This window comes from Glycine soja, chromosome 10, assembly GCF_004193775.1.
Source record: "Glycine soja cultivar W05 chromosome 10, ASM419377v2, whole genome shotgun sequence".
Taxonomy (NCBI): Eukaryota; Viridiplantae; Streptophyta; class Magnoliopsida; order Fabales; family Fabaceae; genus Glycine; species Glycine soja.
In genome coordinates this window covers 35,889,894-35,961,982 of record NC_041011.1, presented here as the reverse complement: position 1 = coordinate 35,961,982, position 72,089 = coordinate 35,889,894, and the positions used below count along the sequence as shown (strand labels likewise).

The window sequence follows — 72,089 nt, the reverse complement described above, 5'->3', positions numbered from 1 at the left end:
CATAGGATGTTAGACAAGCCATGAAGTGTTTAATTTCCTTCAAATTCAGTCCACTGTTGCTTATTTAAAAAGCGCTTTATTAACAGTTTAAGGTTTAATTATTTATAGTTGTATAAATTTTATCTTTTAGTCCTTAAAAAGAATTTCTTTTAGTCCTTATACATAATATTTTTAGTTTACTCCCTATGATTTTATAAGGTAAGTGCTAAAAAGGATATATATATATATATATATATATATATATATAACGACTAAAGGTGATAAAGAAAGTTATATGTATAAAAATTAAAATGGATATTTTTAAAAATAGAAACTAAAAACTAAAGTTTGTATGATTACAATGACTAAACCGGTAAGTAAAAAAAACAATAAATTAAGAAACAGACTATTAATCACTAGTGAATTTTTATTTTTATTTTTACTTATGCCTTTGAAAGAAGAATCGATGTCTTTTTTTTCTTCATCAACAAAAGATTTGTTTCAATTTTATTGTCACAAGACACTATTATAATTTGGCCAATCTTTTTTAAATCGAAGAAAGTACTTATTCTTTTAGCTAGAAAACAGCTTTCATGAATTTCATAACACAACCAATCATGGTCACAATGTGATTCAATCATTATGGATGGTATCTACAAATTAAAAAGAAAAGTCACGCATATATAGTATAATGTGCACTTATATATACGGAGAATACTTTCGAATGAATTTTATTAATTAATTGTATAAATTCTTTCACAATTATTTGAATTGACTTTAGTATAATTTGTAGTTATTCACTCATTGAAACAATGATTTGCTTTCAATCAATTGATTGTTTGATGCTTTCAAACCAATTTTATAATTTATCATGATCGAAGATACTCAAAATTAAAACAAAAGTGGAGAAACACCTCTCAACAATAACTTTAGTATAAGTCTAGCTATTTTTCATAAAATTAAACAAATACATACATATAAAAATAGAAAACATATTGGAAAAAATTGTATTATAACAACAAAGATCTATTCATCAATTCATGGCGTAGTTCTCCAAGATAAAACTGAAACTTTAGAAGATCAAGGTTTCATGCACGTGAGGGCGGTTCCTTGTTCCGGATGATCCTATATCCCTATTCTCAATACAATACCAAACTTTAGTTTCTCAATCTTAATCAACAGTTTGAAAATGAGCTGTGTTCCATGGCGTACACACCAGCAATTGGAATTAGTGGTTGGACTTTTTTGGTGGGATAAAACTTACTATTATGCGAACCATTACTGGTTTCAATGCGTATGAAGAACAAGGTTTCAAATTCCCATAACTTACTATTGGTCTACGAGAGAGTTTTTCAATTTCAATAATAGTGTGTGAACCTAGGAAGTCCACGTTCAACTACTCCACATGTATACACGACGGCTGGCTAGGCTTGTCATCTTTGCCTCGATTGGGAGTTTGGGCTAGCAAAATGCTAGTATTATTAATCACAACAAGTGGATATGTTCTCGTGTTTTGTAATTGCTAACAGATTTTTTTTTTTTTTTTTTGTGAGACTATGCATGGTTGCTTGAAAATGCTAGCCAAAGGGCACATAGATTGAAAAAAGTACTTCCTCAAATCTTATTTAAAAGAACATATATAAACATGTGAATTTCGTATGATTTCGTCTAGAATTGTTTCATAGCATATAACATTACCGATACACTAATGTGTTAAATTCTTTAAGAGTCTAACGATTTTCTCATATATATATAGAACATTTTTGGAAATTTTATTAGTAAAAATTAAATAATAAATTTATTAATTATGAGGGTAATTAAAATAACTAATTAAAGTCTTATTAATGTTATAGGTGATTTTTAGATAAACATAAATTTAGGATAAGTTTGATGTTCTTAACTCGTTTGGTAGCTGTGAGATTTTGATTTTTAAATATAATTTTTTTAAATAAAATGTGTTTAACAAAAATATATTTTTTTTAATCAGTCAAAAAAAAATGAAATTTAAATGATTTTTAACTTGATTTTGAAATACTTTACCTTCATTTTTAAAACCAAGAAAAAAGAATTTATAAATTTGGTTTTTAGTTTTAAAAAAGTGTCATCTCCCCATATTGGCAATAATCCTTTCCCAATGTAAGCACTAATATCACCACCGTCATCTTATCAATTGTCATAGCTACTAACACGACTGTCGCCATCATCATCACTATTGACATTACATCATCATCACTATCATTATCATCGACACTAACACCACCACCAACTACATAACCATCATCGACATTCGACCACTGCCACTAGTATTGACATCACCATTGTGAATGAGTTTTTTTTATAGTGTTTTTTTTTTATCATGTGTTGCTATATGGTCCTTATAAGCAAAATTTTATAAAAAAAAGTACTTCTCTCATTCTTTTTTTAAGTGTGGGAGTTTAAATAAAAATGTATTTTTATTTATCTGTCATTTTCAAAGTCGAAGATAATTTTAACTTTTTTTTGTTAGTTATATCCTTTTTTCATAATTGTTTTACATTTTTGTATAAAATTGAATAATAAATAATTGAAGAAGAAACGTTGGCTTGGAGAAAAAACAAATGGGTGTTTTATTTCAAGGAGAGACAAATCAATGTAATGATCAATCAAAAGAAAAACAGGCTAATTATGGAAAGAAATAATACTACAATTAGTTAATTAGGAAGAGAAAAGTGTTGAGTAGGAGAAGACATTTGTTTCAAAGTATGAATGACACACCAATGGCACACCAATATTTTGCTCGAGTACCAACAAGTCAAATTTTTAAAGTAAAATATCAAATTTGAACTTTGTAGATGAAAAAAATGTGATTAGAAGAAAAAAAAATTTCAATAAAAGTGATCAATCAATTTTTTTAATGAAAATTAGTCATTAACAAAATTGATAAATATTTTATACCAATAACATTGTTTAGAAAAATATGAATGGCACAATAGAAAAATGCTTGTGGTTTTAATAAGAAAACAAGGAAGTAATTGATTTTGTTGGTTGGAGTACAAAATCCTATTAGTATAAAGGAAAATAAGGAGTTATAAACATGAAGATAAATATAAAATTTTCTCAAAATTTATCATGTGATATATAGTAAATAATTGCCTATATAGAAAAACCATCTAAGTTCTTATAAATTAAGCTTTGGGGACAGTGAGAACCGAAGGTTGTTGCTCTTCATTCTATTTTGATTACAAACCTTGTCGCTTTAATACGTCTCACTATACATTCCATGTTGGAACTTGGAAAGTTAGACAATCATTTTGAAGTCTCTAGAAAAATGGAAAAAAACAAAAATTGGAATTGAAGAAGGTGAAGAATTTTTTGTTCAAAGGATCAGTCTTTTCCCTAATTACTTAAAACTACATTCTATTGCAACGTGTCCTGGGCCAATAATGGTAAAGGAGTACAGAACACTATCAAAATTGTTGGTTCTCTAATTAGAACAACAGCATCGCAAGTGACAAAAACAAACTTGTTGGGGGGTATCAACAACATGATAATTATGTGAGTTCACCATCATGTACATGTTTATGTAACATATATTTCAAGTGAACCTTCCAAATTTCTCTTCATTCTCTGCCCTGAACCACATGTTGGACCACTCAAGCACTAAAAATGCGAGGCAAAATAGTACTACTTGAACACGAACGTGCTAGATTATATATAGCATAGAGTATATAATAGCCAGATGCTTCCCACTAATAAGAAAGGCCAGCATGAACAATCCCTTTCAACAATGAAATTTATGAAGAATAGCCTCAAAATCAACCATTAATTGGTCCAACTTTTCACAGCCTATAAACATCTGGCAGTTGCTTTAATAATTAATATTAGTCTAACTTGTTAAAAATCTTAAAAGTTGACTAGTTGACCTTGGACATGAATTAAATTGATATCTTATGTGTTAATTACTAGTAGTATTAGCAACAATAGCTAGAATGTTCCTTTTAATTTGGTGTTCTTTGTCTAATAGCAATGGATCCGTATGCTAGCGGGGAGAGAATATATATACCAGTGGACATAATACACAGATTAAAAGTATATTTCAACTTAAAATATTATACAAATAATATAAAATAAAAAAAGACTATACTCTAACAATATAAAATAGTTTTACATAATATTTTAATCACAAATTATCATGAATAATAAATTTATTAACTTTTATAATAATCATCTAAAAAATTATACCTTTCTATAATTGTGTAAAATATTTTTATAATGTCATTTTCTAATCATTAAACTCATAATATAATTATGTTAAAGTAAAATTTAAATGATAATATCCTGACTGCTAAATTTATGTATCTATATATGACAAATACTAACCAATACTTATAAATATTGATTAAAACAATATAAATATTTTTATTAGGAGGTGAAAATTTATGCTATTCATAATTTATTTTATGTTTTTTAATTATTTAACCAATATCCTAGGAATTAAGGCACTAATTAAGCAGACCATATATAATTATATATTATATAGACTTCTCTAAAAAAAACTATATATATATATATATATATAGACTTTATTTATTTGAAGTTATATATAGGTACTATTTTTTTTTTTTTTAACGGAAGTGATAGGTACTCATCTTAAACTTGGAGACCTGAAACAGAAATTCACGAAAGCGGCTGGGTTTTTTTTTTACCATGTGCGTAGACAGAGAAAGCTGTTATTGAATGAATCTTTCAAGTAAATTGGAATCGTATTCACAGTCAGCTAATCTAGGCCTAAATTTGCTGGAACTATATAATTCTGACCAAAAAACTATGACCCTTTTTCCCTGCGTTGAGATATGGGTTTAATTTCTCTTCCAATAATCGATAATATATAGTAGATTAATACGATTATAGAAATAAATGTAATTTCTCTTTTATGAGTTAGTTTGTTTCAATTACTTTTTTAAAAATAAGAATTTTCAAATAAAAAAAATTATAATTTTTTAATGTGTTTGTCTAAATTAATTTTACTTAATAAATTATTTGATATTTTTCAATAAATAAATTCTATCTGTTTTTTAAAAGAAAAACGTTTATATATAAAACGCTTATTATATCTCAATTATAAGTGCTTTATTTATCTTGCAGGTGTATTTATTTACTGTACAAGAATTTAATCATACGCCCGATTTTTTTTTTTTTTTTGAATAGGATTAATAACTTATAAATTAAATACAATATTAGTTGTAATAAACAAAGAATGCGGCCCACAAGCATATCATTTGAGAATCCCCATCTAAGTGTACGTCTATATTGATCATAACAGATAGAATGAAATGACATAAAGTAACGTTAATTATTATTGTTTAAATTATTTAAAACATAATGAAATGTAACAAAATTTATTTTATTTTCCTTAAAAGACAAAATTTAAATGTTATTTTTTTTCGTAAACATTACACTCAAAACACTTATATTTTAGTCTTTTCCTTCATCTAATATCTTTCTATTCTTGATTTAAAATGTAAAATAAAACTAAGTTGTTATTTATAAACTTCTTTATCATTCCTTCACGTTTCTTTTGTATGATATGATTTTTTTTAATCATCATAATTAAAATCTTTGACTCTTAGTAAGATTTCAGGATATTTTTATAAGTTTTATTCTTTTTATAAGACTAATTAATCTTTAATTTAGAGTTTAATAATACTTAAAACTCATCATCTCTTTTATAAGAGTATATTTTGTGATGATCAAATACCGATCATCTCTCACAAACTTCATGTATATTATTAACTAAGTTACATTTATTGGGTTCAATCTTGAGTTTAAACTTTTAACATGCAATTGTATAAAATAACTAAAAGTATTTTTTTTATTACTCATACAAAATTAATGTAGTCTCTTACCACTAAAACAAAAACCATCTTTTTAATTATTCCATAATAAAGTATTTACGTACACAATCCATCTATCTTCTATATACTATTTGTAAAGAAAGCTTGCAACTTTTATAACCGTTGATCAAAATTTTAATTTAATAACAACTCTTGATTTAATTTAATCATGATTAGCCATTGATCAAAAATTACAATTAAAAATTGTCGTTCATTAAGTGTTACCATATTTAACATTAATTAAGGATTAAATTGATCATATTCATACTATTTTTAATGATTTATAATGTTTTACTTTACTTATAAAGAAATATATAAACACACATAAGTCTATTTTTTAAATTAATGTACTTTAAATTATATTTTATGAGCAATAATAATTAAAAACAATGATTTCATAATTATAAAAATAATACATTTTATTATTAACGAAAAGTATATTATAGTATGTGTTTATAAATGATTTTACAAATACGTAATTATATTTTAAACAATCCATAAATAAAGCTACGTATTTTTTTTTAAGTAACTAATATATATCTTTTAAAAAAAAGTAACTAATATAAATTTCTTTAAAAAAAAGAGTAACTAATATGTATTTCTTAAAACTAATGGATAAATTTAGTTTCGTAGGAATTTATGTCTCCTTACATTTAATTAATAAATTCAAAGATACGGGATGGGATTTTTACAATAATGCTTTTTATTGCCCACAAATAATAATTTATAATTAAAATAATACATTTTATTATTAACGAAAAGTATATTATAATATATGTTTATAACGAAAAGTCACAAGTTTTGAAATATATATATGTGTGTGTGTGTAACACATGGAATATTTTTTTATGATAAACGCACAAATGAATATATTATTTGTGAGCAAAGAATCCTCATTTGGGTGATTAACAAAATAATACAAACTAATTTAGTGAAAATAACTTACAAAATAAATTTTAATATAATTTTATATCATATATCATATTTTGTAAAATTAAATTTCAATTGTATGCACACATTTAAAAAAAATAATTTTATTTATCAAATCCGTGCCACACGCACATATTTAAATTATAAGTACATAAATTCATTTGATTTATTAAAAATTATGACACTGAATAGGAAAAATATTTTTGTTTTATATTTGATGTGAAAAAATGATAAATGACAACATAAATCAAGCAGATGAAAATTAGAATAAAATCTCTTATTTTTTGTTAATTAAAATCACGAGACAACTTTTGTATCATATAAAAAATATTAAAAAAATACACACACACACACACACACATATATATATATATATATATATATATATATATTCATATTTTTTCCTTTAATAACCAAAAAGTAATAACTAACAAACGAAATCCTTTTAAAAAGAAAACATTGTATTTTTTATTCTAATATTTCTTCCTCTTTTTATGCGGTAAACACATTAAGTTTAATATAAATTACATTAAAATAATTAATATTCTGTATTATAATAAATTTTATATTGTTTATTATTCGTTGAAACGATCGAATGATGTATAAAATAAAAAAATATTCTTATAATTTGTATCTTTGTTCTTTGCTCTTTCTTTTTGTCCAGTATAACATCATATTTTTAACAAATGAAACGTACCCATAGTATTATACATGTATTTTTTTTTTTATGGTATTCATCAGTCTAATCTCGTTTCCTCAATGATTAGATATCTACACACATCTCCTAAAGTGTTATTTTCGAATGACATCACATGCTCCTCCTGAACACCCCCATCTCTTCACTATTTATACCCTTCATAGTTCCCTCACCCTCTCCACTCCTCAACTCAACTAAATCTCTCTAATCTCTCTCCATCATTCAACAAAAGTCAATATAATTCCTCACCCTCTTTCACCTTCTCAAACCACTTAACATAACACCAAACTTTGTCATCACCAGAAACCAAGAAAAGAGGAAAAAATGCATGACATATGTCTGAACATGCCACCAATGGTTCAAACCTTCGACCCAGAGGACCTGTTCAAAAGGCGTTGCATATGGGTGAACGGACCCGTTATAGTAGGTGCTGGCCCTTCAGGTCTTGCAGTGGCAGCATGCCTCAAAGAGCAAGGTGTTCCATTCTTAATCCTCGAGAGAGCAAACTGCATTGCCTCTCTTTGGCAAAACCGCACCTACGATCGCTTAAAGCTTCATCTCCCAAAACAGTTTTGTCAATTACCAAACTTCCCTTTCCCTGAGGACTTCCCTGAATACCCCACAAAGTTTCAGTTCATAAGCTACCTTGAAAGCTATGCAAAGCACTTCAACATTTCCCCACAGTTCAATGAAACAGTGCAGTCTGCAAAGTATGATGAGACCTTTGGCCTCTGGAGGGTCAAAACCATCAGGAAGATCAAGAAGTTAGGAGAAGCCTCTTCAGGTTGTTGTGGTGCTGTTGAGTGTGAAGTTGAGTACATTTGCAGGTGGCTTGTCGTCGCCACCGGCGAAAACTCGGAGAAAGTGGTGCCTGAGTTTGAAGGGTTGGGAGAGTTTGGTGGCCATGTTATGCATGCTTGTGACTATAAATCTGGGGAGGGATATGGTGGGCAAAAAGTGCTTGTTGTTGGGTGTGGAAATTCAGGCATGGAGGTCTCACTGGATCTTTGTAACCACAATGCTAACCCATCAATGGTGGTTAGAAGCTCAGTGAGTATTAGCTAAAAAATCTTACTTAATTAGCATTCTTGTATAAACAAAACTTGGATACAGTTCTATAGCTGTTTCTGGTGGTACTGTTCTTCAGTCAGAATTAGAGTTTCGTTTTAATAATTTATGTTGACATTTAATGGAAACTTTTATTGTCGGGATTACTGATGTGAAATTTTAATTCTGATTAGCAAGCAACACCAAAAACATGCATATAAGCTTTGTCCTTTTTATATGTAATATATTTTTCTTTCTCTTCTTATCTAATATTTGTGTTTTTTTTTATGATCAGGTTCATGTGTTGCCAAGAGAAGCTTTTGGGAAATCTACCTTTGAGCTTGCTGTGATGTTGATGAAACGGTTTCCTCTATGGATGGTTGATAAGATATTGCTGGTTCTGGCACGTTTGATTTTGGGGAATGTTGAAAAGTATGGTCTAAAAAGGCCTTCAGTGGGTCCTTTGGAGCTCAAGCACACTGCAGGGAAGACCCCTGTGTTGGACATTGGGGCCCTTGAGAAAATTAGATCTGGCAAAATCAAAGTGGTTCCTGGAATCAGAAGGTTCTTCCCAGGGAAAGTTGAACTTGTTGATGGCCAAGTTCTTCAGATTGATTCTGTGGTTCTTGCAACTGGGTATCACAGCAATGTACCATCATGGTTGAAGGTTCGTCTTTCTTTATAGTTTATATTCAGTTATTGACACTTTTTTTCTTGTATTGTTTCTTTTGCATTGGATTCTTGCTGCCAGTTATGGAAGTGGATTGGGTTTAACCCTGTAGTTGTTCTCTCTCTCTCAATAAAACCAAAACCATGTCAGTTTGTTAGTTTTGGCTGGTGGTTTTTTCTTCATTTTTAATATTCTTAATATAAGTATTCAACAGGTGTTTCTTTTCTTCTACTATCCACTTGTGCTTTGTTTTTCCTCCAAGTTTTTTTTTGTACTCTTACTTGCCCTCTTTAATGACCAAGGAAGGTGTGTGTGTCTGTGTGTTGATGGAAAAAAATTCAATGTATTTTGAAAATGCTTCAAATTTATAGGCATCTATAATAGGTACGTACTACTTGGTTGCTTAGTACATTTTTAGATATTATAATGTTTCTCTCCTAGGGACAAATAATTTAAATGTAGATAATAATGTGCAATTAGTGGAATGAGTTTTTGACTTTGTTCAAAGTTAAATTATTGGCTCAATGCACTGAACTAAAATGCATTGTTATGTTTTGCATCAGGAGAATGATTTTTTTACCAGTGATGGGACTCCAAGGAACCCATTTCCAAATGGGTGGAGAGGCAAAGGTGGTCTTTATGCTGTAGGGTTCACAAGGAAAGGTCTTTCTGGTGCATCATTGGATGCAATTAATGTGGCTCATGACATTGCCAAGAATTGGAAAGAGGAAAACAAACAGAAGAGGAAAACAGTGGCTGCACGCCACAGGAGATGCATATCACACTTCTAATTAAGAGACTCGTCACTTTGATAATGACAAACATTTTGGGATTTAGGATTGTTTTGTTTCTTGCTGATCAATCCAAAACAAAAGAGTTAATGATGATGAAGATAAGTTACAAAATAGTAGAAGTCCCTAATAGAAAATAGAACACTTGAGTCTCTCTAGTTGGTTAAGTTGTGGGGATATGAATTGTATAAGTGTGCAATCTCCCACAATAAGCTTTGTTCCTTGTCAATCTCTTTCATGCCCTCCCTCTTCTTAAGGTCTAAATATAAATCTCTCTTTAGAAAGGAAAAAAAATAGCCCTCTCCTTAAGGAAATCCACTGTTTGAAAATGATTTGGCTGTTAATTTGTACAAAGGACGATGAGGCTTATTTGCTTCTTTTTTCAACGTAACTGTTTATTGTTTTTTAGTTAGTTGTAAGGAATATTGATTCATACCATGATGAATATTGAATGACAAGATTTGTTTATGTTTTATTAATGAAGTCAAAGCTCTCTTTCTCTCTCCCTTATAATCTGATTTCTTTTTTTTTTTTTTTAAGTCAAACTCATTCACAGGGCAAGTTTATGGGTTTGTCCACCAACATAGGCCCAATAGATGTTGACATTGAGAAAGAGAAACATGTTTGAGACTATCATGTATATTCCCATGTTGCAAAGCACATGGACAGATATCCTAATGTCAAGAAAATGATTTTCAGATGCTTTGAGATAGGAATGAAAATGAATGAGAGAGAGAGAGACAGAGAGACTCTTCTCTATCATATAGTACGATATTGAATTGAAAATGCTTCTATATTTAACCGAGATTCATTTGATCAATGGAGAAAGGGAGAGAGAACCATCGATCATATTGACTCACTGGAGATTACAATGTGCAATAAATGAATATTTTTAAAAAAAAAAAAACAAACTTTGACATATATCAAGTTCTTTAAGTGCGGTTCACTTTCAGACTATCAAGAATTCTATCTTAGTTGAACAGGGTGTGTGCAGGGATGGATTTAGGGGGACAAACTTCGCAATCCTAAATGCTTGAGAAGAAAAAAATAAAAAGAAAAAAAAATTGAAAGACAAATATTGAATAAGAAAAATAGAATATTGAGTTAATGTATGCTTATTTTTTTCTCTAATAGTGAATTTTATATCTAGTTTTACACATAAAATTAATAATAAATATTTTTGTGAATCTTTTATTTATTAAATAATTATTTATTAGAAGTTAGATATTTAAATAGTGTAAAAAAAATTTGATTATCCTTTGATGCCTGTATAAATCAGTGACAATTTAGTTCTTTAAAGAATAAAAATTCTTATTTAGTCCTAAATGTATAAAAAATGCGACAATTTCGTCTTGACGTTAAATTTGTGGGATAATTTAGTCATTAAACTATAATGTTCAAAGATCAATTTGATGATAAATTATATTTTTTAGAATCAACTTAACATTAATTTGTAAAGTTTATGGACTAATTTGTCATTAAATTGTATACAAGACTTAATTGTCACATCTTTTTTACATATTCAAAGATTAAATTAAAAATTTTGTCCTTTGAAGGATTAAATTATCATCATTTTACACATTTAGGGACTCAAATAATTATTTATCCTTATTTTTTAGTTAAACCGTACACCTATTTTTCACAAAATCCAACGAGAAGTATTTAAATAAATAATATATGCATCAATAATATATATAATAATATAATATATAATATAATTTTTTCCTAAAAAAGTAATTTATAATTTTTCATACAGTCAAAAGTATTTACGGTGTTGTGGAACTAATTTTTTCAGCAAAAAAAAAAACATATAGAAAATTCAAATGCAAAATCTTGTTTAAAGCATATCCTTTGGACTCAAATATAAGAAGAAGAAAAAACTAACTCACACTCATCAAGAAAATTAGTTAATATTATTTTGTTTTGATAGTCTCAATAAAAAAAGTTAACTCATTTTCTAAAATACCATTTATTTGCATAGAACAAAAAAAGAGGTGATTGGAAATAAAATTCTAATGAAATGAGGGATTTTTTGGAGATACGAATATTAAATATGAGGTTAGTTAAAAGTTATTTATATTTTAGTCCAACCCACATTAAATTATTTTTTTCTTCTTATATTCAATCCGAAGGTAGTATCACTTAAACAATTATTCATTACTACTCCGGCACTCTCTTTTAAACATTCTTCATGTGATTTGTTGAATTTTATAGAAATCATCCATTTTAGTAAGTCTTGCATATCATTTAATAATTCTTTCTCCTTAGTTAATAATAAGACCCACAAAAATTGATAATTTTTAATAAATTTCAATCAATCACTAAGAGAGTACCATAAAACGAGTGTCAAAGAAAGTGTTGCTAGCAAACCTTTATATATTTTTACAATCTACTTTTTTTTTTTGCATGTGTTCATTTCACACTTTAAATACTAATCATCAAACTCAAAAAATTAATAGAGTGGTATAAGTTCATACTATGTTCACGTGTGGAAACGATCTATTTAATGAGATAACCTTTCTCTCTATTTGTAAAAATTCATTGGTTAGCAACAACCACATTGCGATTGAAATTAATCTCTAATCCAGTGGGTTGGAAAACTCGGGATATCTAACACAAGAAAAACAAATCTTATTCATCAATTATTCATCCATTGTTATTTTTGAAGATAAAAGTATTTTAATCAATGACTATGAAATGGAGGGGTCCAAACCAACTCAATTATACTCGGTTGGTTTTTTTTAGTGTTTGGGTGGAATCTGATTCAACTTAATTAAGAAACAATCATAAAGTTAAAATTATTATTTTATAAATTTATTAAACAAAAAACACATTAAGTTTTATGTCCCATATTTTATTAAATTATTAAATTAAACCACCCATGGATTTTTTTTCTTTTTTAAGTTGTTTTAATTCTTGTCTTGATTTTGTTTATGTTTTCTATACAAATACAATACTTATTTCTAACTAAAATAAAAATATCATATTATCTTTAAAATCGTTAATTTTAGTCAAATTTGTCACAATTTGATCTTTTTTGAATGTATTTAGTTATTATATACTTATAAAGCTTTAGGTAAAAATTAAATTATTATTCTAAATAGATTTTATATATATATATATATATATATATATATATATATATATATATATATATATATATATATATATATATAAACCTGACACAAACCATTTATGATCAGATTGATTTGGATCAGGCATGTAAAAAAATTACAGAGACCTGATCCATCCCGATCCAACTTAACTTGTGAAATTTTCATCAATTTGAGTAACGGATTTAATCAAATCTAATATAATTCGATCCATAAACACCGCAATGAAATAAATATAAAAGGTATAAGAGAACATGATTTAAAAAAATCATGGTTCTAAATTTATCCTAAAAAACCATATTTGCTGAACATGTAGATTAATTGGTAGATATTTTTTTATTTATTTCTGAATAGATTAATTGGTAGAGGTTGTTGTAACTTAATTAGCAACTTTTAAGTTGTCATTTCTATTAAAATTTCAGATAGAATTTTGTTACCCAAAATAATTTTACCAACTTGATTCAAATTAATTTCATGTCTAATGTAATTTCACATGATCGATAAGTATAACAATGCTATTAAAGTAGACCCAACAAGACATGTACCGACAACTAAAAAATGCTATATGAGTATTAGGAACTAAGATTCACCTATATATAGAGGAAAGTGACCCACACATAGAATCATTTGTAGCATGCATATTTAGAATACCAATATCTTCAGGATGAACACAACCAAAGTGAGATATGCAACCAATACTCATGCCCATTCAAATTGTCTCCTCCAAATTACTCCAAATTAAACAACCCAGATATATGATAGCTTCCTCACTTCAAAACATGGCATTCTGCAAATATCGCAAGTTCCACGTATTTGGACCAAATTATTTAGTCTGTTTAAAGTTTTAAGAAAAATATTCTAAGTTCCTTAAGAGACCATTTAAGCAAACTTGCAAATAAAAAATTATGTGCTGTCAACCTTGCCCCTAAGCAGAAAAAGAGGTGAGAATAGTTGATCTTAAACATACAATTGAATGGTCAAAATTATTTTAATTTTAATAATCCATTTGAATTATCTAACTTACTCTTTGCATGCACACACACGAAAAAAAAGTTATGAAAATAGAGTGTACAAATGACAAGTGGATTCAAAATGGTTATAACCAACCATTTAAAATATTTAATTTAAATAATATAATAATTCAATTATTAAATTTATGTAATATATTTTTTCAATTTCTTCTGTATTTTCCTTATGTAAATTGTTTAAATTTTCCCTTATGTAAATTTTATTGTTACTATTTCAATCTAAATTATTTATATAAATAATTTTATTTTTCCTTAAGTAAATTTTTTATATAAATTTTTTTGCCACAAAAAACTAACATTATAAATAATTTATTATAACATTTTCTTGTACATAAAATAAGATAAATTTAAAAATTAATTTAATCAAATTACAGGTTAAGATAAACTTTTTTGTTAATTTTTTAATTTTAAAATATATTAATGTGATTATTAATATTTTTATTTTATTTTGGCTTCACCAAATTTTTCATTTGCTCTATTTTGGACTCTCTTTTTTTTTTTGTCTCTACTAAATTGTTTCTTGAATGATGCAACTACAATAATATCTTAAATCTTTTTTAATTAATTACTTGATTAATTTAACATAATTAAAAATATATTAAAAATGAAAACTATATATTTTATGAAGTATTTTTATTATAAAATTATGATAAGTATTATAAGAATATTAGTATTTTCATTCTTAAATTTAATTATTTTTTCATAAATAACAAAATTATATTTAAAACATTAGATAAATATATTGAGTGCATTAATGAGGATTTGAAATTTTTTAACATAAACAACTCAAAAAATTAAATTGTCACTTCTACTCATAGAAACAACATTACAGGAAACAAGCAAAAAACTTCTTAAAAGATATGTTTTCCAAAAATATTTTTTCAAATTATATACTAATTGTTAGAAACTGATATTTCTAATTTTATATTGCTCAAAAATGAAAAAAAAAAATCCTATGAGATTCCTTTATGGCTTTCAATGGCTACTTGTCTTAAAAAATAATGAAATATACCACGGTGCTTGATCTAAACCTATTAAAAAAATTATCTAAACTGTGTTCAAGAAACATGAATTTTCAGTGTATATATAATTGCAGGGTCGTGGCTGAGTCCAATTAGGCAATTGCCTTATGCTTTTCTTTTAAGTTATTGAATGTTTATATATTTTAAAATATTTGTATTTAATTTGTTATTAAAAAATTTGGTAAAATTTCCTGTTTATCTAAATATAAAATAGAATAATTATATTAAATGAAAATATTTTCAAGAATTATTTTTTAATAAAAACATTTTAAAAAAACTTTAGCAAAAATATTTTTGAAATTTTTTATTAATTTTTTTCTTTTAATCTATCTTTTTCATTGATGCACGTATTAAAAACTTAGATTAAAGAGAAAAAAATTAATAAAAAATAATAATTAATAATATTTATTACACCATCCATTTTTTTATTTTTGTTTTTAAGTTAAGTTCAAATATTTTTAAAGAAACTATTAATAATTAAATTAAAAGTACGCCTATTCATCTTAAAATTGAGAGATATATAACATTTTCCATGTATAATTTGGCAAGTTTAATGTCACGTTCAGCTCTGTCAACTATTACGTACCAAAAGACAAATTTTATGGCTTTCAATGGCTTAAAAAAGATGCCACGAGCCCACAAGGACCTTATTTAAACCTGTTCTTTTTTTTTTAATGATATTTCTTTATTTTTCTTTCTTCATCATTCACTTTATATTTTATTAGTTATCTTTTTCTTAATTATAAAATTGTATGTGTAATTTTTTTATTATAAATATATATCTAATTTTTCTTTCATTTTTTTTTCACCTAGCTTTTATATCTCTTATTTTCCTATAAAATTATTTATTACATTTATTATTTTCTTTCTTCTATTTCTGTGTATCACTTTTTTATTTCTTTTCCAAAAAAAATCCAAAATTTGCTCCTTAGACTGTTTACGAGACATAAGATCTCAGAGCATAATTTGGTAAGCACAGTGTGTCATGTCAAGTTCGTCATCTACTCCGTACTAAGAGACACTATAATCATGTCAAACTTCTACTACCGTACTTTCATTGCGTTACTTCTATGATCCATCAATAAAATTATCATAGCTTAGACTTAACATACAAATCAAGCAATCAATTCATCTATCTGTCATATGATTTTCTTTCATTGATGGCATGTCGTATGATTTTGGACTTTAGTATTTCCATATTTTTTTTATGATGTCAGCATTTCGATATTTAGGTTCACAAGGATATGTTTGGTTTTCACTTAAAAGTCTTTTTTATTTTTTTTCTGTGTGAAAGATTAATCTTAACAACTGATTGAATCATAAATTAATCTTATTTGTTTAAAGAATATGATTGTCATTGACACAAGATATCTTAAACATAATAAAATTAAATACAAATTCTTTTATTAAAAAAATAATTCATTCACATATATAAAATTTTATATATAATATAATCTTACATCAATATTTCAATCATGAGTTAGTCTTCTAAAGTATGTTTAAAAAGTAAATTTTAAAAATAAATTAAAATCTTATTAAATTTTCAATTGGATCTGCATGCAAATTTAGTTTTGTCTCAATTTTATCTTGAAAATCAATTTAAAATGAAAGATTACTTTTGCCAAATGAGTTTATTCACTCAAACTTAAAGTATGCAAACTTTAATCTAAATAAACACCCACTTCTTCATCCAAACGTTTAACCTTTTTTTTAGGGTAACACACAGTTAACCTTAGGCAATATATTCTATTCTTTTTCCTATGTGCTGCAACTTGCGAGTTAGAATTTTATACTATTCTCTATCACATCTAATAATGAAATTATAAGAGGAGATTTTCTTAAGAGATCATTAATATATAATTATCGTGTTTAAATGATGAGAGGTTCAAGAACTTTATCTAAATCCAAAATTCATATATTTTTATTCTTTTTCTTCTTCCATAATTTCTTTAATGTGTTTTTCTCCATTCTCTGTCTTCTATGTGGTTTCTTTGATGGTTATATAAGAAACTCTATTGGGCCAAAAAGAAGTATTTTGAATGTCTTTTCTTATTCTCGCATATTCTTTAGGAAAACCTTCCCCCTATTTTGAGGTGGATTGGCAAGGTTGGAGGGGAGAGATAGAGAAAAAATGAAAAAAGTAGAAAGAGAAAATGATAAATATGAAATGTAATTTGATGGAAAAAGTAGAAAGAAATAATAAAAAATAGGACGAAAGAGAAGTGTAAGATAATAAGATGGATAAATGTTATTACCCTATTCTTTATATACAGTTGTCTCAAAAAGTAAAAATATGATATATAATAGTGCACCCATTTTAGAAAAAGATGAGAGGAATTTATTTTATTTTTTTTAATTTATTCCTAATTTCCTTAAACAACCAACACCCGCCTTTATTTATATTACAATTATTTCTAACAACTATGAACAATCACATGGAACCATCCTTTAACTACATGAGTCACTAATATCTAATACATTATTTAAATAATATGACAATCTTTAACTTATATCATGTGAGGATTTAAAGATTCAACATTGAATCATAAATGTAAATTAATATTGAAATAAGCTATCATCTTTAACTGAATTGAAATAATTGGATCATAATAATTGGTTAATCAACATGATTCCTTATATTACAAATCAACTCAACTTTAAATCGATACATAATTGTGTCCCAAATGTCTTTTCAAGAACACATCCTATTACCAGAACAATGCAATTGTATCCTAAAATGTTGATACCAAGAAACAAAGCAAAAACAAAATTAAAATGACAAATATCATACTATGAGCGTATTTTATATATAACTTATCATAATGCTCATCCTTTTTAACTGTAATATTAACAAACATGAACATAACTTTAATCTTGCGTTGTGCTTTCGTTCGTTATTTACACCGTGTGAAAGCACTCATAATTTTTCACTTTCTATTATTTTTCATTTAGTTGTTGGCACATACCTTATTGTTTATTTTCCCATATTAATCTTTTTATATATTTTTTTCAACTGTTTCTTCAATTATATCCCCATTTAAAAATAAAATAAAAATCTCTTTTTATCTTTTGTAAGTAAAGTCCTTTTCGACTATTTGAGTTTGAAAGTTCTCAATGTCTCATTTTATTCGATATAACTATAAGTTTCCTGTTTCTAAATATATTGTTTAGTACACACACTCTGTCATATTTAACTAAACCTCATATTTCATAATTAAAATGCTTCGGATGAGCCTAACTAACATGCATTTTTTTACCCTATCTACTAATATCTGAATTACAACAACAAATTATATATTTTTTTTAAAAAATCTTATTAGATTTGAATTGGAACAATAAATTTTAAATTTTTTATTTAATTTTTTAACATTTGAATATGTGAATAAAATTTAGACAAAATGAAATTAAATTGAAGAGTGTTGAAAACCTCAAATTGGGTTTTTTTTTCTTCTGAAAAAGCCTCAAATTGGGTGTTGACAATTAGGATGACAATTCCTAACCTTATTAAATAATATTACATGTAATAATTTAAAATTTAATTGCAAAATAAAATAATAAATTTATTTTTTAAAAAAATATTATAAATTAATCAATATAAAAAGTAAATGATATACCTTAACCATGAAACTTGAAATCTATCTATTGACATAATATTGTGTTTACCATTATAGAGCAAAGTTAATTAGGATAAAACGTACATTATACTTTCTCGTTATTGTATATTTGTTAATCTTAACAAGTAACGACAAATATAGTGTGGTCAATATATATATATATATATATATATATATATATATATATATATATATATATATATATATATATATAAGTGGATGGGACAAAATTAAATATTGAATTTTTCCAACATTTCCAACGGTGTGTGTGTGTGCCCATAAAAATTAACTCGGTCATTTAGAGGATTTTAACAATAAATATATACACACATGTATATTTTCTCAACAGTTATTGAAAATGTTAGCAAACACACTTACATTTATCCAGCAACAAATTAATCAAGTTGTTGGGATAGGCTTTGATAACGTTCGCTAGTTCCGAATGACATAATATGTGGCGGACAAATATATATATGCATTTGCCAATGTTGCTGGTAAATAGTTGTTGTTCTCACAGTAGTTGTGGTTGAAATAAACCTATTTTCCTCAATGATAATGACATTGTCGAGAAAAAAAATTATTGTTCCAACAAGACTTGCAAATATCACTAATCCGTATGTGTATTATTTTTAAAAAAAAATATATTATTAGTGTCACTTCGTTAATAACTCTCTATCGGATGATCAGTCTTAATTAATCTTCTCTCTCAATTTTTTTTTTTAAACTCAAACTAAGACTTTTCTTAAAGAGATAAGTTCAATCCCACTTGAAATACCTAACTTGTTGGCTACATATGTGTATTTTTGCCAACAACTCTATCATCTTTGGGGAAAAAAGCATTGTGAATTATATTTATTGTTGCAATGATCGTTGAGAACATGTTGATCCCATTAATTATCCACAATAAGGGTATACTTTTCTGAAAGAGAAGTGTCTGTGAATCTATCCTCTTTCTTTCCACATAACTCTTACAAGTGCATAATATATATTTTTTCGATGTATGTAGATTCAAATCTTTTAAAACTTTTGCAAATGTATAATTTTTTAATTTTTTTATAAATATATCAGAATTTAAATTTAGTCTCTTTCAATTTAAATTTTTTATCTAGCTATTTTAAAAAGTAAAGATCAAAATCAAATTTTAGAAAGAATTAAACTAAACTTTAGAATATTATAAAGGTTGAAGATACATTTAAACTTTACGTACTGATTATATAATCATTGAATTTAGAGAAAAACATATTTTTACTCTCTATATTTTTTTGTAAATTCTTAATTTTAGTCTATGTATTTTACTATCAACATTTTAATCTCTAAAATTTTAAAAATAAGTATTTTTAGTTTTTTTAAGATAGACATTGTTAACATCATTTTTTATTTAATGTCTATTTTGACAGACTAAAATCATTAATTTTTTAAAGTTTAAAGGCCAAAATTTTCAATAGTGAAGTATAGAAACTAAAACCAAGAATTTTTAAAAATACAGACTTAAAAACATTTTTTTCTCTATAAAAAAAACATTTTTTCCTTGAATTTATTATGTTAAAGCATGCACTACACAGTACATTGATAGGCTTTATATAATACCAAAACATAATCAGTCCAGTTGTCAACAACTCTAATGAACCAAATTAAGTAACACTTAAATTATTTCTTATTAACTTTATCACATCACATAAACTAAAATAGAAGGAGTGCCCTTTTGGGATAAGATCCTGGTAGATCTCCTATGGCTGCGTATATTATGTAGCTGGGGCACACAAATCACACAAAAGACTCCACAGTTTGGGCCACAAGGATATGAAGAAGTTGCTTGATGAGGTGACTTTGGCTCCCAAGTGATGATAAAATCTATACATAATCCCATAGACCTTTTCAAATTACCCTAAAAGCTAAATTTTATTTTTTATATCAGTGGTCGAGTTGATTTCGAAAGTACAGCAAAGAATGAAAAAGAGTAGATAGTGAATAAAAGGGTATTATATAGTGTGTTTCTATTACCCTTTTGAACATTCAAAAGTGAAGTTCACACTATTCAAGAGAAGAAACTTAGAAACAACTAACAAGGCTTGTCTGTGTGTACGTATTTGGTATATATATTTGATAATTTTTAAAATAATTTTACTTTCAAATCAACAATTTTTTTCCAGTTTGTGTCTTAAACTTTAGGAATGTGCAATGAAATTTTCAGTAGTATGTTCCCAACTTTTATTCAAATATAGGCGGATAAATATTTATTTTAATTCTAGAAAGTGTGAGACAATGATAAATCAATTCTTGAAAGATAAAAATTTAAATTAATTTTTGAATGTGTAAAAAAATACAATAAACTAGTCTTGCAGATAATTTAATGACAAATTGATCTCTAAATTTTATAACTTAATAACAAATTGATCCTGAAAAATATAATTTATTGTCAAATTGATATTTAAACATTACAATTTAATAATAAAATAATCTTTTAAATTTAACAGCAAAATCAATTTATCACACTTTTTACCCATTTAAAAACTAAATATGAATTACCCATCTCTCAAAATAGGTATTTACTATTTACCCAATATAATCCATGTTATTGAGTTGAACGTTAGTTTACGTGAGAGAAAACCATTTTTCAAGTACACTTCTTTTTATTCAAAAGGAGACGTCAAATTTCGGTACCAAAAGATTAACAATAATTCAACTCATGCGTACTGATTGACAGACTGAACTAGATACAATACACTTTATTATATCAGTCACACAGAATTGTGTGAGTAAATAATTTGTCCCCAATATGTTGGTCCACACATTTCAAACCAAATAAATAACAAGTCCTGAAAAGGAAGACAACCCATGATAGATAGTTCCTATGCTTCCATTTACAATTTGCAAAAATTCCATTAACTCAATGGCCCCATATGGATGCTACTCACACAGAATTGCAAGTGGGATATCCGAATCTGTGGGAGCAGAAAAAACACACCCATCTATTTATACAGTTTATAGCACCGTTTCTTCATCAGTGTTCCTTCCACGATGTCATAGAACAAAGATTTACTATTAGAATTTGAATCCATGTACATTAATTACAGCATACAATATGCACTGCACTACTGTACTTTTTGTCTCACTCACGCTAAGAACTTCCAAGGTTTATCATAAAAGCTATGCATGCCTCTCACCTAAACATGACAGTCATCAAAGTATGAAAGCACATGGGTGGCACCCCCCATACCCCTTACTAGTATAATAAGCCCATTCCTCCATGTTGTGCTTTGAATTTATTTACCAATGATATATATTCGAATGTAACTGTTTGAATACTATAAAGCATATGTTGTATGTAAACATAATTATTATTACAATTTGATGATTCTTGATTTCAATTTTATGATTCAATGATGAATCTTAAATAATTTTGATTATGATTCATATGATTTGATGAATCTTAAATTATTTTGAAACTCATGGAACATTAATTAATCGATGTGATTTTGTATCATTGATAGAGAATCACGTGATTCAACTCCCTTCTCTTTTTCTTTTTCTTTTACTTTTCTTCCACCAATTAATTCTCATACAAAAAATTAAAATAGGATGAGGCATAAGAGATGCATAAGAGTATGATAAACCCCTATAGTATCCGATGTCTAATGCGTACTAAATAATCTCTAAGATGATATATCTTATCATATTTTAATTATGTTTTTAGTTCATGATGAAATAATATCAAGAATGATAATACATGTCTGTGTACGTGACAATATTATCCTTTTTATTGAAATTGTATAATATATTTTTTAAAATGAAATTCTAATATATAATTTTAACTTTTTATACGTACAGTATTCCTTTTGAAATTATAAAATTATATAAAGAAATTATTTTCGATATTATTTTTAGAATTTAAAAATATATATATATATATATATATATATATATATATATATATATATATATATATATATATATATATATATATTACAATTTGATGTAACTAAAGAACTCCATAATAGTTAATCCACATTAAGCAGTTTTAACTGGGGGGTGTATTGGATTGGGATTTTGAGAGAATATTTTGACAAAAACAATCTTGAAGATTTTAAAAGATTATGTGGGATTGTATTGATTTTGTGGGATTTTAAAAGATTTTTTTTAAAAGACTTTTTACAATCAGGATTCTTAACCCAAGATTTTAATGGATTTCTAATACAGATTTTTAAGATTTCAAAGTACTTTATGGATTTTTAAGATTTTGAAAGATTAATACATTTTAAACAAAAAAATAACGGAAGTTACAAAAGTGAATGAAAAAGATGATAAATAAATTATAATGTTTGAATAAAGAAAATAAAAACGATAGAAATTTTAAACCTTTTAATAACAAAGTCATTATTGCCTAAAAAAATAATAACAAAGTGATTCTCACTTCATGTTCGCCTAATTATTAGCATTTCTCCACATATCTGAACCTATATTAGTCCTCCATATATTAACATCTTCTCGTTCCTGCTCTTGTGTTTGAACAATGGGTTCATGATCATTGTCTTCGTAATTTGGTAACAATGAAGATGAAGATGAAGACTCGTCAGTAGGTTCCACTGGAAATTCATCAGAACGACATTCTTTGCGAAGAAAATTATGAAGTGCTGCACATGCCAACACAAGCTCTGCTTGTGTTTTAAATAGAAATGGAGGTGCTGACTTAAAAATTGTGAACCGCGATTTAAAAATACCAAATATCCTCTCAATCACATTCCTTAAGGATGCATGCCGAAGATTAAATAATTCCTTTTCATTTTCAGGGTCATTACCGTGACCTGCAAAATCTTGTAGATGATATCGTACACCTCGATATGGGGCTAAAAATTTGCGTCGATTAGGAAATCCACAATCCACCAGATAATACTTACCTTGGGGCACTTTAAGTCCATTCTTCCTTGCCAAAGCATCACTTAACACCTTGGAATCATGTGCTGAACCCTCCCACCCGCTAAGAACGTACATGAATTCCAAATCAAAGTTACAAGCAGCTAATACATTTTGTGATATATTTTCATGACGATCACGATAACTGCTTACATCTCGTCCTTTTACTGATGCGGGAATATGTGTACCATCAATAGCTCCAATGCAATCCTAAAGTGTGTGTATCAATAATCATAAATATTATTATAATAATCACAATTATAATTATAATTTTGTTATAATTTGATAATGATCACATACCTTAAAATAAGGATAAAACCTTGTGCTTTCCCTTATTTTTGCAGGCACAGTTGAGCCTGGTCTAACCATTAAATCAGGTGCTAATGAGTTCAGAGCTTTCAAAATCTTGTGAAAATTTTCACTTGTAGCAAATTGTGATCGGCCAAATGTATTGCGGATTACACAATATCGAGTGTTCTGGCCGACAATCTGTAGGAATGATGCAAGCATTTCTTCAACACAAATAAATCTTGTATCCTCCAAAGGTGTTTTTTCTCTTATAATCGTGCACAACTTTCGAAATACATCAGGATACATCCTATATACTTGTCGAAAGATTGCAGGATCATCGTTTAATGCTTTGTGTATATAGTCATATCCCCGACTAGTAATTTGTCGTCGAGTTAATGGACGTTCAATATGTTCACCACGCATCATATTCAAAAACTGATTTAATATATCTATTAAAGCATAAATTGCCATCACATATGTGTATGTGGCTTCATAAAATTCTTCATTTGTTTCCTCGTCATCTATATCTTCATCATTTGTATCTTCATTATATATATCTCCATCCATTTCTTCGTTCTTTATGTCATGGTCATGGTTATAAGTCAATATCAAAGTTAATATCAAAGTTAATACAAATTCATATATAAAATAAATATAACTAAAGTTTAACCACAACAATTTCACAAAATATATAACCTAAATACTTCAACCATAATAGTTCGACCAAAAAACAAACCAAATATTTCAACCAAAATACAACCATAATAGTTCGACCAAAAAACAAACCAAATACTTCAACCAAAATAGAGACCCAAAAGATATAGTTCAACAAACTCACGATGTTTAAAATAATATGTTAATAATAGATTATCAAAATATTAATTATTCCCTAACTTAAAGTTTATCCAAGATGAGCGTTCTTCCGGTGACATCTTCAAGAAAAAATCCTTTTTTGCTTTAGTATTTAACAATTCAGCTGTCTTGAAACGCGTTATGTCATCCAAATTTGGAATTTCTTTTATAACATCCCAAATAATACCCTCGAGCTCTCTATCTCTATCTCTATCTTTTTCTCTTTTCTCCATCATGTTGGATATTTTTTCAAAATTCACAGCAATAGTCCCAATGCCAACAGAAAGATTTTCCAGAACGTTGCCTTGATTGTTGATCCCAACAGCGCTTGAACTCCCTCCATACTCGGATCTCCTTCGTTTGTGACAGTTTTGTTTTTCTATGGGAACCTCTGAATCTAAAGGGGGGTGGGATGGTGGACTTGGTTGGTTTGGTGATGGAGGCTGATATGCTGGTTCATAGTTATTTGGTGTTATGAATGTATCACTATTAGGATCATATGAAAATTCTTCTATCCCAACAGTTCTATTTTCTGGCTCAAAAGTTGTTGCATCAGTATCATCTGGATCGACTGATATAGAATTATTCCCGCTAGAAACTCCACCCCCAACAACGATCTTCAAATACTCATAATCAACCATACTTTTTCCTCGAAGTTTGCTGTGACTTGGGTGGGATTAAAAAAAAATCATTGTTAATATACTACAAATATTATAATTTACTAAATTTATAACTATTAATATATTTAAAAGATTATGAACTTAGCTCACCTTTAAGTAATCTTTCCATACATCCTCATGAGCAGTGAAAGTTTTTCCAATTGGGTCCCATCCAAAGCAAGAGTTGTTGCGCATAAGGGTTGACATCATGTTATACTGATTTCGAAACCACTTCATCCGACTCAAATAATGACTATAAGTTTTAGGGAATTTAGTTTTTGCATTGAGTTGAGGAAGTATTATTCGTTCTACATTTTGTTTGCTAAGTGACCCATTGGCATCACGCAATCCCCTATTTATAGCATCCACCAAGAGGTGCAACAACTCATTGGTATCCTCCATAGTCCAAGATACATAATTATCTTTGTCTCTACTCTTTCCTTTGTTATTTTCTTGTGAATCCCCCATTTGATCGCTAATATATATATAAGAAACTAGTTATTTGACAAAAATAGTTATTATTTCCTTATTGTCAAAAGTATAGTGACTATATCCCGAATAATATACAATTCAATAGAAAAACCAATAAAAAACTACCTAATAATAAAATAAGGGTCATGCTAACATGCGCACTTAGGGCACATGTTAAGGATACTTCCAATAGTAACTATGTCTTAAAAACAACAATTTTTGACTTTTAAAAAAGTAAATTGCACAACTTTCAATACAAAATTTCTATACATAATACACTAACAAGTGTCTTAAGGGCACATGTTAGCATTTTTCATAAAAATAATACTCATATATCATAAAATCATTTTAAAAAAAAACTATTAACAAAATAACAATAATAATAACACAATAACAATTAAAAAATTATTAACACAATAATAATAATAATAACACGCTGTCAAAAAAATAATAATAACAAATTAATAATTAACATTTTAATAATAACACAAGAAAATAATAATAATAATAATGGACGTTGTAAAAAAACAAGTTGAAGAAACAGAAAAAAAAGAGTTTTTTATTTTGATTTGCATATACAGTACTAAAAAAAAAGCAATATGAAATCTTGATGCATATCAATTGTCATTCTTTTGATGCATATTCATTGCCTGGACGTTGAAAACAATATGAATACGAAATCTTGAAGCATATACAGCACCTGGTAGTCAATATGAACAATATTGACTATCGATTGCCATTAAAAAAATAGGTAAAATTGATTGAAAAGTTGTAAGAGAATGAACCTGGTAGTGGTTTGTGTCTTGTTCGGCAGGAGAAGAAAAAGTCTTTGGAAGATTATGAAAAGTCTCAAGGGTTTGGGTGAGATTGTTGGAGGAGTATTTTATGTGTATTTCTAACTAAAAAGTCTCTCAAAATCCATTCCACAAAAGAATCCATCAAAATCTATTTACTTTTGAATACCAAAAGACATTTTAAAAGTGGTAAAAAATCTCAATTGAATACCAACAGATTTTGTTGCCCTGAAAAAAAAAATCTTTATTGTCTTAATTGAATACCACAAGATTTGTTTATATTTTATAAAAGTCTTGATTGAATACCACAAGACTTTTTAATCATAAAAAAGTCTTTTAAAATCCTTTGAAATCTTAATCCAATACACCCTTCACAATTTACTGAGAGAAAAAAGTATTCACATTTTTAATCTTGATTTAATAACATTAACTGTAAATTTAAATCAATAATACTACTAACATAATATTTGTGAGCTACAGCCGACAATAACATTTATAAATTTGAGTTTGATTAAAAACAAAACAAAGACTGAACAAGAAGATAATGTTAAGATGCACTCAGACCTTAGCCACAAGATGCATTATCATTTGATACATGAAGTACACATTTAATTTGTTGCTACAAGAGTTTTCTACTCTATCAAACATTTTATTGCAAAACTATAAAAAAAGAACTTATATAATTATAATAAACTAACATTATTATTTACGCATAAATATCGACTAAATAATTCATCTATTTAACTTTTTATTTATTTTTATTTTTATACATAAATTTAAAATGATTTTTTTATATATACGCATGTCATTATTGAATATAATTAAAATATTAACATTATAATTATTCTAGACTTTAAATATTTTTTTAGTTTCTAATATTTTTAGAATAATCCTTCTTTAATTTTTTTTATTTTACTCTTCACCGTTAGAGTTGAATTTCCATGCATGCATTGTTAATGTAAAAAAATTTACATTGTTAATCGATTAAAAATAATTGCTGATATAATTTTAAAGATACTTATTATAAAAATGAATAATGTTATGACAGATGATAGCTTGTCATTGATAGTATAATTAAATATCCTTTACACTATCATTATATTACATGCTTTATTTATTCTTACATTTAACATAAATAATGTGTGCTGATAAAACAAAAAACATAAATAATGTGTTTTTAACACACACGTAAATAAATAATGCAACGCCATTAATTTCTTTTTTTTATGGAACGCCATTAATCTATTTATTAATTGTATGCTCTTTACACTATTAGTACATGCATTATTTACGTGAAATGTAAGAATAATAATGCGTCATTTGACTAGTGTTTTACATATCAAAATTAAGCTATACCTTTACTACAATCTGAGAAGAATAATAGTAAAGGGCATAATCCAGGAGAAGTTAAAATATTTTTTTAAATGTAAATATTAACTATATATTTTTTTATTTATATATGTTATTATAATCTTAAATAGATGTAAAGGAATGGTGATAATTTCAGTAACAATCCTTTTTGGGTTCAGTGCATGTACATTGTTACCATTTCTGGTATCATGATGCAAGCAGAATTATCCACATGCACGTGTTATGCCTGCTATGTCCATGCATTAGAGATCACGTCCTGTGACTCGAAACAGTTTTACGTTGTTGTAAGGGATCTTCAGCTGGTAGCTATAAGTCTATTTTTATTTTGACAAGATTTAATTCATTCACAGCAATTTCGTTCAAAATCCCATATTGCTATATTGAATTTTCCTGAGAAACGGTTAATTGAAGAAACAACAACACAAGTATAAAGGTGAGTTTCATTGGCCCCACGGAGAGACAAGTTCTTGGTAATGAGACCCAAGATATGTAAAGTACCCAAAAAATGTTCCCATAACAATGAATCCAACATAATATTGGTGATGGGGTAAATTAGACACTCATACTCCCTCAAGTTTAACAAAATTTCATTCATTAATCTTCCTTTTTTACTTACACAAAATTCTCTTAATTTAGATGTAAACATAATACCATTTATCTTTTCCTTCAATTTAAATCTCCCTTAATTTCACAGACAATTATATAAATCAAAAGAAATCATGAAAAGAATTAGTGTGAATATAATTTGCCCTTAGTGATATCAATTTAGTGAATTGTCACTTGTCACGATATTCTTAAGCATATTCTGTGGGTGGGAATTGCTTTGTGCACCTAGTATATATGTTGTTCACCTATAGCAATTTTTCTAAATTCGGAGACTATCTTTGCTAACTTCTTCTTCCTTTTCCTTCTTCACCCACCATTCATTTTGTTATTTGTTTTTATTCTTGTGAGAGGTGCTTGTTCATTCTTGTATCCGTTTTGGTTGAAGTGCATTGGTTTCGGTGATTCGTTGGCAAATGATGGTTGTGGTGATGGTTGGTGTGATGGTTAATGGCGGAGGTATGTTTAATTTTTTATGCAACTTCGATTTAACTTTATACGGATTTGTAATCCATATAAAACATACGGATTGACCATCCGTAATCCGTATAACTTACGGATTAACAATCCATATAAAACTCACTCACGGATTGTCAATTCGTAAAAAAATATTTTGAAATTTATTTTTATTCTTTTTTAATATAATTAGTTTTATTATTTATAATATGTTTAAATATGTATAGTTTCATAATTTGTAATTTTTAGTTTTTATAGTTTGAAAGTAGTAATTATTTTTAAATAATTCATAGTTATATTTTATTTTAAAAGTGATTTTTTTAGTTCTTATAATTTTATGAATTACAATTAACAATAAAAATATTAGTAAGTAATTCGTAAGTAATTTATCGCAACATAATTTGTAATAAAAAGAGTTGATATTTATAACTAATTTGTAGGTAATTATTTATGTATATTTTTTTTAAGCAAAGACTAAAAGGTAAGTCCTCAAAAGAGTTGATATATTGTTTGGTAGCTAGTACTGGATGAGTATTTAAACATTTATAATATTTGTGTAAATATTATTAAGTTAACTACTTTATGGAAGAAAAACAATAATTATATTGTGTTATATATTCGTTTATGCAAGTCTAAATTTTAATATATATATATATATATATATATATATATATATATATATATATGGTTATCAATTTTAATGTATTATATTATTAAATGTAGTAAAAAAAAAATAAAAATTTGTGTGATAGTGTATGTATGATTTCATTAGAGATCATTTGTTTGTCATTGAATTTTTTTAAATGGTTTGTTAAGATGAACGAAGATCAGTGAATGTATAACAACATAATGTCTGAAGAAGTTGATATGAATGAAGAAAATGGAGAGAGGAACCCGGTGTGCATGAACATATTGGTTGTTCTGATGCCTTCGATATTTCTCAAGTATTACTATGATTTTATTTTTTTGTTAAACTAAATGAATGTCCCTTGAAGACTAAACATGTATTATCCCTTTTAGGTGTTTGCTACCTGTGATGATGTTTTGCATTAGGCTCGCTTTGTTGCGTATGATATTGGTTTTGTGGCGATGATTATAAGATCAGACACATATACTGAAATTAGAGGAATGAACTCATTTTTTTAATTGGTTGTGAAAGGAATGAAAAATATAGGGCTAGGAAGAAAGATTTAGTACGAACAAATACTAACAGTAGAAAATGTGGATATCCCTTTAAGCTGCGAGCAAAACCAGTGTTGGGAAGTGAAGGATTAAAGGTGAAGTCAATATGTGGGAGTCATAATCATGCATTGGCTAAGTCATTAGTTAGACATCCATATGTTGGTCGACTAACTAAGGATGGGAAGATTATTATTGGTGATATGACAAAGTCAATGATCAAACCAAGAAATATTCTTCTAACATTGAAGGAACACAATGTCAATAGTTATACAACAATTCAGCAAGTATATAATGCAAGATATGTATATCGTTCTTCCATAAGAGACAGTAATACTGAAATGTAACAACTAATGAAACTTCTTGAATGGGACCAGTGTATTCATTGGCATAGATTAAAGGATGAAGATGTTGTACGTGATATATTTTGGAGTTATCCTGATGCAGTCAAGTTATCCAATGCATGTAATTTGGTATTTTTCATAGATAATACCTATAAAACAAACAGATATAGGTTGCCATTATTTGATATTGCTAGTATGACACCAACAGGGATGAAATTTTCAACTGCTTTTGCCTATTTGGAGGGAAAACATGTAAACAATGTTGTTTGGGCTTTAGAACGATTAAGGTATTTTTTTGAGATGTAATGCACTCCCTGGAGTCATTGTTACTGACAAAGATTTAGCATTGATAAATGCTATGAAAAATATTTTCCCTGAGTTTACCAATTTGTCGTGTCGGTTTCACATTGATCAAAATGTGAAGGCAAAACGTAAAACCATTGTTGGTAAAAAAAATGCATGGGATTATGTCATGGAAGCCTGGGGAAGTCAGTGTATTGTTCTTTTGAGCAAGAGTTTGATGATTATCTTATGAAGTTCGAAATTGCTTGCTCACCATGACCAATGTTTGTTGACTACATGAAGCAAACATGGCTGATTCCCCATATAGAAAGATTTGTTAAAGCCTAAACGAATAAGGTGGTGCATTTAGGAAACACAACAACTAACAAATATGAAAATTGTAAATATATTTTGGTCTTAGAGTTTAAGGTCTAATGGATAAAAATAATTGTTTTTGTTTACTTGTTTGTGTATTTCGAATATAGGGTTGAGTCTACTCATTGGGCCTTAAAGAGACTACTGTGGAATAGCCTTGGACACCTATGTAGTGTTTGGAAAACCATGAACAACGTGATCATGCTGCAACACACTAAAATTAAGGCATTTTTTGAGACAAGTACACATGTGGTTGGACATGTTATTAAAGTTACCTTATACAATAAACTACTTGGCATAATATCAAGGTATGCTTTAAACCAGATTGCTGCTGAGTTTGAGCGTGTACATTTTGCTGACAAAAACCCTTTTCGTTGTGGAATGTGAACTATTCACGATCTTTCATGTGCATGTGAGCTAGCTAGATATATTATTGGTACCATACCACTTGACACAATCCATATATTTTGGCGAAAGCTAAGTTTTACAGACCAAGATTTATCTGAGCCCGAAGTCAGCATAACTGAAGAGATGGAAACCATATCCAAGCGATTTGAAGAGCTTACTGTATGTGGCAAAGTTACTCTAAAGAGTAAACTTTGGGAAATTGCCTAACCTGATGTAAATTCTATGTGTGTTCCTCAGAAAAGTTGAAAACAAAAGGTGCTCAAAAGAAATCGATGACCAAACATCAAATATTAACAAAATGTGATATGTCTTACTGGAAATATGTGGATGCATTACATTTTGTGCAAAATAGCAATTATTCAGTCAAATGGGTTGCATCATCATTTGAACAACTAAAACCAAGAAAGAACATGCTCATGTTGGATCAATTTCATTCATGCATGCATGATTTCATTGAAAACATTGTCGATGTCAAACCTGGTGGTAATTGTGGATATCGTGCAATTGTTGCCTTATTAGCTATGAGTGAAGATTCATGGTGTTTGGTTCGTAACCATTTGCTTAAAGAACTTGTAAAATGGTATGATGGAAAGTTGCTCATCATAGCATACTTGTTTATCAAATAATAGCAAATATTAAACATTGTTCAGTTATATTGCATGTATAATTCCTATACAACTTAATCATTCCTGAGTATGCCACCTTCGTCTCGACTGAACATAAACATTTCATTGCTCATTGACACCCCTGGTGATTCTTAGGCACTTCTAGGTCACAATATATGCTTCAGTTCTAGCAGTAACCATTTTCATGTTGATCAAGTGTTCCAACCTTTCTACTATTCATTGGCAAGCCTCCTACGACATTGACAACAAGGTAAACAATAATTATTGAATGCATGACACATAAAAATGACTAACAGTGAATTCAAATTTTATTATACTATTGCATGTTGTGGCATGCCTACATTAGCAAGTGCAGGTGTAGGTGCATGTGGTTTTGGCATAGTTGCTGCGTCGATGGGCTGCTGAGGAGGATTTGGTAAAATAAATGTCTCATCATGCACCACAGGTGGATGTCTAAGAGGATCCTCAGGTTGTTTTGGACTCATGAAAGGGTGAGATATCATGTAGAATAGCTCGATGTAGTCTGTTGCACACTGTTTGGGAACAACACAAATCTAACCCACTGGTGCAAGATATTTAGAAAACTAAATCCATCTATCACCAATCTCCTCTATAGATAAAGATGGAGTAGCAGGGTATAGAGGAATGGTCTACACATAACCAAACTGTCACATTATCCTCTATGGTTGATGTATCACAATAAATGGACCCCATCTGATTTGTCCGGAAAATAAGGAGATGAGCTCAAATTCTTTGAATGAACAGTGATCACCATAAGGAATCCAACAAACAACATCTGACATTAATCTATCCATCCGCTTACGATACGTCGACACCAATAATGCTTTCTCATACTTCCATCGGCAAGCATGATTTCCTTTCATGATAATCCTCATCAACAACACACGAAGAAATAGTAAGAAAATGCTCATAGATCCAACACTGCACATATTTAAAAAACAAAAAAAAATTCTAATCAATAGAAAATATAAACTATAAAACTAATAATTGAAGTTAAACGAAATTATAAATACTTGTAACAGTATGATATATCCAGCATGTTGTCTGGCGGTTCTCTTTGGCGCATCATTAAAATTGTCATACATATGAACCAGTGCAGTCGCTCCCCATGAATAGCTTCCAAATTGATTGAGGTCACAAAATGCCTCCAAGAATATTACATGCATGTGTGCGACACTCTTGTTAGCAATCAGTGTGCAACCTACTAAATGCAACAGATATGCTCGAGTTGCTATGCTTCACTGTCCCGCGTCACATTTTCTATGATAAATGTATTGCAGCCAGACTAGCCGAACATATGCCCCTCTGGTTTGCAATGTTTCATCTTATGCTTCTTTTTTACTCACTTCAAGCAACTCAACTAGCAGCTCCACAACTTGGTCTATGTCAAGAGCATCGAAGTTATGGAAAGCGTCTGTAATAGGCAAATGTAGCAACGATGCCACATCATCGAGGGTGATAGTTACCTCTCCAACTGAAAGATGGAAACTACTAGTTTTCTTGTGCTACCTCTCTGCAAAAGCATATATAAGTCCCATGTCATCAATGTTCAAGGAACATGCAATTAGAGGACTTAATCATGTGGCAACCACTATGCCTTCAATCTCTAGTGCAGGCCTTCCAAATTTTTGTACCTTCCTCCCATGAGAGAACAACTTCAACTCAGAACGTTCCTGAAAAAAAAAATAATTACTTCAGGTTAAATGGAAAATAGTTATTCAAATATTATATAATTCAAGTAATAAGTACTTCTCCTGCTCAAACTGTGGTTGTCACATGATAAACATAATTCGTCAAAACTGATGTATCGTGGGGTCTGCCTGGAAAACCCTAGGCATCAGTACGTACATCATCAGTAACTAACTCCTGAGGCTGTTCATGAACCTCGTTAGCTGGATGTTCCACATGCTCAACATCCTCAGCAATAGCTACAATTGCTTGTTGCCTATGTGCAAATGTTGTCGGCCTTTGACGCTAAGGGGCTTCATCCGCATCACCACTAAATTGTGTCCTTGACGCTCTTCCTATAACTCTGCCTAAAGCTCGATGCAATCCTCTAGTTCTAACCATAATCTACAAATTTAAACAATAATAACAATCAATGTCATCGTTAAATAATATTTGAGTTTCATAAACTAACTAACAAATAAATTTGATTTAAAATATTTAATAAATTACTATTTAATAATTCATAAATAAATATTTTATTGTTTTTTATAAAACCTTTTTTAATAATTTTATATATTCATGCATCAATATAGAAATTCTTTTTTAAAATTTATAGACTTCACATCACTAAATGTAGTAAACTAAAATATATGATCAAAATCTAAGTACAATATATTTTTATTTCTAATAAATGACTATTTTATTTTTTTACAAATTAGTAATTGAATACTTTTAAATATTTATAAACAAATGAAGAAATTTTAATTTTATACTTCCGAACACTATTTATATAAATATTTAATACTATTAGTGTAACAATATTTATAGGACTATATCAATAAATAAAAAAATTGTCATATACAATATTACATATCCTTGTTTAACTAAATTGTACAATATATACTTATAAAAAATTTAAATTTTCAATATTTAACAAATATATAAAAAAACTATTTTAAATATCAAATATAAATAAATTACTTATATTTTAAAAATAAATAAATAACAATAATATTTATACATTCATTTTTAAATAAACAAAATTCATAAATTATTTATTTATTGAATAAATTATTTATTAAAAACCAACTTAAAAAAATATAATTAATTAAGTAAATACATATTGAAAATATACAACAATTTTTATTCATAAAATAATAAAATAAAAAAAAATTAATTTATTTTTAATTAAAAATAATAATAATTATTATTATTTATTATTAATAAATTAAAAAAATTAATTATACGGATTGACAATCCGTATTATACGGATTAACAATCTGTATAATCCATATGGATTATAAGGATTTGCAATCCATATAATCCATCCGTATGCATTATACGGATTTCTGGATAAATGCCAATGCCAATGCAATCCATATAAATGTCATTGCAAAATAAAGAAATGGGGGACTTATGATGGAGGTGACAGCGTAGCGGTGGCTAGGACTAGCGACAAAGCGCAAAAGAGGAACGAACGGCGGGGGCACGATGAAAGGAAGTGGAGAACGAAGAAGAGGGAAGCAGAGTAACACACAACGTACAGAGAAGGAGAAGAGAGGGAGAGGCTTTTTAAAATTTAAATGAATGACAATTTAGTCAATTCACTTAAAATTGTTGGGTGTACAACAAATTTTTTGGGTGCACAAAGCAATTCCCTATGTTGGTTGAAGCAAGTTTAAAGAAATGTCCTGGTCTTTTGAATATATTTAATTCTACTTATTTTGAGAAAATGATCACTTATTTTTTATTTCTTAAAAATATTTTGAAAAACAAGGTATTACTTTAATTTTCAAAATCTAATCATTCTTAAACAAGCATTAAATTCAACATAACGATTTGATAAAAGAACTCGTGAAAAACTATTTAAATTCCAACTTCCAAGTACTAAGAACTTACTCCTGGGAACAGCACAAGAAACAGTGAAACACGACATAAAAATTCCCAACATTTATTTTATTGAATGGAGGCAAAAGGGGGGGGCTAAGAAAATTCCCAACTTAAAGAATGGTGAGAAACTGAGTTTTCACTTTGTTTGTACAACACTTATTTGCAATGAATGTCACATTGTATGGTGGCAAACCAAAATGGACCAAAACTTGTGAAAATACTTAAGTTCCACCAAAGAGCCGAAGGCCATGTGTATTATACCTAACAAAAAAATCATTTGTTTATGTTGTGTTTGTCAATGGCAATTTTGGGACGAGCTAAGATGGATCTTTTTTAGTTGGTTTGGTAGAGTTAATTTGTGAGGGGTTTTATTTGAGTAAAGATGGGTCCAATGTTTAAAAAGTGTCTAATCTAAAAAAAAACATTTAGAAAGTTTGTCTTCGATAAAAGTGAGGATTGTATATTTATATTTATGCCTATACTCTCAAGTCTCCATTGAACAAGCTCAATGAATCGAGCTCATTGCTCAACCAATAGGTCATGGGTCAACCAACTCGACCCAGAGCGTAGAATGTGCCTGGTTACACCCTTATTTTATATCCCAAATCCTATGGGATCTAATCTTTTACCAAATCCTAACTATATTCTAATCATATCTTACCTAAGCATATCTATAAGATATGATTAGGCATTACCTTAATTAAAGAACCACTATATAATCCACACTTAACCCAAGAACAAGATAGAATACACTTTTAAGCTCTAGAGTAGGAAACCTCCAATCCTAACAAAGGAATCCTATTCCAAAACAATGTCCTTCTCTTGTCTCTCTCTCTCTTTTTTTTACCAAGGTCCGCATTTGAAAAAAAGATAAACATATTGATAAGAGTATTCAATATAACTTTATCATTTTATTTCTCACTTTTTCTCTTGAATCAAACAATCTAACTTCCTACTTTGTTTTTACTTTATTTTCTCTTTTCTCTAATTATCTCTCTTTTCTTTCTATCTACTCTATTTCTCTCTTCATAGCCAAACAAAACCTTAGATACAACATATTTTTGAATTTGGTGTTTGTGGTACTAGAATACTAACGAGAATTGGTGTAACCAACAAGATTGATATCATATTTTATGCCAGGAAATAATGTTCAATCACATGCTTTAACTTCTAATATTATGCCACAAAAGTAACAAAAATATAACATTATTTCCAATTTTTTCTTGTTACAACTCAATAGGCAGTTTTGCAAAGCTCAAAAATTGAGTAGACTTGTAATCAGCAAGTTCGAATTTAAATCTTCATATTTGCTGAGTGCTCTATCCTAAATACATTTATATGAATCAAGAGTTATCCAAATATAGACTAAGTTATGACCTCATGATAATTTCCAATGACTTCAGTGTAAAATGAAAAATAGACTCAATGCATACTTTGAAGTCACCTATGCCACTGATTGGGAGCTTTTAATATGTTAGAATCACTTGTTAGAAAGCATCTTCTCAATTTGACCATTTTGGTTGTACAAATCCACAATTTTCTTAGCATATGTAGGCATGTGCCTATCAGCCCTGCATTTCAACAAATGCAAACAAATTATCCTTAACATCAAAGTAAGGGTCGCCATAAATTATCCTAATTTGAAAGAAAGAAGAGAAAAATCTGAATATTATTCGGTGATTCTGTAGAAATCAATTCTAATAAAATCTGTCCTAATTACATGATATTAGGAAAGGAATCTGAGCTATAGGATCAAATCACACTAATTATGTTAATTGGATTTCACAACATCCTACATACCTTTCCTTTCCCCACATACGATTCACATGAAGATAGTTGCGAATGGTATGATAATCAAGTGAATAGCGTGCAAATTCAAGACCCTTTGGACCAATCTGAGTATAAAAACCAGAGCTAAAATATAATTATATTGTGCATAATGTACATGTATCAATGGATAAATTGGTATGAATCTTTTACCAAGTTTAGTATAAAAGCCAGCAAATTTCCAATAAACTTTGGGGTAGGCTGAGAAGGACCTCTTCCTGGTCAAGAATTTCAAAAAAAAAGAAGTAATCAATTTTAAAAAGTTTACAAGGAAGGAAGTACTGATCAAAACAGATAGAGGAGATACTCTTAGCCTAAGATAAAAATATAATAACTGTCATATTCTACCATGGATAGATCAATCCATAAAAGCCAATTTTATCACATAGCACTAAATGTGAGACCTATGCCAAGAGCCAAGACAATACACAGAAAACCCTATAAAATAAATACATTACATAATGAATGTTATATACCTAACTTAGCTTCATCATCAGCCTTAACAGTCTCCATGACAAATGGTCGCCTATCCCCCTGAATCAGAAGGAAAAAATCATACTCTTTATTTTATAATAACAATAATAATAATAATATGCTTAAATGGAACAGAGCTGGTAATTTACAGTACTAATTGTTGGAGTAATCTCCAGTAAGTTCTCTATAAGACTCAACATCTCTCTTCCACGTTCATTCCTGTCATATCAAGAGTAAAATATGCAGGACTCAATCCTTCTTACCAAAAGGTAACCCCTCCAAGAAAGAGTAATGCATGAATTCTTAGGCCAATAAACAGTCATGATAACTAAAGAGCATAAATAGGCCAAATGATATTATGCATTAAAAAAAAAAGAGACAGTTTTAGTCATTAGTGTTACCTTACTGTTACATATTGTGGATGTTGTGTCATGCCGATTCCAGAATATTTTGGCACTCCCATATATCCAACCACTAAGTCCTGAAAATTATTTTTCTACTGTCTAATAAAAGTTTCTTAACATGAAAAGATGAATAACAAATGTAAACATCAAGCAAAACAAGTCTAATAAGGACATGGCAAATTGGCAATGAACAACAGTTCTTCACATTTAACACTCAAGCACATACATGCACATAGACATACACTCAGAAAATAGAAACTAATTGGATGCTGGTTTCTTGGGAATTCTTGTTATATATTAACAAGAAATTGAGGTTGTATCAAGCATGAGAATTTAGTTCTTACAAGAGGATAAAAAAATGCATATGGGTTTTAGGTAATGGACAAGAAAGCTAATTCAAAGCATCTGGAAGAAAGAACATAATCAAAGACATAGATCAATACAAAATATTTTTTCAAGCATATCCTACAATATAGTAAAAAAAAAAACACACATATATACAACATAATATCAAATCAATAAATTGTCAAAAGTCATCTCATTGTCAGACTAAATTGTCATCTACAAATGCAATTTCAGATCAAATTTAGGGGATAAAATGGGGGCATGTAAGCAAGTGAAAATAATAGAGTAGGTACATGTATAATTCCTTAATGCCAGGAGAATGGATTAGTTAACATGCCTTAATATTTATGGAATAATTAACCAAAACCAAGTTTAACATACTATTTTACACTATTTTAGCATCATGGAAAGTGATTAAACAACATATGGTCAAAGAATTTGGCATATGAACAGTTTGTACTTAGTAGACAATCCTCCTAAGTTCAAGTAAAATATGTCAAAAAGACAAGATGGTCAATCGGATAAGGACTTACAGCTAAAGCATTTGTATAGTCAAAACAGCTGCAGGGAAAAAAAATGACAACTTAGTGCAACATATAATGAAAGAGAAAATAAGAAATTGAAGTAAAAAACAAACTCGTGATTCTTATATATAAATTTCAAGCCGTCACATTAGACAAATTAAAATAATGATAACAATTACCTGTAACAAGATGGGGCAATAACATCAACCAAATCGTTTGCTGGCAGACAGAAATAAGGAACCTGTTTAAGGTAAAATTTGAAACTGAACGAAGTTGTTTGCCTGTGAAACCCATGGACATAGTAAAATAAAAGGGAGTCTTTTATACCTCTTCTATATGACCATCCAAATGCTTCAAGTGAACCTACCAGAATGATTGAAACAGAAACTGAGTAACATAAAATAAACTTGGTAAAACAGAAGGATGCTATGATAAAGCACTATTCTAAATAAATCAATCGGTGGTTCTACCATAATAAATTATCAATTTATTTTTCACTTTAACAAAAACATTTATTTGTCCATAACTGCTCTATAAACCAGAAAGGAATTTTCAGCTGAAAACCTTGTAATCTTGCATAAACTCATAATGTAGAACTGTTTCTGGTGATTGGCTCGCAGCTTTCAGAAACTTATCCAGCCCTTGCCTAGTACCATTGTCCACTGTGGAATGAGAATTTTAGTACAAGTCAATTTTTTTTCAAAGAAGTGTGTACAAAATTAAACAGATCCATTAAGAAATTACCCATATTACAATTTTATAAACATTCAACAGAAGATTTAAAGCAAAACACAAGACCTTTACCATACCACAATTTGTGCCTAAAACATAGAGCTTATCCAAATTCAAGTGGTGCTCCACAGATCTTAATGCTGCAATTGAAGAAATTATTCTGCATTACAACATTACAAGTCACAATGGAGAAAATGATGAAAGTTTGCAAAAAAATACATCTTTATAGTAGTCATACCTTGCACCTGGCAACCTACACCACAGAAAAGAAGGCGCTTGACACCTGCAGCCTATCAATAATGAAAATTCAAACAGAATACTTATATAAAAGGTTTCCCTTGAAGAATATAACCAATATATCTTATGACAGCTGAAATTTAGGAACCAAACAGAGTGAAGTTATATGCACACATGAGCAGTTGACAGGTTGTCTTCTATTATAATTTCATGCTGTAAAAATTAGGATATGTGTTTCATTGTACTTTCTAGAAAGATTTACCTTTATACATCTAAGGCACTCTTGAAAATAACTAGTTTACAGATCTCTCTCATCAGAAATATCCAGTTCAAAGCAAGAATAATTTTTTGAAGCACCAGTTGCCCATGGGAAAAATGCTAAATGAACAAAAACAGGAAGAACAGCAAAACTGCAAAGGAGAAAGTAAATTCTAAATGACCAGTCTTGACATTAAATTTAATGGTCTCGAAACCATAGAATGGATCCAATTCTCTCCAAAGCCAAGGTGCACAGAATGAGGACAACATACTAGGTTTAATCATTTTGTTCCCAGAACTCAGAGAATGTCAACTGAATATCGCAGAGAAGATCCTCAATACTATAATAATTAGCAAAATGCTTTCCTCATTTCTATCTCCCAACTTCTCTTAAATTTTGAAGAATGGCCAGAAAAATGAGATTACAGAAGAAATCAAAGATAAAAGTCAAAATGCCCTTGGTTCTCATTCTCATATATTGTTTCACATTATATCAACATATTTCAACCCCTAGGACAGAACCCTGCATTTAGTAACCTTGATTGACTTGAATAACAGCTTTTTTAGAATCTGTTTCAAATTTTATAGACAAAGTTTATTTGCATACATAAGTTTGTGCCAGACAACTGAAAAATTTATATTGGATTTATCCTAGGTCATGACAAATTCTCCAATGTAAAGAGATTTTGCACACCTCAACAAGTGCGAGAGTATTGAGGTTAGGTGACAATGTTGGCTTGACACCTTTAGCAGCCAACACCTCTTCTGGTGTCCTACAAGAAATTTGAAGAAAAAAACAAAGGGAAGTATTTTAATACAAAAAAACAACACCAATATACTAATAGAAATTTAACTTAAGTTCATTTGATATGAAAAAAATGCAAACCTTGCTAAAACAGGTCTTGGAGCAAATCTATCATCAGGATCACTATGATATACAAAGTTACAACAAAGACATTAACAAAGAAAAAGTCAGTTTTAGCAATAAAAAACATTAGCATCTTATTTCCCATCTAAAATCCCAAATTTGTTCCATTACCTTTGTACACAAATGACAGCCTCCACCATGCCTGATTTAAGCATTTCTATTGCAATGGTTGTTACTATCCCAGTCCATTGAGCTCCTATAAACAGAATGAATTTTATATGTAAAACTTAGTCTAGACACCTAGGCTAATATAATATCACTTGGAAAAAAAGGAGAAATTCTGATAATATGCTGAATGCTACTTCCCCCATGGCTTTGTGGTTGCAGATATGTTATAAAACCATCAAAACATGGCATCAAATTAAAAAACCAATTTGAGGGACCCAAACTGAAATCCATGCAAACTACAAACTACAAGAAACACTGCACTCAAAGACCCTCAAAATTGATACCGCATCAAACTCAAAAGAATGCACTAGTAACACAGATATAAGATAACAAGAGAGGGCGACGAGGAGATGCAAGGAGCTGGAGAGAGGGCGACGAGGAGGTGCAAGGAGCTGGAGCAAGGTACGTGGAAGATACAGCACCCAAAGGCAAAGTGCAGAGAGGGGATCTGGGGATCTTGATGATGAATACAGAGCCTCAGTCAACGATGGAGACTGGGTTGAGGTAACCCGTGGGCGGAACAAAAACAAGTTGATTAATAGGATGCATCCACATCCTACAAACCAACACAGAGCCACCAGATATGGCTCATGGAGGGACAAGGCCGACGTTACAACGTTCTACTTCTCTAGATTTCCCACATGGGTAAATGAGAAGGACCTTTGGCAAACATTCCAAAGATGGGGTAAGGTATGGGAGGTCTTTATTCCCAAATACAAAAACAGAGAAGGGCAGAGATTCGGGTTTGTCAGGTATAAGGATGTTCATGATGTAGAGAGGCTGGAACGAAAACTTGATAACAACATCTTCTTCGGAAGGACGAAGATGTTCGTCAACCAGCCCAAGTTCCAAAGGAGTAAGGAGGCCTCACAGAAACAAAAGACTAACGCTGGAAATGATAAATTACGAGTTGAGGTTAGAGGTAGCCAAGGCGGTTCGAAGGTGATTGCTAATGGTGGAAGAATCCGATCGTACGTTGAGGTGGTGAAACACCTCTCGCCGGGGAAGACCAAACAGTGCCACCAGAAGCCAGAATCTTCCCACCTTCCACACGATGTACAGAGGTCGGTGGTGCTCGAGACATCTAAGTTGCAGAGTGATTGGATACGGAATGCGTGGGTCGGCCGTCTAAAGAATATTGGCATTCGAAAGGCTAGACGTTGAGCTTAAATGGGTTTTAGATACTGAGGTTACCCCATGTTACTGGGGTGATGATTGGGTCATTCTCCATAATTTGCAAGACTCCAAGGCCACACAGCTGATTCAGGAGGAGAGGACGAAAGGATCGTCACCGTTCCTGGACCTTCAGAAATGGTCCCAGGACATTCGCCCGACATATAGGCTGACATGGGTTATCTTGTGGGGTCTGCCACCGTTGGTGTGGGAGCAGGAATCCATGGGAAAAGTGCTGGCGGAAGTGGGAGAGCTGGTGGAAGTTGACGAGATGGTAGAGCAGAGACGGCGGATTGATGTGGCCAGGATCCTCGTCAGGACGCAGAGGCCGCCGGGGATACAGACGGCAATAACGGCAACCGTCGATGGAGTTCCACACGTCCTTCACGTGGCTGAGGACATGTCTGGTTTGGCTGCTTGGCCGAATATGAAGACGATGACCAGTGGGCTACCGCCATCCCCGTTTTCCACGGAGCCAAACAGCCCTGCCTTTGACGACGCTGTTAACTATGACGATGATAGCCCGTTCGCGCTCGCCGGCGACAGTCCCGGCAACCCTGATGGTTCTTCCTCCGATGGGCGCCACCTTTTCTCCATCCAAACTCGTCGTGACCACTGGGTAAAAACCACTAGTCGACGTCGTTTGGACCGGATTTTCAGCGAATCAGATGACGTGGCTTCCCCGCCCAATGACAGCAAGTTTTTGAATCCTCTAGCCTTTGATTCTGCCGTGCCAACCGAACTTAGCGTGGGTCAAAAGCTGTTAAAGAGGACTGCATTTAATGAGTTACCGATTTTGGAAAGAAATGATAATAACCAAGATCAGGAAGCTCAACACGGAAAGCTCCATAAGGGTATTCCCGAAGGTGCAGACCGATGTGCAGGGATAAATCAGAATACCCCAATGCTGGTTCAAGAAACTGTCCCACCTCCCCTTGACCAGTCTCATATTAGGAACCACACGCCCCCATGTAAACCTAGTACACGTGTGGATGAGGGGGGGGGGGGGGATTTGGGCCTCATACCTCAAGGCCCAACCTCAGCTCCTGCTAATAGATTTTATGTTAGGAGGAAACAGTTATTGGGACATAGTGGACAGGCCCCATCTAATGTAAAACCAGCAGTGGACATCTTGGCTCCTAAAGAGGGTTCAAACAGCAATTCCCTTGATATTACCACTGGGCAACTGGGCTCACACTCCTTGGAAACACAATATGCTTTAGTAAAACAAATGGGCCTCACCCATGAAGATGATAGTTTCAGGGTTCGACAGATGATGCTAGACATGGATAACAGGGACAACAAGGCTGCAGCAGAGATGGGAATTAAATTGAATTCATCATGATTATTCTCTCTTATAATTCTAGAGGGTTGGGTAGGGGGATCAAGTGGGCTGCCATTAAAAGGCTTAATATGAAGCATAAGGTGGACCAAGTGTGTATTCAAGAAACAAAGAAGGAGTTTGATGATAAGTTAATCTGCCAATCTATGTGGGGAGATTCTTTTGTGTCCTGGGATTTCGTTCCTTCGGTTCAAGCTTCAGGTGGGTTGCTGTGCATGTGGAATAACTCTCACTTTCAGGTGGAAAGGAGGATTAAAGGTGGAAGTTTTATAATGCTGGAAGGTAAGTGGGTTGAAGAGAACCAGTGGATTCGAATTGTTAATATTTATGCACCTTGTGACTTAGCTGGGAAGAGGACCTTGTGGAATGATTTGAGGCATCTTAAGGCTGCCAACCCCACTGGTCTGTGGTGCTTCCTAGGGGACTTTAATACTGTCAGGAGCCAGGAGGAGAGAATAAGCTTATCCCAGAGGAGTGTGGTCTCTGCTGACAGTTCAGAATTCAATGATTGGATTTCTGAGCTGGATCTTCATGATATTAGATGCCTTGGAAGCAATTTTACTTGGTTTAGGCCCAATGGCAGTGCCAAGAGTAGGTTGGACAGATTCTTGGGGTCTGATCAGTGGTTATCCTTGTGGCCTGACACTTCCCAACATGTCCTCCACAGAGATTATTCTGATCATTGCCCTATCATTTTGAAGACAAAGCTGGTGGACTGGGGCCCTAAACCCTTTCGGGTAATGGACTGTTGGCTTACTCATAAAGGATATCAAGATATGATTAAAGAGACTTGGAATTCAGATCTGCAGGGTGGATGGGGGGGAATAGCCCTTAAAAATAAGTTGAGGAATCTGAGATATGCCATAAAACAATGGTGTAAAGACCAGGGGGATATCAAAGCTTCTAAGATTCAGTCTCTTAAGCAGAAGTTAAGTGATTTGGAGAATCAAGCTGCTCATAGACCTCTATCCGATAGTGAAGCTTTAACCAAGAAAACCTTGCAACAAGAGCTGTGGGATATTTCAATTGCTTATGAGTCCTTGTTGAGGCAGAAATCTAGGGCTAAGTGGATTAACGAGGGTGACAGAAATACAGCTTACTTCCACAGGGTTCTAAATTTCAGAAGAAGCTCAAATGCACTCCATGGTATCCTTATGGATGGTACTTGGATCCAGCAACCTGACCTTGTCAAGAATGCAGTGGTTAACTTCTTCCTTGAGAGGTTCACTGAACAGAATTATCTAAGACCTGTTCTAGATGGGGTTTCCTTTCCTTCCATTGATCAACAACAAAGAGAGGGGTTGACTGCACCTTTTTCTGACAAAGAAATTAAGGATTCTGTTTGGGGCTGTGCTGGAGACAAATGCCCGAGTCCGGATGGCTTCAACTTTAATTTTATTAAGGAGTTCTGGGAATTACTGCAACCTGATGTTAGAAGATTTGTGCAAGAATTCCACACTCATGGAGCTTTCCCTAGAGGCAACAATGCATCTTTTGTGGCCCTTATCCCCAAGATTACTCAACCACAATCTCTAAATGAGTACAGGCCTATATCCCTTATTGGCTGCATGTATAAAATAATAGTCAAGCTCTTAGGAAACAGGCTGAGGGCAGTGATACCTGCATTAATAGATGAAAGACAGTCAGCCTTCATCAAGAGTAGACACATTCTCCATGGTATTATGATTCTCAATGAAGTGGTGGATGAAGCTTTTCACAGAAAAAAGCCTGCTATGATCTTTAAAGTGGACTTTGAAAAAGCTTATGACTCAGTGTCTTGGTCTTTTTTGGACTACATGTTGAGGAGATTGGGTTTCTGCCTTAAATGGAGAAATTGGATTTCAGTTTGCCTTCAATCAGCCACCATCTCAGTTTTAATTAATGGAAGCCCCACAAAGGAGTTTGTCCCTTCTGGAGGCTTGAGGCAAGGGGATCCTCTTGCCCCTTTGCTTTTTAACATAGTGGCTGAGGGGCTTACTGGTATGATGAGAGAGGCCCTTAACAGAGATTTATATAGAAGCTTCTTGGTTGGGAAGCAAAACCTTCCTATAAACATCTTGCAATATGCAGATGACACAGTTTTTGTTGGTGAAGCTTTGTGGGAGAATGTTGTAGTCTTGAAATCCTTGTTGAGAGGGTTTGAAATGGCCTCGGGTCTGAAGATTAATTTTGCCAAAAGCCAATTTGGGGTGGTGGGGGTTCAGCCTAATTGGATTCAGGAAGCAGCCCAATTTCTAAATTGTAGACAGATGGAAATGCCTTTTAATTATTTGGGCATGCCTATTGGAATTAAATCTTCCAGTAGGGTTGTTTGGGAGCCTTTGATTTCTAGATTTGAAGCTAAACTCTCCAAGTGGAACCAGAAGAATCTATCTATGGGTGCTAAGGTCACACTCATAAAGTCTGTTCTCAATGCTCTGCCCATTTATCTTCTATCCTTTTTCAAGATCCCTCAAAGGATAGTTGATAGGTTGGTGTCTCTTCAGAGGAACTTCATGTGGGGGGGAAATCAGCACCAAAAGAGAGTTTCTTGGGTAAAATGGGATGTCATCTGCCTCCCAAAGAGTGACGGGGGTTTGGGGATCAAAGATCTAGTCAAATTCAATGCTGCCTTGAGGGGGAAATGGATCTGGGACCTAGCTGTCAACCAGAATCAACTTTGGGCTAGAGTTCTAAATTCCAAATACGGTGGTTGGTCAGACCTGCAGACCGGTAAAGACAAAGGGTGGCACTCTTACTGGTGGAAGGATCTTAGAAGGCTTTACCATCAGCCTGACTTCAAACCTATTCGGCAGAATATGAGATGGAAGGTTGGATGTGGGGATCAAATCAGATTTTGGCAAGATACTTGGCTGAGTGAGGACTGCAATCTTCAGCAGAAGCTTAACCCTCTCTTCATCATTAGCAGACAACAGAACTTTTCTATCTCTCATATGGGAAAGTTTTCTCATAACTTGTGGAGCTGGGACTTCAAGTGGACAAGGAGACTTTTCGACCATGAATATGAGATGGCAGTTGCATTCATGGAAGAAATCTCTGATATTTCTATCCAGCACCAGGTTCAGGACAAGCTGATTTGGAAAGCTGATGCTAGTGGTGTCTATTCTACTAAATCAGCCTACAGCTTGATGATGCCTTCCAGCAATCCTCTACCTAGCAAGAGGAATTTCCAGATCCTGTGGCATCTTAAAATTCCCCCAAGAGCTGCGGTTTTTTCTTGGAGATTGTTTTGGGACAGACTTCCAACTAGGGGCAACTTGTCCAGAAGAAATATCCCTATTCAGGATACTATGTGCCCTCTTTGTGGATGTCAGCAGGAGGAGGCTGGGCACCTTTTCTTTCATTGCAATATGACTAGGGGGCTTTGGTGGGAATCTATGGGTTGGATCCAGGCTATAGGACCTTTCTCAGCTGATCCTGTTAACCATTTCATCCAATTTTGTGATGGTTTTGTTGTAGGAAGAAATTTTAGTAGATATCTTAGTAGGAGGGCCGGGTGGTGGATTGCCTTATCTATCACAATCTGGCAGCATAGGAATTCTTTGCTGTTTCATGATACTCCTTTTCAACCTCAGAAGGTGATGGATGATGCTTTAATCCTAGCCTGGTCATGGTTAAAATATGGAGAGAAAGGTTTCAATACAACATTTAACCATTGGTCTGCCAATCTTATGATGGCCTTTGGTTAAATTCTGTTTAGTTGTATTGGGGTCCTGTGTTGGGTTTGTTGGGTGTTTTTACTTTTTGGAAGGTCACACTTTTGTGCTTTGTATCAACCTTCAGTACCTCTGGTACTGTTCAGTTTATTAATAATACATATACTTTTGCCTTCCAAAAAAAAAAAAAGAGAGTCTTCTGTTTTCAACTCATAAAAAGTACCTTCCACAGGGTTAAGTTTCCGAGCATATAGCAGTTCCTCATATACCCCTAAGTAGGTCTCATCCAAGTTATCAGTCTTCCTGCCCCTACCATGAACAACAGGTTCCAATCTCTGAAACAGAAAACAATTGTGGAGCATAGAAGCAACTTTAGTTAGACAACATTTTCCAATAAAGACTAATATTCAGGACTCAGCTATATATCAGCTCTAAAACTTCCAATTAGTAGCAAAGCATGCCAATAAAAAATGTTTAGGCAATGCTGGGAATTAGGCATATAAAATTTGAAGAAGTTCCATTTTCAAAGCCAAAATGACAAACAAATAACTGTTTCACATAGAAATTCCAATTTGACACAATTCCTTAGTAGCTTCACTAGAAGAGGTTTCGACAACCAAAAAAAATTAAAATTTTTCAACCAACTAGATGAGGAAAATTGACTATGACGTGACATGGATAAGCATCATTTGCTGCATCATCAATTTGAAACATTTTATTAATCTTATATCTAAAAAAACAAAGAAAGTGTGCCAGTGCCAGTGTCACCTAGTTTATGTATTGCATCAAAGGGTAAGGATATACAAGCAATAGAGTAAAGAAAGAGACTTACTTCAATCTTAGACATTCCATCTCCCAAGAAAGCACATGCATTCTTGACATGGGCAATATAGTAAGTATCACACAACCCACAACGACTGTCCAAAAAGAAAAACAACAAAACCAAACCATGAGAACTAAGAACAACATGGAAAATCATGTAACAACTACAACATATACCAAAAACAAATAAAATGAGGTAACACTGTTAATAACACACATACACATATATGATATATAATTATGTACCTGCAATGATCTTTTGCAGGGTATGTGCCACCTGGTGGGATAGGTTTGGACTTTGTCCTCCAATCCTGTTTCAAAGAGGTATCTGCTTCACAAAAAGGAAGAAAAGAAAAGATGGTTAAGAAGAGAAGAGAAGCAAAGTATATATGCAACTATGCATGGAGAGAATGAGAAATTAAAAGGGTTGTTATGAAGGGAGGTACCTTTGGATGAAGAAGAACGAATGGTGAGGGAGGATGGTAGAGAGGAGAGGTTGGCATATAGGGATAAGGAAGACATAGTTTAGTTGAGTTGAACTCAAAACTGAGATTTGGTTGAGTGAGAGGTGTCTTTGATTGTTGTAGCTTCTGCTCCACGAGTTAATAATGATGCGGCCCCAACATGCCACACGTCCTAACAAATATCTCATCATTTCTCTTACATTTTTATTTTATTTTGCTTTATTACTCCAATGCTTATATTATAATTATTGTGTAAGAAAAAATTATCTCACAATAACAATAATTATTTTAGAAAAATGGAGTATATTTTATTTTATTTTATTGTAGTGTTTTTAGTGAAAATTAACTAAGGGATGTTTAATATTTTATTTATAAAATATGATTATATAAAATGAATGTTTTATCTTTCAGTAAATGTTTTTAATCGGTGCTATAAAAAGTAAAAACTAACAAAAAAAAATCGGTGCTTTGAAATACTACTTGTTTACAACATACAAGTATTCGTGTCCTGATTACATTATGATGGAGATGGCAAAAGGTTCCGTGTACGTAGAGATTTGCTTCCAATGACTTATTTCAAAAATAGTTTGCTTTTTATAATTTGTTTGTCTCTTAAGTATAGTTGAACATGTTTGTCTTCTTAGTATACTTCTATTTTTAAAAACATTGCTAATATTCAAAGAAAATAGAAGAAAAAAATATTAAGCATTAGTAGATTTTAAATGAAAAATTAATCTTTAGATTATATATTGTTTTGTTCATTTTCGAAAAAATACCTTTATTAGAAGAGAAAAATTACCACAAAATATGTTAGTTAACCATTTGCTGTGGGTGAACAAATTTTATTTGAATTGAATCGAATATTCTCGGGCACTCAAGCTCATTCTGTCATCTCACTGATACATAACATATTAGCATTTCGTGAATTGGAAAGACTACAGAGAATCAAATCAAAATGTTATACATAAGCTTCAATATCTATATAGGATTTAGGTTTGTCTGCCTCAGTTGTGGTTTATTATTTAGGTTAATTGGATATCAGGAACCTTCCGTTAAGAATCATCGGAACTGAGTGCCTAACTGTTAACTTAATTTTGTTTGACATTTTTAATCTTTGTTAAAGTAACTGGTAAGTGTTGTTTTCACTATATACTAAGCAAATATAATGTTCACAAGTCATTTGAAGCTGAAGCACTTAAAAATAGATACTCCAATTATATATCAATATAATCATCTTCTGCACTTCCCTCTAGCAATATACATTCAACAAATGTTCTCACATCTCATACTTATCTCTAACAACTGATCTCTGACTCTCCCACTATGCTTCTTGGTACAGTCTCTTTCATAGTCAACTATTATCCCACAAAATTTGGAATTAAATCAAAGAGATAAAACCGAAGAACAGATTTTATTGCCATCTTCCAAAATAATTGCAGCCTGATTCACCGATCAATGAGCAGCAGCTCAGAAGAGAAAGCCATTTCTTTTCAAGAATTTGTTGTATAATTCACTCAAAATTTACAGATTACGACCTCCAGTGTGTTGAGGAGGTTACAAGAACAAAAAGCAACTCAGTAGACTTTTGTCGACATGTTACTCGTGGATCTGGGATTGAAATGTTCTGATTCTTGACCTTAGTGGCATACTGGGGAACAGCTTCATGATCCTTCCTAACAGTTGAGTAAGACTTTGGTGACAACAAATACAAGTCTAATGTAAATCCAATCAAAGAAGTTTGCTGGTTCTCCGTCTTGAAGGTCCACCAGGAAAGAGCTTCATAATCCATCCCAACACCCTTTCCACAACCTGGTACCAGAAAAAGAGATATAAAATCCTTTTTTTTCACTTTCAAGTTTTCTAATCCTTATAATCTGAACAATCATTACTACTTCACAGGTTTTCATAACAGACAAACTACTTCCACCCTAACAATATATTCTAGGTCTAATGTTTTTCAAGATACTTGCACTCCTCAAGTAGTGAAGCTTTCAATTACAAAATAGTAGGCTGGGATTGATCATCAAGACTTTAAAACACCATGAGGGTGTATAAATGATGTGTACTAGACATGCAAGACAACAACAAGTTCACGTAACCAAACTAAAGTAAAACTGATCATAGGTTACCTCATCACCCTCATCTGCATATGAGGTGTTCTCATACATAGCACGAGAATCTGGTTGCTTTGCAGAAATATTTTCATTGACCATGCTTTGAGCAGTCAAAAGCTCTAATCTTTGTGTCTGGACCTCAAGCTTTCGGGACAACTCCATGTTGATTTCCTTGATTCAGAAAAAGAAACAGCATATATTACATGGTTAGACTAAGATACAATCAGAATGCCAAAACATACCAGAATGTGACAAACTTATTTTCTAAAATTTAACTGAATTTTGAGAGGCAGCATGCCCCCCACATACTTATTGGCAATATTTTTTTCCCAATAATTTACAGTATTTTAGATAAAAAAGACAAAGGAAAGATCCTAAAGACTCACGGACTTGGATATGAGATAGATACAGGGTGTAAAATGCAAAACACAAATATGTAGTTCATACAAATAATTAGATCAAGTTTAGAAAGATATGTACAAAACCCAACCCCACTGATACAATAAGGCTACTTACTATAACGGGAAAAATTAAGGATATAACGAAAAAGCAAAAGAAGAAATAAATAAATTACGAAACAACAAAATTAAGAAACCATTAAATATTTAGTCCTTAAAAAGAATTTGTTGGTTTTGGTTCTCACAAATTTTTTAATATGGTTCCTATAACCACAACCACTTAATAGTGATGTATCATGCATTGAGTTATACCACATCTCCAACTATTTTGGCATGGCATGTGACATGGTAACATTATATCGAGTAGTTGTTAAGTAATGACAACTGGCAAGGATTGTTTTAAAAAAGTTTAAAATTTGCAAGGACCAAATGTCCAAAACCAACAAAAAATTGAAGAACCAAAATTAAATGAAGTAATATAGAGGAATTAAATACATATTTTACCCATTAACAAATGTTGGAAATAATAGTATTTAGTATTCAGGAAGTCGCATTCCACCCATTTATTATTAGCCCAGGTAATCATAACCATTCTGAAACCTATAATCATAAGTATTATTTTTAACTAAAATGTAGGTCTTGTTGATTTAACTATATAGGACAAAACAAGTTCTAATATTTTAGACAACATTGTTTCTTTCTAAAGGCAAATTTTAAGAAACCTTTTTCAAAGAAAAAATAATTCTCAAAACGGAAAAAATTTGACATCATGGCAAAAATAGATGTAACACTGCATTTTTTTTTCAAAGTGCTCTTTCTATGGTCGTATAAACAATAGCAAGTTATGCCTAAAACTATAGAGTAGAGAATCAGAAAGCAAATGCTCCTTGACTCATAATTGCATTCTAATTGAATTACCTTCATCCTAGAACACTCAGATGATTCAGATGTCAAGGCTTTTATCAATTCTTCTTTCTCCAATGCCAGCTACACATAAAAAAGGTAGACAGGTGAATATGAGGGCTTGTTTGACAACAATGAACAATTTCACACTACTCTAATAAAACATGGAAGCAGGATGGGTGACAAAAGAAATTTTCCAAATAACTAATAAGCAACAAGAGATGGGGTATGTATTACCCACTGAATTATCAACAGACCAAATCCTACCTCAGAAATAAGTGCATTAATGTTCTCAATCATTCTCATCTGATCGTGAGGAATATTCACAGGAGAAACTCCAAAAGATGAGTGTCTAGTTTCAGTAACTGAGGACAAACTAGAGGCCTCAGCAGCATTATCATTGATTTCTGGGTTGGAAGAGTTAGAAGCAGGATCTTCGCTTGCTGCATTACATATAGATATATGAATATAACTAGATACTAAACCAGTAAAATACTAAAAGTAATAGCAACTAGTTTAATCACGTATCATTTGCCAGTCATGAGAGAATCAAAATCCTTGAATGAAGAGAACAACATATGATCCAAAAAATTTATTTACATCATGTGACCTAAACCAACTAAGGAAAAATACCACCAAATTTATATTGGTTATAAAGATTTCAGAAAGAATACAAGTTTGTATATGCTGAAAAGATATGATACCAGATGTTGGTTATTTACACAAGACATTCTTGCAATAATAAATATGAAAGAATATAATAAAATAAAATGAACCTAAGCTAGGCATCGCATAACTACTTCATAGACTTGTCATTTTCTTTCTTTTCTTTTTCTGTTTTAAGCATATTTTGTTAGTGGACACTCAATAGAAGCATTTCATTCTCTTATTCCCATTTAGAATAAAGGAATAAAAAGAAAAAGGCTTGACTTGCAAGATTAATATGCAAACTTGCTCAATTGAAACCAAATACACAGCATATATAAATTGAAAAACCATGAAGAATACCAGAGCAGACAAAGTAATAGAGCTAATTGAGGCAAACAAACCTAAATCCTCCGTAGATGTAGAAACATCCCTTTTACTTGTTTGATTCTCAATAGACTTTCCAATTCCTGAAGCCTTTCGCAGCTTAGAAAGCAACATCTTCTTTTCTGTATCAGTGCAATGGCAAAGAAAAAACATTGATTTCTGAGTTCATACGATTTTACTCAATTCAAACAAAATTTGCTTGCAATTTTGAAAGATTAGCCAAAATTTGTTTCATATTTATTGGTCATGAAGAACAGTTAACTACGATTTTTTAGCATATCTCCAATATTTCACTTCATAAGGAAAATAAAAAGTAAAAGAGAACAAAATGATTTAATTATATGATATCCACTGATAAAAAGAAATGGACCAACAAAGAAATCCACTTAACTCTATATATCCATAAAATAGTGAAACAGTCAAAACTCATAAATATCAAATTGATTATGCAGTATGTATAATGATAGTTTTCCACAAACCAGAAAAAACAATAAATGCAAAAAAATCATTAACAATTTAAGTGCTGAAAATATCATAGCAGACAAACATTTACACTTTCATGCAAAAGATAATATAAACGTTTACATTTTCATGCAAAAGATAATACTTTTGTTTCAAAAAAAACTATTAGATAAAACAAAAGAGTGCATATAGAGTTGTGGATATCAGACTTGACAATAACAAAAAGTTAAAACAAAGTTACTATGCACAAACAGACTTTTTAGTACAATAAAGTATCAACCACCAAAGTAAGCCTGACAATATTAATGTGTCCCTGAACATGTAACATTTGTCTCAATAATATAAAACTTGAGGACTAGAAGCAGAGTACTCGAAATTCGTATTTGGAAAATCAATATATATATATATATATATATATATATATATATATATATATAGAGAGAGAGAGAGAGAGAGAGAGAGAAGCATCATATAGGATTATTCCTGTAAGCACTTTTACAAACTAGAGCATTTTAAATCAGGAATAAATTTGAGATGACAAGAAACAGGATGGAAGAAAACTAACAATCCAAAAACACTTTATTTTCTATTTCTTATTCCGATTGCTAGTTAATATCCCCTTTTTTTATACAACAACAACAAAGCCTTACCCCTTTTTAACTTCTATAAGCTTCAAATAAGTATAGGCACCAACCTTACCGCCTCAATAAACATTGGCTAATCAGCAGGCCAATACCCAATAATAAGTAAAAGTTGCAACTCCGAATGAAACATTAAAATCTATGTGAATCAAAATGCAGAAAGAAAATAAAGTAGTCTGATTACCCTCTTGAAGAGCCTCGATGGTTGACTGCAAATCATGGCGGTCTTTGTCTAGGCTAGACATTTTCTTTCTGCAATATTTATTATGAAAAGTTATTTTGATATACCCCAGAATAAAATATATTAAAATTCCCGAGAACCATCAAAGAAGGGAGATGAAGAGCTGACAGAAGATCAAATTCCGTCAGAATTGAGGCAAAATTTTATTTAAATTAAAAAAATGCAGTTTTTTTAACCAGATTGTTAGAATATCAATCCCAAAGTAATTGCAAAGGTTCAGAAAAAGTAATAGAATACAAGCTGTCATGTCTGGCTGCCCAACTAAACATTGGATTAGGGTGATTCTGCCCAAAAAAAAAGTGAAAGGTAATTTCAAGTGTTAATGTCCCAATCATCAAAATATATGTGGTGAATATTCCCAAACATAGAGCTCATTGTTTCAAAAATAGTTTTATGAAATTCTCTCCATACAACAAGAAATTTTAATATTTTATTGGGAAAAGTAAGCAGGTAAGAACTTCAAGGAAAAGAAATCTTCATACAAGAAAGAAACGCATGGGAGGGAAAAAAGGCAGGACCAATTATTTTCAAAGTTAGTTCTGAAATAAATTCCACTTAAGCAACTCTGCTCAACACCAATTAACCAACCATGCATGAAAGGTAGGGTATGAAGAAGCTTCTTAGAGGCTAGGGCAGACACCAAAGGATAAGGGATGGCATCACTTGTTTTTTCTTTTCATTTTTTGGCTCAAACATCATCACAGCTCTTCAACTCTTCACCAAGACCTCAAATTTATTTCATTTTCCCCCCTAATTCTATGCTTTCAACTCTGTTCAACGATTTCAAATATTCTGAGATAAGACAAATTACCATCAAATTTAGATATTAGCAACCAGAGTTTCATTCAAGAAAAAAAGTACATTAACACAAAAACTTTCAATTGCAAGTCCACCTGCAAGATTAAATAGAAGGCCAGGCTTTTGAACATAGATACCCTTCAAATAAATTCAGGCAGAAACGATGGTTGAATATTCAACAAATCACATTCTTGCAATCTATAGTTCATTTGAAGCATATTTAAAACCTCAAATACCTGTATGAAGAAATTTCTTCTTTTGCATTTTCCAACTGCTTCTCAAGCTTTAGTTCACTGGATCTTAGTCTCAGTGCCTGTCATGTTTGTTGAACACAACGACAAATTAAAGCTATAATGTAATATATTTCCCAAATCTATATGCAAAATCTACCTAAATGAGTTCAAGCTTGGAATACTAACATTTGCAGCCCTGTGTTTATGTGGGATGGACATCCCATAATTCTGTACATGTCAAAATATGCATATGAAAATATTTTTTTAAACAAGTAAACCTTTCAGGGCTTTATTAATAAATCAAATACCAATTCTCCTAAAAGATTTCACTTTTTTGGTGGAGGCTCTATTCTCTAACATTCATATATAGAACATGAGTTCATGACACATAAACAAGATCCAACCACTAATATAAAATTGTATTCAAAGAATAATACTAATGAAAGTAATACATATAAGAGCAGAACAGATGTAGATAGCAAAACACTAAAATAATCTTCAAAATTATTGTGAGATATAACTTTTAAAGTTTAATTATAATATATATATATATATATATATATATATATATATAGAGAGAGAGAGAGAGAGAGAGAGAGAGAGAGGGGATGGATCAAGTTACTCCAAGAGTAACTTTAAGAGAGCTAATGGTGACTTTAAAAGAGTAACTCCGTTTTGAATTAAACTAATATGTCAATTAATTTCAGATGATTTAGAGTAGTTGATTAAATGTCAAAAAATGACTCAACGTGATGAAGAGAAAAAACATTCAACTTAAGTTTCAGTTACCAACTTGATTTCAGATAAAAAATGGGAAAAATTATATTTTATCCTCAAAAATACAAATGGCAAAACATACCAAGAAAATTCAGTCAGTACCTTCTCCTCTAAACCAATTACTTCAGATGCCAATAACTTAGCACGCTCATCAGCTGCATTACATTCTAGTTGTGCATTTGTATATTCACTCTTGATAGCCTCAAGCTCAACCTGTTCATATGAAACCAGTCTATTTTCAACCAAAGACAATCAACAATAAATGTGGTAGAAGTTTAACTTCTACCACACACGGCTTAATGCACTAAAAACTCTAGTTCAAAAACAGGACCATGACAATCTTAGATGTCTGGAAGAACACACTGAGAAAAAATCATTGATATGGGAACCCGATATCAACATTTTCCGGATAATGGAACAACACAAAAGAAAAAGACTATGGAAGACAACTCCCATTGTGGAAAGATTGTATAAAAGGATCTTGATGATCACGAACAAATTTTGTTGTTTTAGCACCTTTCTTAAAAAGTGTGGTCAGCCAAATGATCCTCTCAGTAGCACACCATTTCAAGAAACCAAGGATATCAATTGAAATTGATGGGCTTTAAAAGAGTGAAAACAGTTATTGTGTGTACTAAAATATATTATAAATATTCCAGACAAAAATGATACAAAGTGTCATCCAATTAATCCAACCATAAACTTTATATAATACTAAAGAAACGGGATAGGAATCACAATGAGCTCAATAAGAAGCCCAATTCAACAAGCTCTGTGGGCATTGCTTAATTTGATGCCTGATAATCTTTGCATCAAGTTTTATGAGGCTTATTCTTTTATTTAGTCAAGCTTAAAACCACCAATATTCAGCTCAAAAGATTGTGCCAGCTCGATTGATATATATAATATTTTTGAATTTTTAACATAATAACTTTACAAAATTGTAATAATAATTAAATCTATATAAATATTTTCAATATATGATTTAGTGATATAAATGGAAGCAAGTATGCAAATGAACTTGCAAAGCTAGACTATGCCTGAGTGTATAATGGAATACAAGAAAGCCAAAATAATTATGCTATTAGATAGGGATTAGATAGGGTTGATACAAACCAGTCGGGCTTTGATATCTTCGTGTAAATTTTCCATGTCTGATTTTAATTGGTTGACGACACTTCTCTATAAAAACATAGAAACAAAAAATTGTGACTACATACAACTATTTTACCACTAAAGTTAACATGAAGCACCAATTTAAATTCAGAATCTGGTTTTAAGTAATGCCAAGATAACAAAGATCAAAGTACTAACACAATTAACAAACTAACCCATGACTAAGAAAAAGTACACCCGCATTGCAAGACATTTCCACTATTTCTGTAACCTACCACTAATTAAGTTCCTTTTATACACCCACAATCACACAGACCAATATGTTCAAATGTTAGATCTCATATCAAAGGAGTACAATACAAGTAACCCAAAAGCCACTAACTTCAATAGTCATAGCAATAACAATGACTGCTCCTATTATTGAAAACCTATTGTTATTCGTAGTTAATTATTAAATAGCTCAACATGAAATATCATAATATGCCCAATAGATAAACATATTATGTTCTGTAACACCAAAGCATGTTTTATAATTATAATTATAATAACTAATAAAGTTGTTTCAAAGGGAAAATAGATAACAAAACAATGTGGTAAAAATTAACAACTGCAACAGTATCAAAGTTGATTATTCTTCATAGTTAATTATTAAATAGCTCAACATGAAATATCATAATATGCCCAATAGATAAACATATTATGTTCTGTAACACCAAAGCATGTTTTATAATTATAATTATAATAACTAATAAAGTTGTTTCAAAGGGAAAATAGATAACAAAACAATGTGGTAAAAATTAACATCTGCAACAGTATCAAAGTTGATTATTCTTCAAAGTGATATACTGTAATCAATTAGCAAACCTGTTGATTATAATTATCAGTCAGAGTTGAATTTTCAGTAGCTAGTGACTCTGCTAACGTTCGAGAAGCCTCAAGAGCACGTTGCAAAGAAAACTTTTCTTTTGTTAGATCTTCAATATGCTGCAGAGCAAAAAGAGGAGAAAAATGTAAACCATAACATACTTATTTTTCACAATTCATAAATAATAAAGGCATGGAAAAACTAAGATGTGTATAACATAAAGTGCTTTCGCATAAGAATCATTTCAATACAACCTAAAAATATTACAATTTCATTTTTAACACATTAGAAACTTGTGTAAGTTGAGAGACATACTGTTAGGCCTCTTATAAGTAAATATTATAAGAGGAGAGCCAAGACTTAAGATTTATTAATAGGACTGAATTGTTTCAGTTGTTGTTTATGGTAGTTATTTCAAGCAGTTGTTATTTTAATTAGGTGTGTGTGTTTTTAGGACCATACGTAACTGCCTTACGCAGTTATTGCAGAATAAATTATGTGTGTGTTTTTAGGACCATACGTATTTGCCTTAAGCAGTTATTGCAGAATAAATTCTAGAGTAACAGCAGGGGGGGTTAGGCAGTTTTTGAGTGGGTTTTCAGGAAGGGAGAGACCAGGCTCTCGAACATCTTGGGGGAAACCTGTGTATTAACTAGTCTACTCAGTTTCCTGTGTAATTTGTAATTTCTGTTATGTCTCTTTGAATAAAATTCAGTCCTTATTCCCTTACCAGTTGGTATCTATCACATACAAAAGACCCGCCGAGCAAACAAAACGAGGGACAAAAATATAAACCATTAAAACATACTTATTTTTCGCAATTAACATATAAAAAAGGCATGGAAAAGATGCGTACAACATGAGTGCTTTCTCATAAGAATCATTTCAATACCAACTAAAAATATTAAAATTTCATTTTAACGCATTAGAATTAGAAACTTTTGCAAATTGAGAGTCATACAAAAGACCTGCCAAGCAAACACAGGCAAAGCTTAATGTATGACTACAAAAGTTTTCCAAGAGAAGAAAGGATAGACTGAAAAAGTACAAAAGAAAAGAAACAATATATTCATTTTCTGCCAATGTTTATACAACCAATGTATATCATTTTCATTGTAGTAAGTACACCACGGCACTGATAAATAAATATTTTTGACTCCCACAAACCAGAGAAAGAATCTCAATTGACATATCAAAGAACAACACCCCCCACCCTCCTTAAATAGTGAGATCACATCCCTTGTGCATAACTGATAGAACACCAATTGACAAAGTAATAGTAAAATATAATATTGAACACTGGAATCACACACATACAGCAATACATTTGCTGTCCCAGAGACCAAAGTCTCGTATCACACACAACACAAGACAGCAATATTTTCTGTCCAAGAGACAAAAGTCTCCTACAGAAAGTATTCTCTGTCAACAAAAAGCAAATAACTTCACACTGCCTAATTACACAACCTACTATCAGATATATACTCCTAATACTTAACTACCAACAGTTATTTTCCACAAATAGCTGCCATCCTGCAGTTTCTAATATAAAACTATTTTCTAAAGCAGTTATTTTTTACACATAACTGCTATCCTGCAGTTTCTAATACAGAAATGTTCTCTAATAGATTCGCTATTAAAGAACAACTTATTTACCATCACATATACTCCTAATAATTAACTACCCCCAATCCATAAATGGAACTAACTTTGATCTTAGTTCCCATAAATGACATACTAATTACTAATATTCTGCTGCTAACATGGATGAGCCAATATGATGAACAGTTTATATTCACATTCCATTGGTTTAAACTAGACAAGCATAAACATTACACTCATGTAAGGACGTATCTTAGTTCTAACCTATTGACATTCCTTTCACAACTTAAGCACAAAATCATCAATAGATTTCACCAATTCCAATTAAAAATTAGGTACATTTTAGCTCATATTTGGCATATCATAGATATCCCCAGCAACCAAATACTCTTACAGCTACAAACAATTCTGTATCTAATAAATCAAGCACAAAACTCAACCATCAAAACCAATTCATTTTTTTATACTGATTCATCAAAAACACATACACAAAGTAAGGCACTATAACATCATATAACAGGCATCAAGAAAGTAATGTCATGACCATAACTAGCAGAAATCACCTGTTCTAAAGCAGTGAAGTCTTCATTTTGTGAAGATGAGTAATAATCGTGCTTCTTCTCCATGCCATTTTCCCTAGTGCTTGTTATCAGAGCACCTTGATTGTCATTATCAACAACTGAAGGGGTTGTTAACGGCTCAAGTGAACTATGAACATTTGCAGTTGTAAAATTGGAGAAAAGTGGCATAATTTTAGTCTCTTCAGACGGCTTATGGAAATAAGCAGATCCTGATATATCATTGCTGCTTGATTCTAAATAATTGGACATCAAGGAATCTTGCTCCGATTGATGAAATGGAGACCCCAAAGAAGGTCTGGTGACATTAAGAGAATCGAGAAAAGATGGACGTGACCTCCGAGAACTAGATTCCGTTGGCAATGAATGTATTGGTGTATGATTAGAAGAATTTCTTGCTTCATAACCTGTGGAATCATATTTTGGCATAGTTGCACCATGAAGACTAGGCAAATTATTATCAGAGCTAGTAACAGTCTCTCTAAACTTGGAACTGAAAGAATCACTGAAACCTGCAATACAACATATATTATGCACAACTCCATCAGCAAAGAGCACTCTATGCAATTGTTGGGTTATGGTAAAACAAGAAACAAATTACAAAAACTTGAAACTACAGAAGCAAAGAAAAGAAGAAAAGCAATGTTACCTCCAGAAAGCAAACTATGTGAGTAGCCACTATCAAAAGTGCTAGAATTCGTTGGCTTGATTTGCAGTGGAGTATCAACAGAGTTCTGAGGGGTGATTTTTGAAGGAAAATACGAAGAGAAATTATCAGTAACTGCATAATCCTTCAAAGAACTGTTACTCTTGTTTGATTGGTTGTCATTCACCCCATGAAGACTAGATGTCGCATGATTATCAAACTCTTGACTTTCTTGCGAGCATAGAGGAACGCTTTGGTGGTTTGTTGTCACATATGGAATCCCATCAACACCAACAGCATGAATTCCATATATATCATTCACCTTATTTCTCTCATTGTTTTGACTAAAATCAGCAGATGCGGTAACAGAAGAAGCATTATATCTCTTACCTTCATCAATATTGGAATGTGCTTCCCCCAGACTTGTAGATGACATATTAAGATCATTTCTTGTAAGAAACGTACTACCAGCCAAAGACCCTTGATTACTACTTTGGCTAAACAAATTCAGGTTCTTATCATTCCTCATCCCCAAAGTTGAAGTGTCAGTAACAGATCCCCCGACAGCATCAGACGTGGTAACTCCATCTGACTCATTAACACGTACATTTTCAACTTCAGAAGATTGTTTTTTATTCAAGCTATCATCAGAATTGTGAACTTGGCCAGAGGAAGCAGCCTTCTTGGTCCGCTCTGCAGCTTTCTTTTTACGAAACTCCTCCAGCTGCAAGACCCAAAAAAGTATTTAAGATTGACAGAAAAAAGGCACAAGAGAAAACGGCATTTTAAAAGTAGTACAACTACTAACTACAAAGTGGCACAACACAAAATAAATTAGATATAATACAAAATAAATTAATAATGCAATAAGTAGTCAAATTGCATAGCAAATATAAGAAATCCATTAGATATAAAAACCATTCATGTGTGCCTTCACATTGAGCTTAGGCTTTTGGTATAGTTCTTGACATGGTATCAAAGCCTCTATGGCCATGCAGTCTACAGTTTGTTTCTTGTTACCCCGACCTGATTCTTCTCATTAAAATTTCAACATGAGTTAAGGTAGACATATGAATTGCCCACACACTTCAAGCCCAAAGGGTTATTGCTCAATGGAGGGTGTCAGATATATATATATATATAAAGAACACATTCATGTGTATTCACCCAATAAGAGATAGTTGGTCCTTGACATAGAAGCTGGATCATGCAGAACCATCACAATGACAGTGATACACCAATATAGATCCTCTAACTAAAAATTAGAATTAAGAAACACCATTTTTTTCAAATAGAGTCCATAAACTCTCAATGTAGTTAACTGATAATTCAAGGAGATTAATAGAAGTGATGAACATTTTTATAACCAAGAGATTTAAAATATTCAGAAACTTGGGGTCTAATTAATGACATTATGACACAACAAAATTTACATTTACATAAGGTTACCAATCTAAACACAACAGTGAAAGAATGTAAAACAAAACATAGACCCCTATGTGAACAGACAGAGACCAAAGGATGATGTTCCAGAGTTCCACAGTAGGTGGGTAGACCCCTATGTGAACTGACAGAGACCAAAGGATGATGTTCCAGAGTTCCACAGTAGGTGGGTTGGCTGGAAACTCCATTGGAGTGCCATCATGCCATGGGTTGGCCAGAAATGAAACTAGGAGCTCTAGATCAGATGTCTTGCATCAAAGAGAAAAGATACCTGCATCATTTAGCTTTCAAATGGACAGAGAGTGGGGAAATAGGGTAAGATGAAATGAAAAAGGGCAAAATCCCAAGATTTCCCCCTTACTCAACACCAAACATTGCCATTCAAGGGACAAATAGAAAGGAGTTTCATCTATGAGCCAATAGTGGTCGCAATGGTTGCAATAAGCAGCCATGATTCAAACACTCCAGGAACAACATAAAAATGCAACGAGACAGGGTTCAATGGATCGGCCCATACCCACAACACCACTATAGTGGTGCTATAGCACGCAATTGAATACTCTGGATGAAAAGCCACTTTTCAAGGAAACAATGTTCAATATACAACATTACTATTCAGTAAATGGCGTCCCTGGTTGTTTGACACATTAATAAGTTTATTACTATCCATGGTATATTTTTGTAAATTTATCACTCACCGAATGGGAATAGTAAATTTATTATATGCTTGAATTATTTAGGTGTTACTGAATCTTATTTTAAAGAACATGTTTTCATTATCGGTTTAGTAAGTAGGAAAAGGAAACAGTAATTTTCCGCTTTTCCTAGGTATAGGATTCGAATCTTCATTCTAGTAGGATAGGCTAGAAAAGATCTTCAAACAGATGAAAAGCCTCTTTTTCAAGAGCAAAACAATGATCCGTATTACAATAATACAATACAATATTACTATCCGGTGAACTGCTTCCTTGGTTGTACCATGCAATCAAACCAAAGATGTGATGCCAAACAACATGATGGGCAAACGAACAGACCAGCTAGAAAATATTGGGTAGTCAAGTGCCAAATAAAGGCAAGGCAAGAAAATACATAAGTGTGGCTGAGATGAAAGCCATAACAGATTAATAAACTTTAAAAAAAAAAAAAAAAGATAACAAAATACCCAAAAGGGGGAAAAAGTTACTCTCCAAGATTTTTCATTTTTCTCTTACTCATCAATCAAAACACAACTAAATCCCTAAAAGTTTACTCCTCTGAAATTTCCCCATTGTTATCTCCAAATCCAAAACAAAAGGTAGCAGCCATAAAAGAAAACTATAATCTTTATAACCACACAAGCGAATCATAATTCAAGTAGCAACTAGATGGTTTAGCTCCCCTCTTGCATATACTTGAGAGCAGGACCCCCCCCCCCCCCACCCCCACCACTATAAGTCCCAGGCCTTCAACTGTCACAAAAGACTGACATGCAATGTGTAATTGAAGGTCGCAAAAATTTCTCTTCCTTTCAGCTCCCCTCCAATCATTTTCACTATTTCCTCCCATTTACTATCCCAAACACAATCAGCAAAACAATCCAAGAGCTCCAAACTGTTCATATGATCAAATAAATAAATAAATTCCATCCATGTCCAACCACAAAAATTAAACTATAATCCAAACCAAACAACCCACATTACTCTCACATGCACAAATGCACAACATTATAACATAAAAAACGCAGCATTTAGCAAATCAACAACACCTTTCCCAATCTTCAACAAGTTGATAATCAGAACAATACTCAATAATAAACCAAATCAAATCAAAATCCATACCCGGCGCTTGCCAGCTTCAAGATGCTCTTGCTTCCGCGACGACGCGGTGGAGTTTGGCAGCACCTGAGCCGACGCCATTAGAGAACCACGAAAAAACGATTCAGAACGAAAAAATATCCACAAATTCAAAACTTCAACGCGCAAATTGCCATCACCGTCGCAATGAACCCGAATCCAGCAACCCCAAACCCTAAAATCACAAGGAATTCCACAGATCACAGAATTTGGTAACGAAAACAGTGCAAAAAAACAATAAGATTCGAATTGATGAAAACGGGAAAAGTTTTTGAAAAATTGAGAATTGAAACGTTGAGAAGAAGAAATTGTGTGCGGTGGGTTGGGATTCAGACAGAGGGTGTCCGATCTGATCGGAAAGAGAGAGATTTGATTCTCTCTCTTCGTTTTGGTTTTGGGGTTTTCTTATTATTTGGCTTTTTATTTTTATGTTTTTTTTTTGGCTCTCGTTTGGAACGTTTTTTTGATTTGAGATGGATTCTGGTGAGGGAAGGTTTTGAACTAATTTGGGTGCGTCGATTGAAATGACGAAAAAGGACATCTTGATGCAAACATACTTCAATGGCATTTTAAGATAAATAGACAAAATCATTTTAAAAAGGTGATGTGATAATAAATTGATCTTAAAAATAAAAATTATAAATTTAATTTTTGAATGTTCAAAAAATATAACAAATTAGTTCTAGTTAAATTTGTGAGATTAATTTGATAATAAGTTGTATTTTTTTTAGGATCAATTTGACGATAAATTATATTTTTTTAGGACTAATTTGACATTAAATTGTAAACTTTAGGGATCATTTTATCATTAAATTGTCTATTGGACTAATTTATCATACTTTTTGCATATTTAAAGATAAAATTTATCAACGGCTCACACTTTCAAGGACAAAATTGATTGTTTAGCTAACATTTTTGTCACTTAAAAGCATTTCTAATGCTTTGTGGGTTTGATTTTAGGCTAAATATCATTTTTGATTCATTATATTCTAATGTTGTTTCATTATGGTACATTAAGTTTTATTTTGGTCCCTTTAAAAAAAATTATTTTGGTCATTCATGTTTTTGAAAATTTTATTTTAGTACTTTTTTTGTTTTTTGCTAATGACGTTTAACTCTATCAGTATTTTAAATTTTAAAATAATTAATACATAACAACGGTTAAAAATCGTTAGGGATGTTTCATGGGTTGGGTTAAATTGGGTTTGACTAAACCCATTACCCAACTCAATCAAAATTTAATGGGTTGAGTTTGTGTTATTTTTGTGTGTACCTGGTCCAACTCAAACCAATCATAAATGATTTGGATCAGGTTGAGGTAATTGGTTTGGAATATTTTAAAATTATTTTATATTTTGTAAAAATTAATTTTTTTTAGAATATTAATTTGTTTTTTTTCTAAAGTTTTATGAGTATATAATGATTAAAAACACTCAAGGGTGGTTTCATTAAATAATTTAATTAACTACATCAGCTAAAAATTAATATATTTTATATTTAATAATTAATTTATATATAATAATAAATTTAATTATATGATATGGGTTAGATTAGGTTATGTTGGGGTAAAAAACAAGATTTATTACCCAACCTGTATATATTCGGGTTTAATTGGATTTGGTCGAATTTAACCCAAACACCTGAAAGATTCAACCGAATATAATTGGGTTGGGTTAGCTCACGGGTTGACTTGGACCCATGAACACCCCTAAAAATTGTCACTATTTTTATTTTATTTTTTAAAATATGAAAAACCAAAAAAATAATCATCTCCTCTAAGTCTATATTTGAGTTTTGCTTCACCCTCTTTCAAATTTTAGTTTCACATAAGTTTAAGTTCACACGCATTGGTTATGGTTGGTGCACAAGGATGGTGGTTGTGGCTTACAATGCGGAGGTCGATCGTGGCATGGGTTGCTCGACCCAGCTAGACCACAATCCTGGATCGCACTGCATTGATGGACTAGGGGAGGATGTGCATGCAAATCTAGGTTTTGGGGTGGCAAAGTGCGATAATGTTTAGAGAGAAATGAGATGACGATTGTTAAGGAAAATATCACAAGAAGATGGTTGAATTGTAATTTTAAAAAAATTTGTTTACGTTTTCTAAAAGCAAAGTTATCATTTAATAAAGCTTAATGGCAAAGATTTTCACAAACAAATTGAATCACGCGATATTAGCATATTTTGCAAAAATCTTTCCAAAAAATAAAAATCAAATTCAAACCCTTAGTTGGTCAAAACACGAGAGATAAAAAGCATCAAACATAAAGAATTTTATACAGGTTTGTCTCTATCGTTAAGACTACATTCAATACTTGGCAAAATCACTGAGTATCACTAACTTTAACAAAGTTAAAAGTATTCTTTCTTGTCACTTTTGGCTATTACAACAAAGCTTATCCAAAGCTTAAAACACCCCAAGTATTCTTTGTTCTACCAAATCACTTCTAGCTTTAAACAAATCAGAAGATTTGTTGTAAAGGTTTGCTCACTGACTAGTTTTAACGTCTTAAAGAAGAGTATACAAATGAAGTACTTAGTCATTTCTCTTAGGATATACAAAGTGTTTTGTGAGTTTCTACAACTTAAGAGTTTACAGAGAGTATGCTTGAAGAAGAGCAAAAAAGTGATTTCAAATATATTTGTTTGCAAGTTTGTAACGTCTTCTCTTCAAAGTTTCTCGTATTTATAGTCATTCTTCATAAAGTGTCCATTGTCTCTAAACAGTATTCTTTTCTTCGTATTTATAGTCATTATTCTTGGCAGCTTGCACTCTACGATACTTCACTCAACATTCTTATTGGTTAGAACCCTTTATAGGTTGCCCTTTCTAAGAATTTGACGATCCATTTTAGTTGTTTTCAAGAGCAACGATTGTCTCCATAAACCAACACGAGACTTTTCAACATGTTTTGTCCCCACTCACACGTTTTTTTGGAAAACTTCTCAGAAAGTCACCCATCACATAACAACTTCAACCCAAGCACACTTAATTATAGAGTTCTTATGTGATAGGCTACTGAAAAGTATATGCATCTTGTTGGTTTAGGTAATACTAATTAATTCCTTTAAGTCATCCTCAACTTGTACAGTCACACCCCTGCACAACCTATGGACCCCTCTCATTCTGGTGTGATTTGTTTGAGGTGTTACACACATCAGGTGTAGCATACACGTCTTTTAAGAGGAAGATAAATGTTGTTCTTCAAGTCTTTGATTATTCTCTTATTTCCTTAGTCTTTGATAAATCCTAGGAAAAATGTTTCAAGACATTCTTTGCAAAACAAATCTCAAACACAAAACATTAATAAATCTTAAAAGCTTACCAGAACTTAGCATTTGTATGCTTTCGTCTTAACTATCAAAGGCAGATACAATGCATATGTCTAATGGCATATAAGATGTAATTTTTAAACTTTGTAATTATTGCATCAATTCAAAATATTTAAGGGTCTTGATTTGTCTTATGACAACAAAGGCATATGCATGCATAAGTGACCTCGGAGTTGTGCGGTGCGATGTTGTTGGCCTGAGATGTCTCGTGCACATGGATCTGACTATAGAGGGAGGTTGCGCGCGAAATGGGTGAAGGTGGTGGTGGTGCACGTTGGCAACGATTGGTACAAGGGAGAGGTTTTTGGTGCGGGATGATGATGGTGGTTCGTGGTGGTTTTTGTTTTTGAGGTTAAAGGAGATGGTAGTTATTGGTGTTTGGGGAAGGAGCAAGGTCATAGAATAAGGTTTTTATAATTTTTAAAATAAAATAAAGATGGTGGTCCACCCCCCACAACTATGTTCTATTAATTTTTTTAAAAAAAAATATAAGCATTGTTAAACGTTATTAACAAAAATTTAAAAAATATCAAAATGAAACTTTAAAAACATAAAGGGCCAAAATAAAAATTTTAAAACTTAATGTACCAAAATAAAAATAAAAACTAAAACATAATACACTAAAAGTGATATTTAGCCTCTTTTTTTTGTTCCATAGAATAGAAGTTAAAAACACTTGCTGATTTTTGCTCTAACATTATAATCCAATTTAATTTCTTGACTTATTTTTGTTTATTTCTAATACATATTTTCACTAACATGATCTTTTGTTTTCAACTCACGAAACATTATAGTTCTTAACCTTACTCTCCTATCTTCAATCCTCATCCTCACTCACCCCTACTCTCCTTATTTTTTTTACTCTAATCCTCATTCTCATCACCAGTTTATAGTGATCTTTTTATGTCTAGCCACATGTATCCTCCATTGAAGATAATCATGTTCGAGTCGAGTGATAAATGACTAGTATACTTATTTATCTTGGCATTTATCTTACATTTTTCTAGCTTAAAATTTTGTTTGGTTCAATTTCATGCTAATTTTAATGGTAATTAGACATATGTTTAGTGTTGTAATCCACTGTGAATTTATTATCTTTTTAATGTTTAATTGTATGAAAAGAAGAAGAATTGAAGATTTTTGGAAAAATAGCATTTGGAAGATCAAGCCAATCCTTTGGAAGCAAGTTTCCAAGTCCAATTTTCACTTATTTTGTTTTTGCCATCTTGAGGCGAAGCATAGGAAAGTTTAGGCTTAGCCTAAAAGCATCAGAAAGCTCCTTTGTTGCTTGGATCCTCAAGAGATTTGGTTGAGGGAGCTATCTAGAGTTTGGGCAAAGGATAGGAATCTCTCTCTTGCTCTCAATGGCTTCCTTACCACTTTTCTTCACCTTTTGCATCATTTTTCTTATTCTTGTAGCTATGTAGGGAGGTTGATGATGTAATTGAACCCATCTTTGTGTATACATTCTAGTTATTAATCCATGTTTTTTGTTCATTATTAAGTGTTCTCTTCTTTGCTCAATGTTTGTTTTGGCTTAATCATCCATTTGGTTGATTTTGTGGTTTGAATAGTCATTGGAAAATTCATTTGAACTTAGAAATGGAGAAGAATACCTAATGAGTTTTATGTCTAGGGATAGAGCAAAAATTGTTAGTAATGTTTTTTAACTCTTTTTCTTAATGCAAGTTACTTGGCTAAACTAATTCAAGGGATTGATAGTTTAGTCAAGAGACTTAGGCTCTTTCCATCCAAGGAATTGGGGTTTGGGTATTTTATGAGTTAATGATAATAATTGAACCTTAAACTAGATGAGTGACCTTTGTTTGCATGAAGGGATGGTTTGGTCATTGGTGAAGTCAACCCCAACACTTTCATTCATTGTTGTTTAATCCTTTTTTACCGCATTTCAAGTGTTTGCAAAAATTACCTGAAAAGAGTTTTTTTGTTCTTTTGCTCTTGAACTTTATGTTTGTTTAATTTTTTGTTATTTACATTGTCGCAATCAAATTAAAATCATTGTTATGATAGCTATAGTTAGTGAGCATTTCTCTTTTGCCAAGTATTATGAAAGTCCATATGGATACAATATTTGGACTTCCATTTTGTATTATTTGTACGACTTGGTATGCTTGCCAAGGAGTTGACAAGTAAATTGACATCATTGTGAAGGACTTGTGTCTCAATACTAGGCTATTAAGCATTGTTTGCTATATTAGGCTTTTGTGTTTGTTTTTAATTTTCTACATCTACTATTTTTAATCTTTGGCCAACTTAGTTGTTCTAGTGTTTTTATGTTTTCTTTTTATGCTAGGTGACCTCCCAAGTGATTAACTACTCTTTGAGTCGTCAAGCTTGTGTATTGGGAGGTAACCTAGCACTTTTAACATTTATTCTTTTTTACTTCTTTGTCATTTGAGTTGTTTCAATAGTTATTTTACTTTGGTTTTGAGGTGTTAATTGTTCATGTCTTGTTGAAATCCTTGATGTAAGTTGTGTGAGGGCTATGCAAGTTTCTTTTGGTTGTTTTCATTTGTTTAAGTTGAGCTAAAGGTTTGTGGAGGTTATTTCATTCAAGTTAATTTGGGGTGGCCAAGGCTTCATTCATGTTAAAATGTTGTTCTTTTTGTTAAAAGTTGTTGATACATTTTCTTTTGGACTCTTTAGGCTAAGCTTGAGAAATTTTAGGTTTCGGACTATTTTCATTCATGTCCAAGGCCTCAACACCCCTGGAACCCCTTCACCTTGTTTTTATTTCTACCACTTTGGTTTTAAAAGCCCAGTCTAAGCATCAAAAAGCCTAGTCTAAGACTTAGCATTCCTAGATGCATTCATTTTAAATTTTGGTTTATGACTATTTGAGGTTAAACCTTAGAAAGCCCAGGTTTAGCCTCAAAACTAGAGTTGGGCAAACGGGTTCGGGTTCGCGGGCCACTCGTGAAACCCGCAACCTACACAATATATAGGCTTTATTTTTTGGATCCCATTTATAAGTGGGCTTTTTAGCTTGTCCCGCTTAACTCGTGAGTTAAATGAGTTTTACTAGCAGACCCCACAAGTATTTTAACCTTTACTAAAAAAACAAAATAATGTGTGGTTTAGCCAAAATGGGGGTGTTTTAGCAAAACTAAAACCCCTAAAATTAAAAATCTATTCGCACAATCATGCGACAGATATCTTATTTTTCTATCTTCTTCACCGTAGACCGCAGTCACTCCTCTCCTCTCTCGCACTACACCACGTCGCCATGACCTCCATGGCTCCTCTACCCAACCTTGCTCTCTACCATGGTGTCACTCCTCAACCCTCGTGCTCACAATCTCTTTCTCTCTCTCTTTCTCGCGTGCTCGCGCCTCCCAGATTCTCTTCTTTGCAAACAACAATAGGTAAGTTCCAACTTTGGCTTACTCATAACTTCATAAGTCCTAAGTCCTAAGTATGGGTTCTACAAAGTATGTGACATCAATTAGAACTTAGAAGTATATGACGACAATATTATTTGTTTTTTAACCACAATAGCCAATAATCAATTGTACTATAATTTTGTCTTCATTGTAGCATGTAAAACACATCCACAAAACAGTTGAGAGATTTTAATTATTGCTTTCAAGAATGACTAAGTATAGATCATAACATGTCATGATGCTTTTAATTAGTCTTAGTGCACGTCTGAGAATATCTCGTGTTAATTACCTTACGTGCGATGAGATTACCTTATGAATCGTAAGTTCATAACATGTCTTGTTGCTTTTT

General features: G+C 31.4%; 5 protein-coding genes across 5 annotated transcripts; 1 reads left to right on the top strand and 4 right to left on the bottom strand.

The window, feature by feature from the left end:
• The first annotated feature begins 7,670 nt into the window (after nt 1–7,670).
• On the top strand, nt 7,671–10,399 carry LOC114372597 (probable indole-3-pyruvate monooxygenase YUCCA3). Its single transcript, XM_028330247.1, has 3 exons — nt 7,671–8,529; nt 8,822–9,193; nt 9,760–10,399. The coding sequence occupies exons 1-3, from the start codon at nt 7,804–7,806 to the stop codon at nt 9,985–9,987; spliced, it is 1,326 nt and encodes a 441-aa protein (XP_028186048.1). The 5' UTR covers nt 7,671–7,803; the 3' UTR covers nt 9,988–10,399.
• Nucleotides 10,400–23,069: 12,670 nt separating this feature from the next.
• On the bottom strand, nt 23,070–23,795 carry LOC114372598. The gene has a single exon (XM_028330248.1). The coding sequence runs from the start codon at nt 23,751–23,753 to the stop codon at nt 23,187–23,189; it is 567 nt and encodes a 188-aa protein (XP_028186049.1). The 5' UTR covers nt 23,754–23,795; the 3' UTR covers nt 23,070–23,186.
• Nucleotides 23,796–23,807: 12 nt separating this feature from the next.
• On the bottom strand, nt 23,808–25,171 carry LOC114371692 (the record flags this gene model as incomplete). Its single annotated transcript, XM_028329051.1, has 2 exons — nt 23,976–25,171; nt 23,808–23,885 (listed from the first exon to the last, which is right to left on the bottom strand). Coding segments are annotated over exons 1-2 (636 nt in total), but the record flags the coding sequence as incomplete, so codon positions are not given.
• An 11,938-nt stretch (nt 25,172–37,109) lies between these two features.
• Nucleotides 37,110–49,454, bottom strand: LOC114372596 (7-hydroxymethyl chlorophyll a reductase, chloroplastic). The gene is made up of 19 exons (XM_028330246.1): nt 49,302–49,454; nt 49,102–49,183; nt 48,866–48,950; nt 48,257–48,368; nt 41,806–41,890; nt 41,653–41,694; nt 41,461–41,539; nt 40,510–40,561; nt 40,349–40,411; nt 40,104–40,201; nt 39,867–39,902; nt 39,719–39,780; nt 39,549–39,576; nt 38,668–38,747; nt 38,416–38,485; nt 38,269–38,326; nt 37,946–38,010; nt 37,766–37,860; nt 37,110–37,536 (listed from the first exon to the last, which is right to left on the bottom strand). The coding sequence occupies exons 1-19, from the start codon at nt 49,375–49,377 to the stop codon at nt 37,446–37,448; spliced, it is 1,359 nt and encodes a 452-aa protein (XP_028186047.1). The 5' UTR covers nt 49,378–49,454; the 3' UTR covers nt 37,110–37,445.
• A 1,044-nt stretch (nt 49,455–50,498) lies between these two features.
• LOC114372595 (protein BLISTER-like) lies at nt 50,499–65,465 on the bottom strand. The gene is made up of 13 exons (XM_028330245.1): nt 64,986–65,465; nt 61,729–62,449; nt 61,065–61,591; nt 58,899–59,018; nt 58,035–58,100; nt 57,021–57,131; nt 56,145–56,221; nt 55,054–55,121; nt 53,784–53,888; nt 53,002–53,177; nt 52,750–52,818; nt 51,449–51,604; nt 50,499–51,128 (listed from the first exon to the last, which is right to left on the bottom strand). Exons 1-13 carry the CDS (start codon nt 65,061–65,063, stop codon nt 51,048–51,050), a joined length of 2,355 nt encoding a protein of 784 aa, XP_028186046.1. The 5' UTR covers nt 65,064–65,465; the 3' UTR covers nt 50,499–51,047.
• Between the last annotated feature and the right edge of the window lie 6,624 nt (nt 65,466–72,089).

Excerpts from the sequence above, each read along its gene's own strand:
- LOC114372596 (XM_028330246.1), bottom strand. The coding sequence starts at position 49,377 with ATGTCTTCCTTATCCCTATATGCCAACCTCTCCTCTCTACCATCCTCC. Across the intron at positions 41,891-48,256 it reads GAAACTTAACCCTGTGGAAG|GAGCTCAATGGACTGGGATA; the intron begins GTACTTTTTATG and ends TTCTGTTTATAG. Across the intron at positions 39,903-40,103 it reads AGTTTATGCAAGATTACAAG|GTTCACTTGAAGCATTTGGA; the intron begins GTTTTCAGCTGA and ends TCATTCTGGTAG.
- LOC114372598 (XM_028330248.1), bottom strand. The coding sequence starts at position 23,753 with ATGTACGTTCTTAGCGGGTGGGAGGGTTCAGCACATGATTCCAAGGTG.
- LOC114372595 (XM_028330245.1), bottom strand. The coding sequence starts at position 65,063 with ATGGCGTCGGCTCAGGTGCTGCCAAACTCCACCGCGTCGTCGCGGAAG. Across the intron at positions 58,101-58,898 it reads CTGATAATTATAATCAACAG|AGAAGTGTCGTCAACCAATT; the intron begins GTTTGCTAATTG and ends ATGTTTTTATAG. Across the intron at positions 56,222-57,020 it reads TAATTGGTTTAGAGGAGAAG|GCACTGAGACTAAGATCCAG; the intron begins GTACTGACTGAA and ends CAAACATGACAG.
- LOC114372597 (XM_028330247.1), top strand. The coding sequence starts at position 7,804 with ATGCATGACATATGTCTGAACATGCCACCAATGGTTCAAACCTTCGAC. Across the intron at positions 8,530-8,821 it reads CAATGGTGGTTAGAAGCTCA|GTTCATGTGTTGCCAAGAGA; the intron begins GTGAGTATTAGC and ends TTTTATGATCAG. Across the intron at positions 9,194-9,759 it reads ATGTACCATCATGGTTGAAG|GAGAATGATTTTTTTACCAG; the intron begins GTTCGTCTTTCT and ends GTTTTGCATCAG.